The 72,089-nt window shown below is 34.2% G+C and overlaps 6 protein-coding genes and 1 long non-coding RNA gene across 11 annotated transcripts in view; 4 read left to right on the top strand and 3 right to left on the bottom strand.

Annotated features, from left to right (window-relative positions):
* The window catches only part of LOC108324231 (superoxide dismutase [Fe], chloroplastic), a 4,166-nt gene extending 1,395 nt beyond the window's left edge, over positions 1-2,771 (bottom strand). The window contains exons 1-4 of the mRNA XM_017557104.2: positions 2,494-2,771; positions 2,321-2,361; positions 639-713; positions 1-115 (exon numbers count right to left, since the gene is read on the bottom strand). The exon at positions 1-115 is cut by the window's left edge and continues 74 nt beyond it. Coding sequence (XP_017412593.1) covers positions 1-115; positions 639-713; positions 2,321-2,361; positions 2,494-2,548 — 286 coding nt within the window. The 5' untranslated portion in view covers positions 2,549-2,771. The remainder of the gene's footprint in view (positions 116-638; positions 714-2,320; positions 2,362-2,493) is intronic.
* An 822-nt stretch (positions 2,772-3,593) lies between these two features.
* LOC108325198 (probable pterin-4-alpha-carbinolamine dehydratase, chloroplastic) lies at positions 3,594-6,508 on the bottom strand. The gene is made up of 3 exons (XM_017558221.2): positions 6,058-6,508; positions 4,379-4,571; positions 3,594-3,906 (listed from the first exon to the last, which is right to left on the bottom strand). Exons 1-3 carry the CDS (start codon positions 6,424-6,426, stop codon positions 3,815-3,817), a joined length of 654 nt encoding a protein of 217 aa, XP_017413710.1. The 5' UTR covers positions 6,427-6,508; the 3' UTR covers positions 3,594-3,814.
* A 15,918-nt stretch (positions 6,509-22,426) lies between these two features.
* Positions 22,427-24,871, top strand: LOC108324198 (uncharacterized). Its single transcript, XM_017557060.2, has 2 exons — positions 22,427-22,655; positions 24,455-24,871. Exons 1-2 carry the CDS (start codon positions 22,583-22,585, stop codon positions 24,670-24,672), a joined length of 291 nt encoding a protein of 96 aa, XP_017412549.1. The 5' UTR covers positions 22,427-22,582; the 3' UTR covers positions 24,673-24,871.
* Positions 24,872-25,380: 509 nt separating this feature from the next.
* Positions 25,381-28,039, top strand: LOC128195958 (uncharacterized). Its single transcript, XR_008247917.1, has 3 exons — positions 25,381-25,842; positions 25,951-26,041; positions 27,779-28,039. It is a non-coding gene; the product is annotated as an uncharacterized LOC128195958 (long non-coding RNA).
* A 9,809-nt stretch (positions 28,040-37,848) lies between these two features.
* Positions 37,849-43,791, top strand: LOC108326185 (uncharacterized). The gene is made up of 4 exons (XM_017559519.2): positions 37,849-37,993; positions 38,243-39,445; positions 39,633-41,813; positions 43,440-43,791. Exons 2-4 carry the CDS (start codon positions 38,254-38,256, stop codon positions 43,478-43,480), a joined length of 3,414 nt encoding a protein of 1,137 aa, XP_017415008.1. The 5' UTR covers positions 37,849-37,993; positions 38,243-38,253; the 3' UTR covers positions 43,481-43,791.
* Positions 43,792-64,901: 21,110 nt separating this feature from the next.
* LOC108324458 (CBL-interacting serine/threonine-protein kinase 5) lies at positions 64,902-65,513 on the bottom strand (the record flags this gene model as incomplete). The annotated part of the gene is made up of 1 exon (XM_017557406.1): positions 64,902-65,513. A coding segment is annotated over one exon (612 nt), but the record flags the coding sequence as incomplete, so codon positions are not given.
* A 5,945-nt stretch (positions 65,514-71,458) lies between these two features.
* Positions 71,459-72,089, top strand: part of LOC108324341 (AP2-like ethylene-responsive transcription factor TOE3) — a 4,150-nt gene continuing 3,519 nt past the window's right edge. The window contains exons 1-2 of one of the 5 annotated variants that reach the window (XM_052874255.1): positions 71,459-71,610; positions 71,809-72,089. The exon at positions 71,809-72,089 is cut by the window's right edge and continues 362 nt beyond it. In XM_052874255.1, the coding sequence (XP_052730215.1) occupies positions 71,940-72,089 (150 nt within the window). In that variant the 5' untranslated portion in view covers positions 71,459-71,610; positions 71,809-71,939. The other 4 variants (XM_017557278.2, XM_052874253.1, XM_052874254.1 and 1 more) reach the window with 4 other exon arrangements.

Here is a 72,089-nt window from a genome sequence, read left to right as displayed (position 1 = left end):
TCTCGTCTAGATCCGTTCCATCGATTTGCCTGTTCAGATTATCTACATAAGTCCTGTGATGCTTCCCCCAATGATATTCGAGTGTCTCCTGACTCATAATAGGCTCCAAACCATTCTGAGAGTTTTCATTATGACAGTATTGGTAAAAATATGTAATATCAGTCCAGCATAAACATAAAAATCTCCACAAGTACAAGACATATGGTAGGTCATTGCAAAAACTACATGAAACTCTTGTGGAACTGTTTAATCAGTTCAGTGTAACTGATGTGCTGCACAGAATGAAATTAAATGGCTAGTTATAATAAACTGAAGTCTGCCCAATAGAGTGATGGTGATTATAATAATTCAAGTCAATGCGATATTAACTTCAAGAAAAAGATAAAGCCAGGCCAAATCTAATTTTATGGCAATTGCTACGTTTCATTTGAAGCACAGTTCCCCTTAAAAGTTTGCCAACTTGAAGTAGAAGTTTGCCAACATGCTTCATTGGGAGAAGCACACCACTAAAGCAAGCCATTGTAGCTGGTGAGTCCAAAGCCTTATACACCACACACCAAAATCTCATTTCCAAGGTGAATTTCAAGTCCTCTTGCAATTGGATAATAAATGGAGTAATGGACAAACTCTGATCTTACCAGCGGATATGGTGGTGGTTTCAGCTCAAACTTTGCAGTGATTTTAATACGTCCAGCTTTCCTTATACATCTACTCTGCAGCATTGAACATATTTTCATAAAATTAAAGGCCAACAAAACAATATTCATCTTACATTTGTTTTCTTTTAAAATAGGCAAATTTTTAAACAGGACATGCTTTTCCAGCCAGAAAATTTAAGTGAAAAGTCCAACATGATCAGACAAACACTCCAAATCATAAAATGTAGTGGTAATCCATAAAAAGGTTGTATTGGCCATAAAGTTCGAGCATTTATTGCTGAATTGAAGTTCAGTGTTTGTTTACCAATTTCGTTCACATATTTTCCATAACTCGGTTTTCTAATAGATCACACATTTCAGCCGATTTTACCTCAATAGGCCTGGAAGTTTTCTCTTTATTTATAGACTTTTTCTGGTCTCTAGATTTGAAGTGTTCTTCTCACAACATAATATCTATATGACATAAAAGGATACCAAGCAACAGGTGATAACAGATTTGAGTTTCGCATAAACAGATTTATGCAAGGGATTCCAGAGATCCGGTAAAGCACACTTGGTGACAGTAAGAAACAAACATCTAGCATCAGACATTTCATATTTTCCTACATTCGGGGATCGAAATGAATATGTATTTGTGCTCGAGAGCTATTAATATAAATTCTGCAATACAACGATTGAGAAATGCTATTACCACTGGGAAAAAAGGCCAATATCCTCTTTCAAATGCTAAAACTAAATATATTATGCAGTACAGGTTTAAGAAACTAAGAGAATGTCATTGTAATGAACATGTTCTTTTTGGTTCCTATAGCCCCACAGCATAATATTTACAGGAGAAATACTAGGAACACACTCTCCGTCACATTCTGCACACTCGTAATTTTATAGTTTTCAATCAATTTTAGTCAATTGCAGAATGTATAAAGTGTTATACTTAAAAATCTTGAGTATTCCAAAATTTTGAAAGTTCCAAAAGGCAACAAATACTTTATTGCTTAGTATTTTCACTTTCGAAGAGTTTGCATATGAAGACTTTCCATATACTTTCAAAGTGGATAACAAAGGTAGTGGGTCTTGCGTGATTGAAGTTGTGGACATCCTAGAAGTTCCTATTGTACAACAAACAGCCTAATCCTAAGCCTCCTCTTGTGCACAGAAATAAAGGGTTCTCTACTTTCTACTTGTTTACTAGAGCCCAACCAAAAGGGCACTCTAGCAAGGAAGAACTCTTATTTGAATTGCTTTCAATACGGATTCCATTGGTAAATACAGCAAGCAAGAGCAAAAGACACATGATAATAAACAATCAACCAATACTATTACTTTTCTGTTAAGAAAAAACTCAGATAAAAAAGTGTTTGATCCTTCATGAATTTAAAATTTTGAGTTCTAGTCCCTCTGAAAGTTTTTGCGAATTTTAAATCCACTTTTATTGCTTATAACCAGTACCAGACAAAAATGGGAACAAAAGGCTAAACCTTAACTAACCATGAGCGATAAAAATATGAGGAACTGAAAATAGGGAACAAGTAAAAATCTGAACTGGATGAGAGAACAAAAACTTATTCATCCAAAAAGAAAAAAAAAAGAATATTTCTTAAAATGGTAAAATTGTGCGTTGGAAATGGAAATGGGTGACACGTAATGGTTCGAAAGCAAACCTCTTTCTTCCACAATTTGAAGGTACCCAAAGAGAACCCTGCTAGCCAAACGAGAAACCCATGTAAGAGAGAGAAAGAGAGAGAGAGAGAGAGAGAGAGAGAGAGAGAGAGAGAGAGAGAGAGAGAGAGAGAGAGAGAGAGAGAGAGAGAGAAGAGAGAGAGAAAGGTGGAACCTTGAGTTTGGCGAGGAAGAAAAGCCGAAGTGGAAGGGGTGGAAAGGCAATTCATCTCTTCTGCCTCTGCTTCTCACTGAACTGTTTCAAAATATTTTGGCTCTCCTAATCTTCTTGTCTGTAACACAACTACAGTATAAGACAAGACACTGGAATACGTGGTACAAACCTCGTTTCTACTTTTCTTATACTTGTGTTTTACCTCTTTATTCAAATTCACTTTTCTACTTTGTTATCAATATTTTTTTTTTATTTACTTTAATCTCATACTGAAGCTTTGTTTTGACTGGATATTCTTTTGAAGAAAAAGGAAATAAAAGAGATAAGAGGGTATAATAAAAAGAGAAATATAATAAAAAAATTATAGGATTATGATTTTAGGTTTATGATTTTAGGTTTCTGAAATTTAAATAATTCTGATTTTGGTATTTAAATTAAAAAAATAATAATTTAGTTCATGATTCTTTTTCTAAACACTAAATTTAAGAAATTAAAATGAACTTTTTTTATTTCTAAATATAAAGTATTACTTTTCAAAAAAATTATGTTATTTTTATTTTAAAACAACACTAATGAAAAAAATAAGGAAATTGTTTCTCTTTCATTTCATTTCAAATTGTGGGAAAACAACTTTTATTGAGTTAGACATTACCCCTTCTTAAATCTAATATTTTTATTTTTTCTATTTATTATCACTTTATTTCTACCAAAACAAAGAAAAAGTGTTACTGGAAATAGGAGGAAAATACTATGCAATAAGAAACAAAACTGATGTCCATATATGACTATTATTATATATAACTTGATTTTGTTTAATTTTATATTTGTACCTATAAATTGTACAAAAACACATCATGCTCTAAAAACATTGGTTATTGTGGTTGATACTGAGGGACGGATGAATTGTATTAAAATAATAATGAAAGTATTTGCGTGATTAGTCTTCATTTTGGAGGGGGTTGTGAATTTGTTTCATCATAAATTTACTTATCTATCTCTCTAAACATTAGACAATGGATCTTGTTAGATTTTAACATTAAGATCACACTTCCAAATATTAGTTTTTCGCTGATTGTTTAAGATATATTTCGCAGATTCCATGTCCAAATTGCATACTTTTTCACACAAATTAATAGGGTCATAAATCATTGTGTTCGATCCTTAGTTGAACCCTGAATATTCTTACCAAACAAAAATAGATATGACACTACAGACATGATGAGTAAAGAATTAATAGATTTAATCAAATAACACAAATTAGTGGTAATTCTATGTAGAAGAAAATATCATGGTAAATTGTTTTATGGTGCTCATGAGGTCTTTATGCCCAAACCCTTTTCCTCGGGGCAAGATCTGATGTCTTTATTTCATCTATCTTTGCAGCAACAATAAAATCATTCATACTTAAACCTCCTGCAAAATTTTGAACCATTTCAATATCATGTTACAAGATGAGAATACATTGACATATTTAAGGATGTGAGAACAACATCTCTTGATCATATAAAAACAATAATATGAACAGTTTACATTTTATGTTTAAACCTCAGCTACATCATTGTATAAAAAAATGCATAATTATCAAGATTAGAAATTCGCAGTCATATAAATACTTAAAATGATCAATATTTACTATTCTCATTTAAGTGCCTCCCAGAAATGAGCAACTCATATACACACATTGGTACCTACTAGATGATGTTCCCTGTGGGGGTTTTGAGTCCTCTACCAGGAACTTGCAGCTAGTAACTAAAACAAGTGCTTCTTAGTAGAATGAAAGCAGCAACTGATTATATAGGGATTTTGATGAAATGCAACTAAAATTAAAATATCCTATGGTATTGAATGTGATCAACAAGAAGGGTGGTTCGAGTTCATTGCTTACCAATGGAAGCTGTCCATAGTTCTGCCCTGACTTGATTTGGTTGTTCCAAGTAGATATTAGGGAAATGGCCTGCAGCCTCAACAACCTTAGAGATCCTGTTAATTAGTTCAACTCCACATTTAAAATCTCTCAATTTCCACAAGCACTGAAGTTTATGTCTACCTTCCTCATTCACAAGTCTCCAACCCACAACCTACAAAAATGAAGAGAAAATAAGTCCTGGGAAGGTGGAAAAAGTACAAAAGGACCATCACACAGGTATCCATTTTTGTTTCTTCAAAAGACAAGTTTACAACAGGTAAAATACTAAGTTTTAAAGTCCTCTTACCTACATGCAAATCAGTATTTAATTGCAGCTAAAGAATCCACAACTAAATGTTAAACCACTGAAAATGTTAATTGCAGCTAAAGCAATCCACAAGAAATATGCATCACCCACTTTCTAAATCAAAATTCTGAATGTCAAACCACTGTAAACAACATGAAAGCGATATTTTTGCAACTGTGTTTCAAGTAAATAAACATAACTAAATGTACTACAATAACATGGTCAGATTTTAAATCTCCTGGGCGGAAAATTAACAAACACTCACCATAAAAATGCAACTATCTGCTGCTTCAACATTACGCATAATTCCATTGCACAGTTATCATTGGACTATACTAACTTGTGCTGACTCAATCAAAAGTTTTCAAAATCAGATTACACATATGATGCTTCTCTGTACAGAACCAGATTACAGTACAGAACCAAACTAAAAAATCCACATTTTCAGAGTCTAAAAAAATGTGAACCTTCCCAAACATGCAATAGAATCAACAACAATGTCATCTGGAACCAAAAAGTCAATCATCTTGTTTCAACTCTAAAGACTAAACGGATAACCAATCATCTCTTTAATAGGACAATAGGTAGAGTGTACACACCAACATAACTTGAATCTGTTTGGATAAATTTCATGTAAAAAAATTAAAAAGGAAAATAAAATAAGTTTATTATTCTAGAACTAAATTTCGTTTATGCATATATATATATCAATAAATATATTATTTTTATATTTATTTTTTACCTTTAGTTTGATATTATTTTTTATTTATATTTTGAAATTAATCCATATTTCTTTTATTATAAAAGAGAGTGTATACAGTATATAATTTTCTTTATATTCAACGTCATCCGTTCCCATATCAATCTTACACAACCTAATTTTTTTATTTAATATCTAAAGTGTTTCTCTATAAAAACAGTATAAAAGAAAGAAAAATAAGTTTATCTACAACTTAAAAACAAATTACGAATTAAAACATTTTTATATAATTTTTCTAAAAAAAAAATCTTACAACTGCTGGAGGGTACATTTCAAATTGTCTCTGGCAGCAGGTACTAGCAGGTGGATCATGTTACACAGAATCATGCTACGTTTTCAAGAAAAAGAAAAGTTACAGCCATAGATTTTTATTACAAAAACACTAATCCAACAGTTGGTATCACAATTGAGAAAAAAACTGAGATAGTTAGAAACTTGTTTTCTTATTTAAAATTCCTTATCAGTTTGCCAACAAATACCTAGTGATTCATTTCATTTTAGCAGAAACTAACTTCATTTTTTGTATGAATTCTATCCCGTGATTATCAAGTAATCTCTTCGAAATTATGAGTGATGAGATGTAGCTGCTACCTTTCTGACGAGCATCTGAGCGTCCTGTTCTGAGATGGGGGGTTGCAAAGGGGAAATGGGAGCACAGTCCTGCTGCGCGAGAGAGAGAGCAGAGATATTGGGGATGAGGATTCTGTGTTCGGTGCTGCCGTATCCCAGCACCTTCTCTCCGAAGGAGCTCTCCAATTCCGCCGGAAAAGGGTCCCTGGCACCGAAGTCCCCCAGGAACTGGTTCGTGTCGATGGCGCGCGTCACCACCAGCGACGCCGCCCGGTTTCCGCGGCGACTCAGTGACGGGGCGCGTGTGGGCCACGTGACAGCCTTGGGGTGTTTGCGAAGAAAGACATGGTTAAGGTTGAGATTAAGGTTAAGGTTGGATGCGGTGGCCATCTAAAAGAAGAACACAGTGTATGATGTTGAGTAGAGAAGGAATTGAAATGGAGTAAGGTGGAGAGTGTGTGGCCTTGTGAAGAACTGCAATATATTATATTATCTAGTGGTGGAGAGAACTCCGAAGTCATTTTTTCTTCCTTTTATTTCTAAATTAAAAAATTTTGTTGGCTTATATCAGTGGTTGGGATAAATTTTTCATTCAATCCAAATCTATGTTTTCAGATTTTTCATATTTGTTTGGACAAGCTTAATTTCAGTCTAAAGATATCACCATTATAAATTGTATTTTAATCTGTTATTAATGTTTTGTCATATATAACATTGACGCAAAACAAAATGGAAACATAAACTGTAAAATATAGTTATTCCTACTGAAACTCAAACATAAAGATTTTAACCGTAAAAAGGTGACCAAAACTACAAGATTAAATAAATGATTATATTTTATTTAAATTCGAGTAAACTCATTCGTAATAATATAACCACATAATTTTATAAGAAAAGTTAATATACATAATTAAAATGATATGATAAAATAATTAAATTAACTATTTTTCATTAAAAATATTAAATAATATTTGTAAAAACTTTCTACTGATATGGTCTTTTTATCTAATATATATATATATATATATATATATATATATAAAAGCACGTAAAATTTTTCAAGGTTCAATCATTTCTACTTATTGTCATCGAAACTGTAACATCGTTTCTACATATCGTAATAACAATTATTACAAAAGAATTAAAATACAAAAACACCACAAAAAAATAATAATATAAAACTAATTAATATGAACATACATAAATAGTTTCATTTCAATCTCAGTCAACTAAAATGAGCAATACAGAATCATGTCATCACATATTTAGAGACAAATAATCGATAATAACACTAAATTCAATATCTACATTTATGCAATATAACCTTCAAATTAATAAATGATACGATATGAAGGACGACCAAATTTTCGAGGACACACAGTCTTTTTTTTTTTACAAAATTAGTTCTCTATAATTTAATAAAAAATAGGCCATTAACCTACTTGACCCGTTATAAGAACTTCTTTTACTCTTCATCATCTAGATTCTATCACTTATACCTACATTTTCTTCTTAGGAAGAATATGGTAATGCAACAAAAACATAACATACAAACCAATATATCACATTCCTGTATATTGAAATAACTTCCTTGAAACCTTTCAGATTTTTTTACCCTCCTTATTCATATATTCATAACACATATCTACAAAATATACAAAATTATTTCATTACATTGACAAACTTTACACTTCATATCACATACATTTATTATTTCTAAAATACACACTTTTATATTCAAATCAACCAAGAGCACATAATGACTTTCTAACCCATCAAGTATAAATGTTCTTCATGAAAAAGAAACCTAAAACAAAACAATCATAAGTGATAAACTTTACTAGCTACAAACCTTAAATTAAATATCCTAATGGATAAAATTAAGAATCATATGCCTATAATCTATTGTCAAAATTTTAGTTTGATCTAACTTTTAACAAAACGAAAATCCTAATTTTTGTGACATGACTTGGAGCTAGAAAACCCAACTTGCCCAAGGAGAAAGTCTCCCATGTCCCTTTGCTAGATTCAAATTTAAAACTTGTCCAACGAGTCTACATAACATATACCACCACATTTTGACAATGCCAAATAAACCAAAAATTAAAACTCATGTTGCACATAAGTCACAAACCACACCAAATTCATGTTGAACAACTTGTTCCAATAAAAAACTATAGCATTCACAAATTCACTCCTCCCTTCACATCTCAATATCAAATTGAACATATAAGCATGACTCTACATTTTACATATTTTACATTTCATATCATTTAAACTCAAATCTTAACAACAGCAAAATTCACACCTTTAGACCACCAAACATATCAATTAGACAAATTCCATCTTCTACATATTACAAAATTATAATGATTAACCCCAATTTCAATTTACACTCGTCAAGATAAATTTTACATTCCAAATTTAACCAATTATAACTATCAAACTCATTAATTGATTAACCAATCCAACATCTCATATCAATGGACTAATTTAATTATGAAATCACACTTTCAATATCACAATGCAATAATGAAAACACCAACTAGGAGGAAATAAAAATTAATTTTTGTCACTTTAGCCAAATGACATTTTTCCCAAGAAATTTAGAAAACACTAAAACTCGCTTAATTTCATAGAGAAACAACAAAAATCCTAACTAGAGTTATGAGTCTATCATTATAAAAATTAATGTTAGTTATTATAAACAACTTAATGCTTTGTTCTTTTGTAGTGATTTGGGGGAGATGATTTGAATGGATTTGAGTGGATTTGAGGGTAATTTTTGTTGTTGTTTTTTTTAGTCGATTTGTGGGTAATTGAGAGTGGATTTGGAAGTAAAGTTTGTCAGAATTAAGGTAGGATTTAATTGATGTGACAGATTTAAAAAATTAGTCTAATGGGTAAAAATTAAAGATTACCAAAATGCCCCTAGTTATTAAAGTAATATAAAATGATAATTGTTAAGGTTATGTTTAATTGTAAAAATATTTATAAAAAGTAAAAAATTAAAGATAATTAATAAGATTAATTTTTAAAATTTTAGAAAATTATAATTTAGTAAAATAAATTTTTAATTGATGTCTAAAATGAATTTATAATTTAGTAAAATGAATTTATAATAAAATTCATTTTAAAATCTAAAAATAAAATGTTATATATATATATATATATATATATAAAATTGATGTCTGAAATTAATTCATTCTTATTTTTATCCTAATTCATATTTTTATCCTAATTCAATTCAAACTCAAAATTTAATAAATAAAAAATAGTAAAATAAAATAAAACTCAAATTGAACATACCTTGGTAGGAGCGTAGCCATGGTTGCGAACCAGAAACTCCATCAACTCACTCCCTGCAAAGCAGTTCCTTGCAATCTTCATTTTCAACACCTGAATTGGCAACCTCAGTGATGGAAGACCATCAAGGAATCACATTGGACCTCTTACTAGAGTCTGTTAGCAAAAAGATGAAGATGAAGTTTTGATGATATCTAAATCAAGTCAAGAACAATCAAGACTCATGAAGAATGATTTTTGAAGACTTGTAACTTTTGTAATAACTGTATAAACATAGAAAATTAGTGGTTTTATATATGCATTCAAAAGTGATGTAAAAATAAACCAGGAAGCAAAACTGTGCAGTGCTAATCGATTAACAGGGGTAAATAATCGATTATTCCAGAGAGCAATGGAAAAGCTCAACACTGCATGCTAATCGATTAACAAGGGCTGTTAATCGATTAGCGCTAATCGATTAGCATGGGCTGATAATCGATTAGCAAGGTGACTGTTTGAAAAACTAGCCGTTTTCGAGCCGTTCGACTATCCGTTGTTTTGTCTTTTAGTGACTAATCGATTAGCAACTTAAGATAATCGATTATTACAGTAAGAAAGGCTGAAAACGAAAAATGGAAGAGCTTTTGGATGAGTCTATAAATAGACTCTCATTTCCTCTCAAGGGAATAACCTACTACTCTTCCCTTGTGCTCATATACTCAGAAACTCTTGAGAATTGTGTGCTCTTGCTCAGCTAAGGAAACTCTGTCTGTAGAGTTGGTGAAATATTGCTACGGTGATAGAGGAATAGCTGGTTCATCCTTGGTGCATCTAAGGAAGTGTTTGGAAGAGGAATTCATCCTTCGTGAAGTATTCGGAGGAAGTGTTTCATCCTTTGTGAAGATTCAAAGGAGGTGTTGCTTCATCTCTTGTGGCATCAAGAGAGGTGTTTTCTAAACTTTTACAAATTGTATCTGTGTGATTGTAGTTTGTAATTGTTTTGTGATTAGTGAAGTGTTTATCTTGTTTTGAGATAAGCGACTGGACGTAAGATTGGTAAGATCCGAACCAGGATAAAATCATCTGTGCAAATTTCTCTCAACCTTACTCTATTTTATTGTCTTTATTATCTGCTAAGTAAGTTTAATTGAGTAGAAATTTTTAAGGCACACGCTTTTAGTAAGAACCAATTCACCCCCCCTCTTGGTTTGTTATTCCACGCTAACCATTCCGCTGCAGCCGCTCTGACAATTGGTATCAGAGCTTGCTTTGATAGTCATTCAAATGGCAGGATCACATCAAACCTTTGTAGAGGGTGCATCAATCAATAGACCCCCACTATTCACTGGTGAGAACTATGCATTCTGGAAGGTAAGAATGCAAATATTTATGGAATATATTGATATAGATATTTGGGATGCTGTTGTATCTGGTCCTTTTGTTCCAATTAACAATATGCAGGAACCAAAGCCCCGTGACCAATGGACTACTGAAGATAAGAGAAAATTTGGTAATGATGTAAAAGCTCGTAATATTATTTCATCTGCTTTAACTGTTGACGAGTTTTACAGGATTTATATTTGTAAAACTGCACAAGAAATGTGGGAAGTACTTAGAGTAACCCATGAAGGAACAGATGATGTTAAGAGAGCTAGAAAGAATACTTTAATCCAGGAATATGAAATGTTCAAGATGAAGCAAGGAGAAACAATAGTAGATGTTCAGAAACGCTTCACCAACATAGTAAATCATCTTATTGGATTAGGTAAGTCTTTCGATACTGATGAGCTTAATATAAAAATTTTGAAATCTTTAGACAGGTCTTGGCAACCAAAAGTGACTGCAATTTCTGAGTCACAAAATCTCAACACAATGACAATGGCTGCATTATTTGGAAAGTTGAGAGAGCATGAACTTGACCTCGGAAGACTAGATGAAGAAGAAGCAAAAACTAAGAAAAAGACTCTAGCCTTCAAATCTGAGGTAGAAAAGAGCAAAAGCAAAATGGAAGATGAAGACTCAGAAGAAGATGAAAATTTGAGTTTACTCATCAAGAGGTTCAATAGGTTCATGAAATCAAAAGGCAAAGGGAGATTCAGAAACGAAAAGAGAGAAAATCAAGGATCTTCCTCAAACTATAGATGCTATGGTTGCGGAGAAAAGGGACATTTAAAAGCAGACTGCCCAAATCAAAAGAAGGGTGAAGAAAAGAAAGAAAAGAAGTTCTTCAAGAAAAAGAAAGCATACATCGCATGGGACGATGACAACGAATCAATTTCTGACTCGAGCAGCTCTGATGAAGAAGCAAACATATGTCTAATGGCGGATGACGATGACTCTGGAAGCCAAGTAAGTACATCTAACGATTCAGATAATTCTAGTCAATATGATAGTGAAACTGAATTGCATGATACTTATGCTGCTTTATTAGTAGAATCCGAAAAATTAGATATAGCTCATAAGAAATTGAAAAAGGATTTCAAAGAGTTAAAATTAAATTTTGAAAATGTTCTTGAAGAAAATAAAAATTTGAAAATTACTTCTGAAAATTTCTCTAAAATTAATGATAATTTGAAAACTGAATTTACAAATTTATCTGAAGAAAACAGAAGTTTGAAAAATAAATTTTTATATCAAGCAGAAGAAATCAGAAATTTAAAAAGTAAAGTTTTATATTATGAAAAAGAAAAATATGTTGCTAATAATGAATGTGAATCTTGCATAAAATTCAAATATTTTTCTGAAAATACAACCACTGGAGAATGTAGTAAAAATAATGAAAATAAGGTTGTTAAAAATAAGTATGTTCCTAAAAATAAACATAATCATAGAACCCATAGAACTTGGGTAGAAAAAGGAGCAACTTATAGGAACACAAATGTTGCATCATGCTTTTATTGTATGAAAAAGGGTCATACATCTAACAAATGTAAAATTAAGCATTATGGTGTTCCAAGTGGTAGATATGCTTGGGTTGTAAAATGATTTTAATCTTTTTTAAATCTAACCCAAAGGACCCATACAAAGTAGTTGGGTACCTAAATAGCTTGTTCTTTTTATGTTGTAGGAATTATCAAAACCAAGGAAGTATATGTGGTGTCTTGACAGTGGATGTTCAAAACACATGACCGGAGATAAAAAGAAATTTACAAGCTTCCGGAAAAAGGAACGAGGCTTTGTCACCTATGGTGACAACAACAAAGGAAAAATCCTTGGAATAGGAGATATTGGAAGTGAAGATACCTTGATGATCAAAGACGTGCTATATGTGGAAGGATTAAAGCATAACTTAATTAGCATTAGTCAATTATGCGATAAAGGATTCAAGGTAACCTTCGAACAAAATTCTTGCACTATTTATAAAAATGATTCTTCTGAAATTGCTTTGAAAGGAATTAAGCATAACAATATTTATTTGATTGATTTAGAAAATGCATCAAATAGAAATATTTCATGTTTAGTAGTAAAAGAAGAAAATCCATGGTTATGGCATAAAAGAGCTGCACATATTCATATGCAACAATTGAATAAACTCATTTCTAAAGACTTAGTAATTGGTCTACCAAAACTAAAATATGTGAAAAATAAATTGTGTGATGCATGTCAAAAGGGAAAACAAGTGAAATCATCTTTTCATTCGAAAAATGTTGTTTCTAGTTTAAAACCCTTAGAACTTTTGCACATGGATTTATTTGGTCCCTCTAGGATAAAAAGTTTTGGAGGAAATTATTATGCTTTAGTTATTGTAGATGATTATTCAAGATATACTTGGACTTTCTTTCTTACTCTTAAAAGTGAAGCTTTCAAAGAATTTAAAAAGTTTGCAAATTTAGTTCAAAATGAAAAGGATTTGAAAATAAAAGCTATTAGAAGTGACCATGGAGGTGAATTTCAAAATGAATCTTTTGAAACTTTTTGTGAAGAATATGGCATTTCTCATAATTTTTCTGCACCTAGAACTCCTCAACAAAATGGAGTTGTAGAAAGAAAGAATAGATCGTTAGAGGAACTTGCTAGAACTATGTTAAATGAATATAGTGTTCCTAAACAATTTTGGGCTGATGCTGTGAGTACTGCATGTTATGTATTGAATAGAATGCTTATTAGGCCAATTTTGAAATGTACTCCTTATGAACTTTTTAAAGGAAGAAAACCAAATGTTTCACATTTAAGAATTTTTGGATGCAAATGTTTTGTCTTAAATAATGGAAAACAAAATTTAGGAAAATTTGATTCCAAATCCGATGAAGCTATTTTTCTAGGATATTCTCTAACTAGCAAAGCTTATAGAGTTTTTAATCGGAAAACACTTGAAATAGAAGAATCTGTGCATGTTGTCTTTGATGAAATTGTGGACCTTGAGGTAAAACCTCTTGAGTCAGATGAAACAGATGCAGGTGAAAATGAAGACTTGCAAAAGACAACAAATAAAGAGAAAATGAATAGTCCTCAAGATGATGAAGATCTAAACAAAATATGGCAACAACCTAGAGGATTATCATTGGACAACATCATTGGTGACATATCAAAAGGGGTAAACACTAGAAGAAATTTAGTTAATTTTTGTATGAATGTAGCTTTCATGTCGCAGATAGAACCTAAGAACATTAAGGAAGCTCTTCAAGATGAACAATGGTGTATTGCAATGCAAGAAGAACTCAACCAGTTTGAAAGAAGTCAAGTTTGGGAATTAATTCCTAGAGAAGATACTCATCAAGTAATTGGAACAAAATGGGTATTCAGAAACAAACTGGATGAAGATGGAAACATCACCAAGAATAAAGCTAGACTTGTAGCTCAAGGATATAGTCAAGAAGAAGGTATAGATTATGATGAGACATATGCTCCAGTTGCCAGGTTAGAGGCAATACGCCTACTTCTTGCTTATGCATCTATAATGAAATTTAAATTATTTCAAATGGATGTTAAAAGTGCATTTCTAAATGGTTTTATAAAAGAAGATGTGTATGTTGAACAACCACCTGGTTTTGAAGATTTTAAATTTCCAAATCACATCTATAAGTTAAAGAAAGCACTTTATGGTTTAAAACAAGCACCTAGATCTTGGTATGAAAGACTTAGCAATTTTCTTTTAGAAAAAGGTTTTAATAGAGGAAAAGTTGATTCCACTTTATTTATTAAAAGAGTCGGAAAACATATTTTGATTATTCAAGTATATGTTGATGATATTATTTTTGGATCAACTAATAAATCTCTTTGTGAGGAATTTGCTAAGACTATGCAGGGTGAATTTGAAATGTCTATGATGGGAGAATTAACCTTCTTCCTCGGTCTTCAAATTAAGCAAATGAAAGAAGGTACGTTCATTTCTCAAACTAAATATTGTAGAGAAATTCTTAAGAAGTTTGAAATGGACAATGCTAAGGAAGCATCTACACCTATGGGAACCTCTTGCTATCTTGACAAAGATGAGTCAGGTAAAGAGGTAAATCAAACTAAATATAGATGCATGATAGGTTCTTTGTTATACCTTACTGCTAGTAGACCGGATATTATGCAGAGTGTTTGTGTGTGTGCCAGGTATCAGTCTAGTCCTAGAGAATCTCACCTTACAGCAATTAAAAGAATATTGAAATATCTTAAGGGAACTGCATCCTTTGGTTTATGGTATCCATCAGGAATAGAACCTAGTCTTATAGGTTATTCTGATGCAGATTATGGAGGTTGTAAGATAGATAGAAAAAGAACTAGTGGAACATGTCATCTTCTAGGTAGTTCCTTAGTTTCTTGGAACTCTAAGAAACAAGCCTGTGTAGCTTTATCAACCACTGAGGCTGAATATATTGCTGCTGGAAATTGTTGTGCGCAAATTTTATGGATGAAACAACAACTAGAAGATTATGACATTCATTTAGACCATATTCCACTTAAGTGTGATAATACAAGTGCAATAAATCTTACAAAGAATCCCATAATGCATTCTAGAACCAAGCACATTGAGATTAGACATCATTTTCTTAGAGATCATGTACAAAAGGGAGATTGTGAAATAGAATATATTGATACACAACATCAATTAGCTGATATTTTCACCAAAGCATTGCCTAAGGATAGATTCTATGAGCTTAGAAGAGACTTAGGAATAATGAAAATATCTTAAAAATGGAAATAGGTGAAATTTGCTGATTTTCGGAAATCAGCGTCAGTTAATCGATTAGTCAGTACCACTAATCGATTAGCGCTAAAATTTATTTCTTTGTATGCTCTTTGTAGTGTGTGCTCTATATTTTATTTCTTTGTATGCTTGCTACTTTAAATTCAATAAAATATGATGTTTTTCCTTAATATTTCTATGCATATGTTCTTTTATTAAGGGGGAGCATAATTTCTAATAAGTTTAGGGGGAGCAATTATACATCACTTTTTAATAATGATCAAAAAGGGGGAGAAATAAAATATTTAAAGCCTTAAAAACCTTATTTCTAAGTGCACTAACAATTGTTTCTTCCTTAAGTTGTGTTTTAAATACATATTATTATCAAAAGCTTTAAACATCAAGAAGGTTTTGATCATCATCAAAAAGGGGGAGATTGTTAGCAAAAAGATGAAGATGAAGTTTTGATGATATCTAAATCAAGTCAAGAACAATCAAGACTCATGAAGAATGATTTTTGAAGACTTGTAACTTTTGTAATAACTGTATAAACATAGAAAATTAGTGGTTTTATATATGCATTCAAAAGTGATGTAAAAATAAACCAGGAAGCAAAACTGTGCAGTGCTAATCGATTAACAGGGGTAAATAATCGATTATTCCAGAGAGCAATGGAAAAACTCAGCACTGCATGCTAATCGATTAACAAGGGCTGTTAATCGATTAGCGCTAATCTATTAACATGGGCTGATAATCGATTAGCAAGGTGACCGTTTGAAAAACTAGCCGTTTTCGAGCCGTTCGACTATCCGTTGTTTTGTCTTTTAGTGACTAATCGATTAGCAACTTAAGATAATCGATTATTACAGTAAGAAAGGCTGAAAACGAAAAATGGAAGAGCTTTTGGATGAGTCTATAAATAGACTCTCATTTCCTCTCAAGGGAATAACCTACTACTCTTCCCTTGTGCTCATATACTTAGAAGCTCTTGAGAATTGTGTGCTCTTGCTCAGCTAAGGAAACTCTGTCTGTAGAGTTGGTGAAATACTGCTACGGTGATAGAGGAATAGCTGGTTCATCCTTGGTGCATCTAAGGAAGTGTTTGGAAGAGGAATTCATCCTTCGTGAAGTATTCGGAGGAAGTGTTTCATCCTTTGTGAAGATTCAAAGGAGGTGTTGCTTCATCTCTTGTGGCATCAAGAGAGGTGTTTTCTAAACTTTTACAAATTGTATCTGTGTGATTGTAGTTTGTAATTGTTTTGTGATTAGTGAAGTGTTTATCTTGTTTTGAGATAAGCGACTGGACGTAGGATTGGTAAGATCCGAACCAGGATAAAATCATCTGTGCAAATTTCTCTCAACCTTACTCTATTTTATTGTCTTTATTATCTGCTAAGTAAGTTTAATTGAGTAGAAATTTTTAAGGCACACGCTTTTAGTAAGAACCAATTCACCCCCCCTCTTGGTTTGTTATTCCACGCTAACCATTCCGCTGCAGCCGCTCTGACAGAGTCATGGCAAGGAAGATTCAAGAAGAAGAAGGATCACCTAACACTTTACTTATATGGAAGGTTACTTATGAAAATCCTTCTTCTCTTGTCTAAACTAATATGTTTTGTAGGATACAATAAAAGCAAGAGCCATGGTCAACTAATCAAATTTGGGAAAAGCACTTCAAGGGATCAGCACTAGGGCCGCTCCAGCGCCCTCAGCCAGGGGAGCTCCAGCTCAGATGCACCAAATGGACTTCCTAGCTCACGTGCGCTCGAGCCCCCTCAGACAGGGGGGCTCCAGCCCCAGCGGAGCAGCCTGAAACACGTTTTGGCAGCACTATCCATGTGACCCAGCATGCTTCCCGTGACCCAGCTGACTTGGCCTTCAAGCTCGTTTTGTATTTTGAATTTTGGAGGGAATTTAGCTCAGAATTGAGGCCCTTCTTCACCTATAAATAAGAGGGCCTTCCCTTTGTATTTTCTCACTTTTGAGCTTAGTGAAATGCTGCAGAAATTAATTTACAACTAAGAGAGGAATTTAAGCAAAGGTTCCAACAAAGGGACAAAGAGATAAGTGAGCTCAAGGATATGATTGGTCAACTTTTGATTAATCAAGACAAGGGTAAAAGGAAAGAAGGATCTACACATAGAAAAGGAGAATATCTTAGAGATACATCCTCTCCACCTAGTGAGCATGAGCAATATAGTAGTCATCACAATGATGACCACTATCAACTACCTCCTAGGAGAAATCAAAGAGAGAGAGAACATTACCCAAGGGAACCCAAGATTGATCTTCCTCCCTTCCATGAAAAAGATGATGTGGAAGAATATCTGGAATGGGAGATGAAAGTTGAGCAATTGTTTAAGTGCCACCAAATAGATGATGAGAGAAGAGTAACTATGGCCTCTTTAAGCTTTCAAGGCTATGCCTTATATTGGTGGACAGCCTTGGTCAAAGATCTGAGATTGAGAAACCTACCTTCCATTAGGTATTGGAATGAGTTGAGGTCTGCCTTATGAAGAAGGCATGTGTCAACTTAGTATGATAGGGAGTTAATGGACAAGCTTCATAAACTCCAACAAAGAAACATGAGTATTGAAGAATATAAGCAAAAGATGGAGTTACTCATGTTAAGAGCTGGGATAAGAGAGGAACCAAGGATAACAATTGCTAGGTTCCAAAGTGGACTTAATTATGACATAAGAGATAAGGTAGAACTCTTGCCTTACAATGATATCAATGAATTAGTCCAGTTTTGTGTAAGGGTGGAACAACAACTCAAGAGGAAAAGCTCCACTAGGAAGGACTACCCTACTAGTTCTACCCATAAGAGAGAATACAAGAGGGAGGGTAGTCTATCTAAGCCAAGGTATGATGGGTCTAGGGAGAGAGAGAGAAAAAGAAAAGGTTAAAGAACCTTCAAGAGACCACAAAAGTAAGGAGACTAAGTGCTTTAGATGTGGGGAAAAAGGGCACTATGCATCTGAGTGTCGCAATAGAAGGTCAACTTACATTCTTGAGCATGAAAGTGAAAGTGAGGGTTCTTCATATAGTGAGTCTGAAACATCCACTTCTGAAGAAGAAGCCTTACCTTGTGATGGTGACTTGCTCATGGTAAGAAGACTCCTTGAAAATAAACATGTTGAGCTAGAACAATCACAAAGAGAGAATCTATTCCACATAAGGTGTAAAGTTTTTGAAAAGACATGTTCAATGATTGTGGATAGTGGATCTTGTTGTAACTGTTGTAGTTCAAGAATGGTAGAGAAGCTAGGCTTAACTACTACTCCTCATCCTCAACCTTATAAACTTCAATGGATCAAAGAAGATGAAGGAATAATAGTCAAAGAACAAGTAAGTGTACCCATTTCCATTGGAAAATATGAAGACCAAATTGTTTGTGATATAGTACCAATGGAAGCTGGGCACATATTACTTGGAAGGCCTTGGCAATTTGATAAGCAAGCTCTACATGATGGAGTCACCAACAAAATCACCATTCAACACAAAGGCAAGAAGGTTGTTTTGTGTCCTCTTACACCTTCACAAGTAAGACAGGACCAAATAATTCTTAAGAAGAAGATGGATGGAGAAAAGAAAAAGGAAAAAAGGAAGGAGAAAAAAGAGAAGGATATGAGTTTGGTAAATAGTGCCTCAACCAAAGAAGTTGTCCAACCCCAAACTTTGAAAAGTTCTAAGAAAATTTTGCTTGGACAACCTCATTTTCTTCTCTATTGCAAAGAGGCACCTGTTTCAGTAAATTATGAACTTGATTCTCTAGCAAAGGGGTTGCAAAAACTTTTGAAAGAATTTGATGATCTGTTTCCTAAAGAGGTACCAAGTAGCTTACCACCTTTGAGGGGAATAGAACATCAAATAGACTTGGTGCCTGGGGCAAGCCTTCCTAATAGGACAGCCTATAGGACCAACCTCATGGAAACAAAAGAGATAGAGAAACAAGTTAATGAATTATTGAACAAAGGGTGGATCCAGAAAAGCCTAAGTCCTTGTGTTGTGCCTGTGTTGTTGGTTCCTAAGAAGAATGGATCTTGGAGAATGTGTACAGATTGTAGGGCCATCAACAACATAACTGTTAAATATAGGCACCCCATTCCCAGATTAGATGACATGTTAGATGAATTACATGGAGCAAACATTTTCACCAAAATTGATCTCAAAAGAGGATATCATCAAATAAGAATTAAAGAAGGTAATGAATGAAAGACTGCTTTCAAGACCAAGTTTGGTTTGTATGAATGGTTAGTCATGCCCTTTGGCTTAACCAATGCTCCTAGTACATTCATGAGATTAATGAACCATGTTCTTAGGGAATGTATAGGAAGGTTTGTAGTGGTCTACTTTGATGATATCTTAATCTATAGTCAAGGTTTTCAAGAGCATCTTAGCCATGTCAGAAAGGTCTTGCTTCTTCTTAGAGAACATCATCTCTTTGCCAACTTTAATAAATGTACTTTTTGTCAAGAAAGTGTAATATTCCTTGGATTCAAAGTTGGAAAGGAGGGTGTACATGTTGATCTTGAGAAGATCAAGGCCATACAAGAATGGCCAACCCCTAAGACAGTAGGAGAGGTGAGAAGTTTCCATGGATTAGCCAGCTTTTATAGAAGATTTGTAAAAGACTTCTCTACTCTAGCTGCTCCTTTGAATGAGTTGGTCAAGAAGGATGTTCCTTTTATTTGGGGTGATAAGCAAGTTTTATCTTTTGAGACCTTAAAAGCAAGAGCCATGGTCAACTAATCAAATTTGGGAAAAACACTTCAAGGGATCAGCACCAGGGCCGCTCCAGCGCCCTCAGCCAGGGGGGCACCAACTCAGATGCACCAAATGGACTTCCTGGCTCACGTGCGCTCCAGCCCCCTCAGACAGGGGGGCTCCAGCCCCAGCAGAGCAGCTTGAAGCACGTTTTGGCAGCACTGTCCATGTGACCCAGCATGCTTCCCGTGACCCAGCTGACTTGGCCTTCAAGCTCGTTTTGTATTTTGAATTTTGGAGGGAATTTAGCTCAGAATTGAGGCCCTTCTTCACCTATAAATAAGAGGGTCTTCCCTTTGTATTTTCTCACTTTTGAGCTTAGTGAAATGCTGCAGAAATTAATTTACAGCCCTATTGCTCTTGAGTCACTCTTGATTTTCTACTTCTCCACCATTCCTCTAGCTTCCTTCCTCTGTAGGAATGCCTTCTGAGTTGTGAGGCCTCAACCACACTCTTCACTTCACCTTTAAACACTTCAAACACTTCACTATTTTCCATTTTCCGCTGCACCTATTTCCATGGTTGTTCTACTCTGGTTTGGAACTCCTCCTTGCGTGAATCCAGCTGGAAGTAGCTTCCATCACTCAGCCTCAAAACGTTAACTACCTTCAAAGTATCCTCGGCTGCTTCTTCCTTCACTACTTCCTCCGCCGTTTCATCGAACCCGTACATTGGAGTTGTCGACCCCTCTCCTTCTGCGTATTTCAATTGTCTCTCCAACTCCTTGTTGTCGTCCTTCCGAAGTGCGTTGAGCTCCACCAGCCTTCCTATCACCTTTTCATCAAAGAAGATCTTCGACACCGTAGTGCTCCCCGTTCTCTCCCTCAATTCCTTATCCCGTTCCGTGATCACGTCCACATTTATTTCCACGAACCTCAACACTCTCTCTAAAGAACCTCCGCATTGCGCTACACTCTCAATAGTTTGAGCGGGAGAAGAAGTTGATGCAGCGCTGTGAGAACGATGTATTCTTTTTTACCGCGAAAAATATTTTCAGTCCAGAGAGGTTGAAAAAATCTGTCACGCCTTCAAGCTTGGTGGAGCACAATAACGCAACCTGTAACCGAATCCAGGTCTACACCACACTCACCCAATAACCCGGAACCGAATATAACCTTCTAAGAACCGAATACACCACCCAGCATTCCTATAACTTTGCAGCGTAACCGAATACGCACTCCCGTAACCGAATACACTGCATTCGTTATTTTTGTTCTGAGAAATGGAACCGGATACAACGTTTTGAACTGAATACTGAACTTCATCTTCAACCTTTGCTTCTCCATCTTCAATGGCTCTTCCTGCTTCAAGCTTTCCTTGCCCATCTTCAGCCACAGTACATTCGTGATGTACGAAGCAATGTCTCAGATTAACGTACATTATTATATATTAACTCTGCCTGGAATCGATTATCACATGTAAGAATAGAATATCTTATTTTTCTCTGCTGCCTCTGCTGGTATTATCAAATCTACTAAGGGTAAACATGACATTTGTTTTACAATCATCGCAAATCATCTCATATATGCGAGTGATACTAAAATCACTTACCGCAAATTCACTCAATTCCATCGTCGCAAATCGGTGAAAGCGAACACAACGTCACACTCAATTCCGTCTTCGGTAATCGCTGTCTACATTAAAATCGGTAAAAGCGAACACACGCTAAATCTTTTAATATTAAAATATCACAATTTTCTATTTTAAATAAAATTATCGATACTGTTAAATCATTTTATAAGATATCACAATTAAATATTAAAGATAAAAATAAATAATTTTTTTAAATTATCTATCAAACTAAAAATATTTTGATAATTTTAAACAAGATAGACAATAAAACCAATATGAAAAAAATAATATAACGGATATATTATCGTCCAATTTTAAAAAGTCAGATATCATCTATATATTTATGTAATGTAAAGTTTTTTTTTATCAAAATCAAACGAGTTTAAACAATATATAACTACATTAAAAAATTGTATTTTCTTTTTGTAAGAGAATCAATCCTCTTGTTAAATTATTTAGAGGCCGAAAGACACAGGCCATTGATATTAATTTTTTATTAATAAAAAAATGGTAATCTCTCCTTTTTTTGTTCTTTTCAAACGTCTCTTGAACTTTTGTTTTCGAATTTGTTTGTCTTAAATTTTAATTTACTTAGCTTAACCAATAACCACTAACAGAGCCCAATAAAAAAATGGGTTAAATTAAACTCAAATCGAAACAAAGAAGCAAAACAAGGAAGGGTTTTCAGAAGAGTAGAGCCTAACGGCGTGCGTAAAGCAAAGACGAGACTGAACGCAAAGGCGAGCGTGTAGGAAACCTATAAAATTTCGAGCGCGTGGCTTTCGAATCCAATCTGCGTTACCAATGGCCTTCAACAACGCACTCAGATCCGCCGCAAAACTCATCGCTTCTTCTGAATCTTCCATCTCCACCTCAGGTCAAATCCTCCCTTTCGATAATATTTTTGTGATTTGTAATTTGCAAATCTTAATGCAATTCGTTTTTGCTTTTACGATGAGGTTCTTTATGGTTGTTATATGATGAATTCGGTTAAGGATGCCGAGGATTCTGTGACGATGAGGTGTTTTTTTTTATTGTTAGGGTTTTTATTTCATAATAGAAAAGAAATGGTTGATTTGCAGGTCACGATGTGTTGAAGATTGTTTTTTTTTTTTTTTTTTTTTTCATAAATTTAATAAGTTTTATAGGAAACTGTGAGTGGTGACATACATACTTTGGGGATGAACGCAATCAGTGAGAGGAGAAAGTGTAGGGCTGGATTGATGTGCAATTCGCGCTGTGTTCGTTTATATTGATTGTGGAGTTTGAGGGGAGAGGTGTTGGCAGTGACCTTAGTTGATGGATGTTTTCTAGTTGAATGTTGAAAACTGGACCAAGAGGCAGTGCAGGTTTGCGACTATCACTTTTCTGGCTGTGTTCCTTGAGATTAGAGGAGGTTTAGCTTGGTGAATTTCAAGTGGAGAATGATTGGTGTTGATCACGTTAAATGGCGAAATAGTAATGCTTCAAACAAGGGAGCTGGATAGAGATGAGACCATGTAAACCTAGAACCAAAGGACTTCTTGTATCTGATAATGTGTCCTTTTGTACTGCTTGGAAAGGGTGATGTTTGTTGAGGTAGAAGGAGTTTTGGTTTTTGTTGCATGTTTGCTGTTTTTTCTTTGTTTAGTTGTTCTTCTGCATGTGGGAGGTATGGCTGCATAGTGCATACTTCTACCCTACATAGACCCCTCTAATGTTGAGCTCCATGCAATAGATTGTCGTCCCTCTCCTCTTTTGGCTGCAAAATGTATACTGTTGGATGAATTCAGATATGAGTTTAATTTATAGTTACAAATTCAATTGGTTGTTGATAGTATGGAAGTGTTGCCTTTTGAAAGAAATGTTATTAAATGAAGGGAGGCAATTAAATCTTGTCTGTAGGATTTCTTTGCAGGAAAGACTGTTGGGAATGCTTAAGCTTTTCTTTTTCTTGTTAATTGCTGTAAAATCAAATTTTCAACTTTTCTGTACGTACCTGAGGCTTTTGTATAAATGTTTTGTCCTGTTAAACTCACATTTATAATCAGGTTTTAAGTTCCAAATCCACTATTGTATTTATTGGGCATTTAGTTTATTGAACGTTTGAGAGTTCGTAAGAGAAGGAATATAAAACAAATGGAAGGGAAGAAGAGAGAAGAAAAGGGGATGGAGTATTTAAGAGTAACTTTCCTTTCCTTTGTTAAATTATTTGTGATTGATTACGTACGAACTTTCGAGTCAATGCATAATGCAGAAGTCTTGGTTAAAATTAAATGATGATTCTTCAATTACTTCCTCTTATCTCCAAAAACTCCCAAACAAAGGCCTTCTCTATCCAGATCTACCCTTAAAATATATGTTGGATGTTTAGCGCCCACTGTTTCTTGTTCCAGTTGCTACCTGAATTTGTTATATTTATTAGGTTGCCATTTGAATTTTCTATACTGTTTTCTTTTTTAACATGATCGAAAATTGCTGTATATTTAAGCTTGTCGATCCACTTACTGTGATAAGTGTGTAGAAAGTTGCATATAAACACCCTTTTAGATCCTTGGAAATTAGTTATTTAACAATCCTTAACATTTACTGATATCCTTACACACACAATTGCATATCAATACCCATTTAGATTCTTGGAAAGTCACTGTTTTCATCAGAGATCCGCGTTCTTACTGGAAAATAATATGTTGACAGTGAGCAGAGGTTTTCATTCAACTCCCATGAAGAGGATGGGGGGTGGACATGGCCATGATGAGCCCTATTATATTCATGCAAAACACATGTACAACTTGGACAGGATGAAGCACCGGGGGTTGAAAATGTCTCTTGCTGTATTCTCTGCTTTCAGCATTGGTGTTGCAGTTCCTGTGTATGCTGTCATTTTCCAGCAAAAGAAGACAGCTTCTGCCTAACTCATCTTTCGCTTCATTTGCAACAATAAGGTGGATTTGGGGATCCTAGACTAGACTATTGGTTTTGGTGTTTATTATTGTTTTCAGCTTTGTTTATGTTCAACCACTATGTGGATTTTCCTGGTATATCTGATAATAATCAATTTCTATGCACATCTGTTTCATGCGATTCATCAATTATTGTTTGATAATTTGGTTAGTTGCATGCTTGCAATCAGTTCTCATCTGTATCTTTGCATATGGTAAGAAGGCCCAAAAAGCAGTAAAACCGAAGTGTTGTATTTATTTTGTTTTTATTTCGATTTTGAAGTAAATTGCACAGCACATTTTTTTTAGGTGTTCAAGAAAATGATAATTGCAGAGGATTTGTTTGCTAAATCCTTTCGGGGTATATTTGAGTATTTTTGGAGAAAAAAGCAAAGTGAAGGTAAAGTTTACATTTTTAATAATTGTTTCCAAAATTTGACAATTTCTTAAAATAAAAGGACTAGATAATATATTAATATAATTTCAACATTTCAATCTTTTGATTACTTTTGTTATTAATATTGTATGAGTTGCTAAACATTAAAATAAAATATTTCTATGCACTTCTAATTTAAATATTACTTTCAAATTTATATCCTTATACCAATTTTTTTATAGAAAGAAATGGAGGTTAACCATATTTTTTCAATATTACTTCTTTTGATTGGGAAACTTGATTAAGGGGGAAGAAATGATAGGGTTGTTTCGCATTTTTGTTTACTCAAATGTTGGGGAATTTTGAAGAAATAAAATGTAGATGGGATTTCAGACCTCGGAAAATCAAACCCAAAACCCTCTGTCAGAGTAATTAAAACGCACCCAAACCCCTCTGCGCTAACGCCAGGTGTCAAGAAACGAGGATCTGAAATCAGTTAGTGGAATGCAGGTGTCAGCAGGAGAGCGGACGCTCGTTTTACGTGGGAAGAAAAATGATTTTTCTGAAACCTTCTTCCCACCCTCTCTGCATGCACCCTTAGCTTTCCAAAGATCTGATCTTTCATTTTCTCCTTCTTCTCACTAGAAACCCTACCTTCTCTCTAAGAAAACTCACCCTTCTTCTCCGATCATCATTCAGGCACCGCAGAAGCATCACCGGCGTCCCAAGCTTCTATTTAAACCGAACAATTCTGGATTCTGAAACTGGTAAGTTTCTCGTCTCTAGCTGTTCGTTCATATGAGCATGCAAGCCAAGCTTTGGTTGCACGCGGTCACCCTATCTGAACCAATCTTGGTTTTCTGAAATTTGTTTAGTTTGAAGAGTTTGGTTGAGCGTTGTGGGTAGAAGAAATCTTATTTCTGCGAACTGAGTTTTAGTCTGAAGGACGTGCGTTCACTTTAAGAGGTAAGGGAAGCTTATCTAATTTAATTGTATGTTGTTGTACGCTTGTTGAAAATGAATGCATGTTGCTGAATGGGTGAATGTATATATCAAGTATGAATACTGACATGATAGTTGATATGAATGGATTTCATGAACGTTCGTTTATTTAATGAGTGGAAATGAAATATGGTTGAGTTATGTATGATGTATGAGTTATATGAGATTTATGTGATATGAATTGTTTGAAGTATGAAAGTTGAATCTGATAGGAATGTATAAAGTTATGAAAGTATATATATTAAGAAATGATTGTTGGAAAGAAATAATTCTGGTATGAAAGTCTCATATGAAAAAGTACGTTCGTCACTGAACGGTCATTGACCGTTCGGTTTTCTTGGTAAACATAGTAAAAATGAGATTCTTTCATTTGGAGAGACCCTAGTTGAGGACGAGCGTCCTCGTGTGGTAATACTATGTTTGAGCGTTCGGCCAAGCATAGTTGTATCCGAATATCCTTGATAAAGTAATATATATATATATATATATATATATATATATATATATATATATATATATTGGTATAACTTAGTCGTTCGTAGTGCTCAGTCTTATACCAAGCGCTCGTACTAAGTAGTGCTCGGTCTTATACCAAGCGCTCGTACTAAGTAGTGCTCGGTCTTATACCAAGCGCTCGTACTAAGTAGTGCTCGGTCTTACACCTAGCGCTCGTACTAGTAGTGATCGGTCTTACACCAAGCGCTCGTATTCGTTTCTTATATAATCTATATTGATGAAATAGCGTTCGTCCAAATTCAATAACATTTTCTTTACCACGTTCGGTCATTAACCGACATTCGGTTTCTGTAATTGAACTATTATAAATATGATTCTTTAACGTCTTGATGTGTCTATATTCATTCGGATCCGGCCTATGGTCATTTAATATTCTGACGAGTCTACCTTTATTTGATTCGGCCTTAAACCCTGTACTTAAATTGTTGTGTGAGTATGGAATTGAATTCACGAGAGTCAGTTCATTTAACTGATTCCCTTCATAAATCACGTTCGTTATTTATGGTATATTTTTGTACTCGAGACATTCTCAAATCTAAAAGTAATTTTCTTGGTCTTATTCCATTCTAGAACGAGGGGTTTTATCGGTCTCGTTTCCCTCGTTCGTTCTCAAGAGAGCGGAACGTTCGTTATTATATATATTTTGAGAGAATGATAAAAATGGCACCTAAGTGAAAGGTTATAAATGAAGAAGAGTTTTTTTTAAGGTGAATATGAGATTTTGGATTTGAACGAGCGTTCCGGGGAGGAACAACTCTTGGATGAATATTGAAATGTGGTAAAGTATGACTGTGGTAATGTTAAGCTGTCGATTCATCCTGATGTTCCGTGAATACTCGTCTTCACGTAGAGGGGGTATGTCATGTGTGGGAACGGCAGGAGGTCCTAGTCCTTAGGGGTACTTTGGACAGATAGGACTAACCTCGGGTGGCAGCTGATGAGAATTCCAGTTACTACATCACCCGGGTGCACGAACGTCGTAGCTACACAGTTTCATACAGTCCGAACGGTCGATCTAGTAGTAGGCTTTGTTTTAATTGTATTGTTATCTTTACATGAGTATTGATGTATGATTCGTATGTTATTTCTTAAATTAAATTACATAAGCTTACCCTGTGTTTCCTTGTGTTGTCCGTTTGTACGTCCGTCTTGTTTTGCAATGATCATCCGTGTGGATGTGAGCAGATGGAAGCGCGCTACTTGAAGAGACGCTGGAAGAAGAAGTTTTGGGGGACGCGAACTTAGTAGATGTGGAAGTGAAGGCCGAACAGTAGTACGTTCGGTTGTAGTTAGAATTTTGTATGAAGTGACCATTCGGTCACTTCCTTTTCCTTTTTGTTATTTGACCGTTCGGTAATTTAGCTTTTGTAAGCCGTTCGGTCATGTTTTACCTTTTACCTTGTACAGCTTACTTTTGTTAAGCCATGTAAGGCCGATCAGCCAAAACCTTGCTCTTATTTATTATAAAATTGAATTGGTTTATCATTAAGTGTAATTAATTCTATTATATGGTTTTACTGTATTTTTGGGATGTTACATGAAAAATCTAATTTGTTCGATATAACCAACTTGTCTTTCCCTTCTTTAAAATAAAAATATAAAATAAAAATATAAAATAAAAATTGGCAGCATATATTATCTATGCTTTTCCTCTAGTAAATCAAATAAGATAGACTTTTCCCTGTTGTTCTCTGTTAGAACGTTATCACTTTTTAGCTACACCCACTGTAAGAGAGAAACAGAAACAAAAGAAAAAGAAAAAGAAATTTATTATAAGAAAGAAAGGTAAAGAGTGAAGTGAATTAAGTTTAAAAAAAAGTGTGAAAAAACTGGCTACAGTTCTACAGAGGGTTGGTTCGCTTGTAATTTGAAAAAGTTCCCTCGTTATTTTATTATATCAACCCCATAATTAAAAAGAAGAAGAAAAGAATGTAATGGTTGCATGTTTTAGATTAAACTTTTAGAAAGTATTTTATAAATCTTCCAAATTATATGATTCGAAAAACAAAAATATAGTCCTGATAGTATAATCTGTAAGTGTAAGGTTGAGAAAAATACACCAAAGTAAATTCTGAGAGTTTATCTCAATTTTTTCTATTCCATAATCCGAAAATAAACTCTTTTCTGAGACAAATATGGATTTGAATAGTGTATATCATCAAAGCGACTTGCAGTGAAGATTTTGATAAGGATGTCAAATATTGTCGAAGGAGTGGATAATCTTTGCAGAGTCAGTAACAAAAGAGGTCTGGAAGAATTTGTAACAATGATGCACTTTTTCCCGATACTTGAATTTGATGTTATAAATCTAGAACACAATTTTCCTTTTTGAATCCAGAATCAATAATGTTAGAGAGCCTCATTCAAAGTAATATTAAAAGGTAGAAATACCATTGTATTATGGCCGAGATATTCACCTGAGACTATCTTAAGCCTCCGTGATACCATTTCGATTCATATTTACCCATCATCATCTTGGACAGTCACAAATACCCACGATAACCGAGATATATCCACATCAATTATCGGTCAACAACATGAGAAGTCAACTTTAGAAACACATCGCAACTTGATTAATCGAATGGTTGGTAGCAAAGGTCATTGATTGGTCCAAAAATTAACTTTCTCGATTAGCAAGGTCAAAACATACTTAGATAATATTGAATCATGATTGGGCCTACATTAATTAAAGGTCCACTTAGAAACATATAAATACAAAAGTAAGATAAAGAGATAGGTGATTGCATTTATTAAATATTTAAGACTTGATTATTATAAATGATCGGTAACCTAAGACTAACTTGAGTGTTAGAGTGTCTTTAATAGGTACCCACCACTCGGACTTGAACTGTGCAAGGAGAAGAACGACATGTTGGAAGAAAGTAAAAGAGTTAAATGGAGATTAAAGACTAGGTTAAATTGTGAAAGTGTATATCTCGGCCCTACATAGTGAAACATTTTGGCACCCACCGTGTTAGGAGGAAGAGTTTTGTACCAGGCTAACGTCTCCCCTTTGAGTGACATAGATTATGCTCAAGAACAAACTTACATTAAAATATAGAGTTTAAGATAATTAATGGGTGAGGTTTCATCCCTATATACAAGTTCCACTAGATCTCTTATTTCAAGTTTAGGTTTCACAAGATTCTTCCCAAAACCCTATGAACCACAAATCGAACTAAGAACGTCCTTATTCAAGCAAACATTAAGCATAGAAACAAGAAACTAGCATTCAAAGGAAGAGGCATATATATAATGAAAGCATTTACAAGGTACACAAAATTTCAATGACTACAAAATATCCCTAACAAGATGGGTTTCTCTTCATTTCCATGGAGAACCTCAAGCTTACAAAATGGAAGATGAAAGAAGAAGGAAACACAAAGAGGAAGAAGAGATTGTTCCCATATGTAACGTCCCAAATATATACATCATGCATATATAATAAGGACGTCATCATGCATAATACAGGAAAGCAGTCAAGAGTAATTAAGGATTACAGTCATCCTTAATAAATAGTGCGGAATTGACAATACGATTATTGGAATCTCCCATGGAAATTACAGAAAATTTAAAACTTAAATTACACCAAATGTAATTAATCGAGTTCACGAAATAAAAACTAGTAAATCTACGCTGCAGCACTGCCGTCTCCTTCAAGAGCTGCTCCCAAAGTTTCCTCTCCACCATCTGCTCCCATCCAAGTGGATGATCATCGCCAAAGAAACATACCCAAACAGCACACAACACAAACAATGCAAGGGTGAGCTAGATATAAAAGCATATTATACATACAGCTCAGTTAATTCATGCAATCATTTATATTTCACACACTCCCATGACATGTAAACATTCATCCAAACATGTTAAACTGACATCACAAGACTTGTTACTTGATACCCTGACTCGTTGCTTTATAGACCGACTCGTCCGGACTAGAATGATTACCGAGCTATGGCGGGTCTTGCACTCGTGGTGGCTTTATGGAACTTGAGCACTCCCGCTCTGGCACTCCCGCCTGGTGAAACTTTGGGCACTCCCGCCCGGCCACAATCACGAGGTTAATCCGTTATCACTCACCTTGGGTCATATGGAAGCACCCAAGACTAGGACCTCCTGCTACTCCTCACCACATGTTCAATCCTCTCTACCTGAGAAGAAAGACCATTGGAGTTTCAGGATGACCCCCAAAACTGAGCTACCATGTAATCATTCTATACAACCCCCCAAAACACCACCATGTATCCTCTCCTTGAGGATCATGGAATTACGTCCATGAATCATATTGTTACTCTCAAACTTAACCACAATTATGAATAATCAGATACCGCCATATTAACACAACAAATCCTGACATATTTCATACATTCACATATTTCAAATAAATCACGTCACAGACAATATTCCAACCATTGGTACACATAATTCAACCCAAGAGCAAAGGAACTCGGAATCCAACTTATTTGTAAAATACTATTTGGACGAGCACTATTCACCACCCAGGACGAACGCTATTAAGTGAACACCACGGACGAACGCTAATTGCCAAATGGACGAACGCTAATTGCCAAACATCGGACGAACGCTAATAACCAATCAATAGGCCGAACGCTATTTGAACGGACGATATCAAACCCTATACTATCAGGCCGAACGCTATTTACTAACAGGCCGAACGCTATTTCACTGATCACACCATTAGGTCGAACGCTGGGATTGATACTTAGGACGAACGCTATTTTATCGAACACCATATTGGACGAACGCTAAATCCGAATCCTAAAAGAACGAACGCTACAATTTCTAGTACACTAAGACCGAACGTTCATGATCCAACCTTACGAATATCAATTTACAACCGAACGTTCCAGATCTAAATTAAGGATTCTGAATTTAAAACCGAACGCACACTAATACATCAAAACCGAACGTTCAAGATTAAATCTTAAGAATACTACTTAAGATCGAACACTGAAATAGAGAACTTAGACCGAACGCTGAGATCTAGTACTTGGGCCGAACGCTATGAGATTAAACGCTACAGGGTCGAACACCATATGGACGAACGTTTAAGATTGGAAATCGAATGAAGACCGAACGCTCACAATCAGATTGAAACCAAGACCGAACGCTCAAAATGAGAATTTAAACTACAACCGAATGCTCAACAGAACAAGACCGAACGCTGACTATTTACACATACAGAAACAAAATCTACTAAGACCGAACCCTAATATCATTAAAACTCAACAAGGACGAACGCTAACTAACTCCTACAAACCGAACGCTCAAACGGAACACTTTGGACGAACGCTTAAGCCGAACACTTCTTTGGACGAACGTTCAGCAACAGGCCGAAGACGAACGCTGAACACTCGGACGAACGCGCAAACCGAGCTACGAGGACGAACGTTCAGAACAAAAACCGAACGTTCTGAATTTGGTGCGAACGTTCAGAAAAATACCGAACGTTCATAATTTGGCCGACCCCTAAATGGTCGAACCCCATTTTTGGACGAACGTGTTTCTGCAGAATTCTGCAGAATCACATCTGGTTTTCCAGAAACCCAGTAACTCCAATTTCATCTCTAAATCCTCATATTTGCATCAAATACAATCTATTACAACAATTAAACAAAAGATCTAGCTCCCCTTACCTCTTGAAGATCTCCTTGAATCACTTCCAACTCCCAAAATTTCTCCTCTTCTTCTCTCCAGAACTTCCAGCAACTCTTCAACTCTTCCAAATGCACCACCAAAGTCTCCTTGCAGCTTCAACAGCAGCTCACCTCACCTTTCTCTCAGTTTTGCAGCAAGGAATCCCCTTCCCAAAACTGAATCCCGACCCTACTCTTTATTCTCCCAATTGCCTCCCCTTCTCTCCCCTTCTTCTTCTCTTTCCTTTCTTGTTTTTCTTTCTTTTGTTTTTAAGGGGAAGCAACGTTTGCTGTCCCTTGTGGCAGCGCTCGTTGCTTCCTCCCTTGTCTTCTATTTTTTTTTTTTTTTTTTTTTTTTTTTTTTTTTAAACGATTCTTTACACCATAAGCCCTAAGTAGCCTTCATGAGTTCTTGCAATGAAGTCGCACCTCCAAACCACCAAAGACCCAACTTCCTTCGAGTTTTAAGAAGATATAGGGCTTTACTTGTCACATCGGCATACACGCTGCTCAATGCATGCTCTTTGAAATGAGCTCGCCTAATGGAAAGGAGGTGGCGTCTAGCGCATCTAAACTTCCAAAACTTCCTTTTTTATGTTCTTCTTGCTTCTTTGGGTTGTCAAGCTCTCTAATTTGGTATAAGGTATTCTTGTCACCAAAATAGAATAAAAAAGAGGGAATTAGAGATATAAATTAATAAGTGTTGCCCAAAATAGAGGTATTTACAAAAGTAATATAAAATTGGGGGTTTAAGCAAACTATAAGCTATAAAAGAACTGATTTTGTCAATAAAATGAGGCTCAAATAATGATAAGAATTAACATTATCACCATTCACCCTCAAAGCCACATCCATATCTTCATCTTCACCTTTCTCATTCATCATCTTCATCAATTTTCCTTCTCAAAGCATCGAGAACAGATAAGCACAAAGCTTTATCTACCTCTTTATTTCTACTATCTTTGCCCTACAAGCTCCATCTTTGCTTCACACTCTAGGAGAAACTTGCTGACAAACACAATGAATGTAAAAGGTGGAGATGAGGGAGCACACTTTGAATGATAACTGTACCAATATTTTTGATGACCCTATGACATTTAAAAATTTTGTAATAGATAAGAAATTGGCTTCCAAAAGGCTTAAGGAGGTGTTGACTTCATGTTTTCAATGGAGAGCCAATGAAGAACTTGATTAGTATGAAGCATGAAGGAGAGCTATGAAGGTCAGTTATAAAAGGAATAACTTCAAGATAAACTTCATTGTATAGAGAGAACCTAAAAGGAACTTAATGAGAAATTATAACAAGTTATGATAGATAATCAAAGGCTTCAATATGAAATCATTTGCAAGGAAGGATCTTTTGAAGATATCAATTAGTGGTTTCAAGATGTAATCATTTCCATGGAAAGTAGGGTTGATAATGCGGGTCGACCCGACTAGTTTAGGCCCACCGCACAATTGGCCTGAAAACTGTGAGCTGGGTTGCCCCATCCCACTTTTAGAACGTAAGCTGAAAATTCTGACCTACCTCGTATAACTATTGGTTCGTGGGCCAACAGGCCGACCCACTTTTTTTCTTCGGTCTTTTCCACCATCCTCATATGATCTTACTCCAATATGTTCTCCCTACACATCTTCCTTATTCCATAATGCACCCACCATTAACAACAACCTTTATCAAATGTTAAATCGTGTTTCCATAACTCCTCCCCTTCATTTTGGCATGTACGCTCTCTACACAACATTGACCCTTTCTTCATTTCTCTTTTGCCTTCAAATTCTCTCATTTTCAGCACCAAGTTCTCCATTGTCTTCTCTACCAAGCCTTGGTTTCATTGCCCTCAAGAAAGCTGGTGAATTATCCCGTTCAATCAAAGACAAAACTTAATGCTCATATAATAGTTCTACCACTACTTTTTCATGCAAAAAAATCTTCCTCATAGCCGAATTGCGTGTATGATATCCAATAGAAAACAAATTCAGAAAATTACACAATCATCATAAGCAATTAAACAAAATTTTCTAAACTTCATAAACAATGTAAGTCATCGCAAGGAATTATTTGCTTCAACATCTTCATTTGGTTTCAATAGTCCCTTAGAATACCCCAATCAACCCTAATCACCCTTGGAATAAACCCAAATCGAGAAAGAACTAAATAAATAAAAAGGGGATGAGGGTGAAGCTGAAGCTCGTTTGCATTAGAAACAATGGTCTTGCTGGAAATGGGAGTGAGCTTTAGTGGCGGTGGTTGAAGCGAGATCCAATGACAATACTAGAGAAGTGTGAAGATGAATCCAAGTGGGGTGTGCGTGTAGTAGTTCGAACTCGAGGTAAGTCACAATAAGGAGGTGCTTAAGGCAACTACTATGAAGAAGGAATGACAAGTGACAAAAGGAGATAATAATGGCTACGGTGAACATCAATGGTGGTTGAAGTTTGTCGGAGATGGAAATATGACAATGGCAAGGTTTTTGACCAAGGATGGCTAGCAGAGGTGGCGTATGACGAAACCTGGAAGTTTCACCTATGACCTATGGAACAAGAAGAAATAACTCGTAATGCATAATAACAGCGTTGACGTGTGAGGGAAGAAAAAAAGAGAAAAAACAATAGGGTTTCATGTTGTCGTTGAGACTATATTAGATTTACCATACCCGGTTAGATCAACTAATATAATATATACATATTAGATCAATTTTCGCTACAACTGATCTAATATACTTCCTAGAATTTTAAAAATGTCACAATGTTTTTAATTAAATCGGTTCCGCTACAACCGATCTTATATCTTGTTTCAATATCTTATTTTTCACTAGTGGCTTCATGAGGTGCTCACTTTGTCCTTTCAATTGAGAATCAATGAAGAACTTGTTAGCATGGAGCATGAAACGAAGCTATGAAGGTCAAGTTAGAAAAAAAAATTCAAGATAAACTTCATTATATAAAGAGATCTCACACAAACCTTAATGAGCAATTAGAACAAGTTATGATAGATAATCAAAGGCTTCAACATGAAATCATTTGTAAGGAAGGATCCTTTAATGATATCAATCAATGGTTTCATAATGAAATCATTTGCAAGAAAAGTAGGATAGTAATGCGAGTCAGTTCGAACCATTTAGACTCGCCTTACAAAATGCACATCAAGTTGTCTTGCCTCACTTTAAGAATGTTAGCTAAAAAATCTAACTCGTCATGCCTAACAATGGACTGCAAGCCTAATCACTTTTTTCTTCTCCACTATTCTTTCTCCCCACTCCACCATCCTCACACGACTTTTTTTAAACCAATTTGTTCTTCCTATACATCTTCCTTATTCCATAATACACCCACAATTTTCAAAAACCTTTATCACATGTTAAATCATGTTTTCGTAACTCTTCCCCTTCATTTTTGGCATGTATGCTCTACACAACATTGATCCTCTTATCCTTTGTCTTTCACCTTCAAATTCTCTCATTTTTGGCACCAAGCTCTCCATCGTCTTCTCTATCGATCCTTGGTTTGATTTCCCTGAGAAAGATGCCATTGACGCTAACGTCCATCCCCAATTTGCCCTTGATCGTCACCACTCAAAAATTCCTATTCGTTGTCACTAATATTATGTGGTAGTACCTTTATAAGGGATGACCCACCCAGTGCTCGTTATCGTCGTTAACGATCCTTTGGTGTTAATCACCACCTTTATCATTGATGAACATTAGATTTGGTGCATCTTGATGTGAAAAAATCAACCTTCCTAATCAAGAAGGTTGAAACAATGACCTTGAGGAAGGCAATAATACATGTCTTTAATGTCACTGTGAGAACTACAACCAGGTGTGTTGAAGTTGCTTGATGATTCACATTTACAAGGAGGTAAAAATGAGTTAGCAGACTGTCCTGTCCCGTCTTGCTCTACGCTGCGGGTTATGCGGGTCGGACTTTAACATATTAGCGGGTTAAAAATATCAACCTGCCTTGTGGCTTTTCTAGTGAGTTTGTGGGCCGGTCCACTTGGGCTACGCGCTTTATCACCCCTAAAAGTATATACAACCATTACTAAAAACAATTTGTCTAGGAGATTATGCTATTAATATCTATTGATGAACTTATGGTGTTTTTAGAATAACAAACATTATCATCTTTAGATTTTCCATTTCACTAGAATATTATAATAAAATTATACAACAATTTGGTATAGTATGATGTTGATACAAGTCTAACTTTTTTTTTTATATGAATGTACTAATAGATTGATTTATACTTTGCCATATTAGATGATCTTTTAAAAGAATTTTAATAAAACAAATAATTAAAATATTAGTTATAAAATTATTGAATATATTTTGGAATTTTAATTTAAATAATTTTTGGTAGGTTTTGTGATAAGTTTTAATTGTCAAAATATGATAAAATATTGTCAAATAAGAGTGAATGTTGTTGCCATTTTTAGTCTTTTTTAATTTTTTCTAGCAATAATATGAATGTTAAAAATATTTTGTCACATACTATTTTTGACATATATAAATCTGTTATTTTAGTTGTTAAAATATAGATCTGACTGTTATTTTAGTTGTTAAAATTTTTATTTGTGTCAGTTTTTAACCACTAAGAGAGATTATCAAATTTTGTGTATCTCAATAATTTTTGAAATTACAATTAATACTTTAAAAGAAAATATCTAAATTTTTCTTGTTGAGTCAAACATTTCTTTCTTTACTAAATTCATGCATTTTGAGTCAAACACTTCTTGCTTTACTAAGAAACATCCCTTGTCAAGAAAGATGAGAATAAGTTCTAGTTCAATTTAAATTTTTCATCATTTTGGATCAATTAAATAATATAAATCAAATATAATCCAAATTAACAATAAAATATGACCATCGGTTAGGATATTAAATTTTTGAAAAAATGTACCTTTTACTATATATGATATTTATAATTTTTTTATATAAGCAGATTACAATTAAAACAATTGTTTATCTCATTTAATTATATATAATTATTTGTGAATTTTTAGATAAACATGTATTTTTCTTTTTCTCAAAACAAAGTTTTGCTTATTTATATATAACAAAATCTAATCTATTTGAATTGAACAATCCAATTTAATCATATTGGTTTAAGTTAAATTTATTTATTTTTAAATTCAAACCAATCCAAAATACAAAACTTAATTGTTTTATTTATTGTTCTATCAAACTCCTTCATTCATTATCTATATATTCTATCTGGAGTTGCTATAAATAACATTATGTTTCCCCTTTTTTTTCACCATCTTGAACCGTCTTATATACAAAACCATGACAGTTATTATAAATATTGACCAAACATCATATACTTAATATGTTTTTTAACTTAATTACCTGACATAAGTTAATGATGTTTACAATAATTTTAATTTTAAACAATGTTCCTCGTATAACATTAATGCTGAATTCCAGGTTTCGCTTATTCTTGTATGATAATTCCAAATGCCAAACAGAGTTTATCTAATTATTATATTATATAGTTCAACATTTACCATCATCCGTGGTCCAATAAACGAGTGGCACATTGACGAACGATGGTGACGGACATTACCAACACCAGCAGGTAATTTTAATGAAACCGCAAGATGAAAAGCGAAAAGGACAAGGAGGCACTATATCCGGATTTAAGAATCGCGACTTTCCTTTCTCTCTCTAAACATTCTCTCTCTAGAAACCTACAGCCAAACCCTCAGCACACTTCACTGTGACAACAAGATCTAACCCTGGTACCAACTGTGTTCTTTTTTTATTCTTCTTCGTTTCTCTTTGATGGGTATCACCTGTTGAATTTGTATGTTATTTTTCCTTTCTGGGATTGTTGCAATATTGTTTCTTGTTCCCTTTGTTTCGGTGTACGTCGTGGAGAAATCTGTGCAGTTTTTTTCATCTGGGTCATTTACATTTTTCCAAATTCCCCGGGTGAAAAGCTGGATTTTTATAGTTTATTGAATGCTTGAAGTTTTAATTTTTGTTAGATACAATCTCTATGGAGGAACAAGAGAAGGGTTTGTGTGGAACATCAGAATCCGCAGTGAACCATGAGGGGAAAGTGGGGGGTGAAACCCTAGAAGGGTCTGTGGATTATAGGGGTGAGGTTCAGATGGATGGTTCATTCTCGGAAGAGTTGGTTGGAGAGGGTGGGGATTGTAATGGGAAGGATGTAATGGTGGAGGTTCTGGGGTCTGATTTGTACATAGATGGTGTTTGCACGCAGGGAAATGGTGCTGAGCTGAGTGGTGAAGTGGGTGGTGGTAGATCAGTTGAGGGTTTTGGGGAGGATGTGTGGTCTGGAGAGGTAGGTGGTGGGGACTCTCAGGGTGTAGAATCTGAAGAAGGTAGGAGGGAGAATGTGGCAGTGGAAGGTAGGACCGCAATGAATGTGCCCATGGAATTGGATAATGTGGTGTTGGGGAGGGAAGATAGAGATGAAGCAGTTGTTGGTAGTGAAGTTGATGTTGCATCTTCACAGGAGGAAACTGTTTTCGATAATAGAGCTCAGAAAGAAGTGGGGACAGCAATTAGCAATATCGAAGATCCTAATGTTGCATACATTGGGGTTGAGTGCACAAATGTAGTGGATGGGGGGGCCTCAGATCACAAGGTGACAAATAGTAGATGTGAGGATGGTTTAGGATGCCAGTTAACAGGTAGTTCTGTAAAAGGAGAGAATGTACAGAGTGAATGTGCTGAAAAGGATAATGGAGCAACAAGAGATGGAGATGGTGTGACCTTAGACGAAGAGAAGAACATTGCTAAAATGCATAGTGGTAAAATATTTGAGAAAGAATGTATCAGTGACAAAGTTGAATTTGAGGAAAAGTTAAATTCAGATGTTGAACAACCCATGGAGATTAATAGAGTTGATGAAGACTCCAATAATGTACTAGAAGAAGTGGTTGGTGGAACTGATGTTACAATGGATGAGACTCTTCCAACTTCTGAGGAAAAACAGTGGTTGAGAAAATGCACTAAAAGAGAACAAACGTCCGAGTCTATTCAGCTGAATTCAGACACAGGGCAGGGAATAGTTGATAAGGATTTAACAAAAGAAGAGGAATTAAACAACGATGTTTCTGAAGCTAAAGGATGTGGTTTGCTGAAGGGGACAGAAGTAGAAGTCGAAGGTCAACCAGAGACAGAAAGCACTGAAACAAAGAACCAGACTTCATATATTGAAGGTAAGATCGCTGTTGATCTGGTAACTGGTACTTTTCAGCTCAGTCAGTTGTAAAAAATGTTGTAACCATGAATACACATTTTCTACCATTCCTGATAATGGTCTTTGTAATTCTGTGGATGAAGGTACATTTGTATCTTTCTAAAGTGAGAAAAATTGAGATTCTAATGAAATTTCTGTAATTGTAGATGACACTCAAATTGCAGACCAGGATAAGCTTGCCCTGATGGATGCTGGAAAGGACAAAGTCCATGATGACTCTAATATTAGGCAAAATGTTGAAGTACAAACTGGCATGTCTGAGCAGGTTGGTTCAAATGGAGCTCAGGAACTTGAAGAATTTGTTGAAGCTGGACAGAGAAAAATAGAGGGAAGAGTCACGAGACGGTCATCATTAATGAAGGCTGTGAATTCAGAACTATCTCATGCAAGATATTTGCTGCCAAAAGAAAAGGAAAGCAACTTTTCTGTGTCAAATATGGTTTGGGGAAAGGTGAGAAGCCACCCATGGTGGCCTGGGCAGATATTTGATCCCTCAGATTCGTCTGAAAAGGCAACGAAACATTATAAAAAGGACTGCTATTTGGTAGCATATTTTGGGGACAGAACATTTGCTTGGAATGAAGAATCTCAGCTAAAACCCTTTAGGACACATTTCTCTTCTATTGAAAAGCAGAGCACTTCAGAGTCATTTCAGAATGCTGTAGATTGTGCTCTAGATGAAGTAACAAGACGAGTAGAATATGGGCTATCATGTTCTTGTATACCCAAAGATACCTACAACTTAATTAAATTCCAGACTGTAGAAAACACAGGGATCCGACCGGAACTAAGTGTCAGACATGGGGTGGATGAATCTCTAAATGCAAGCACCTTTTCACCTGATAAGCTTGTAGAGTACTTGAAAAAACTATCTGAATTGCCAACTGGTGGGTTTGACCGTTTGGAGCTTGGGATTGCTAAGGCTCAGCTGCTTGCATTCTATCGCTTCAAGGGTTACTCTTGCTTGCCAGAATTACAATATTGTGGAGGTTTTGACGATGACATGGACACCTTAGTTCATGGTGATGAGAATAAGGCTATTAATTACAAGAATGATGGTCAAGTGGGTTCTGGAAATTTAAAATCCCAAAGCAGCTCTCGCCGCAAACGGAAACATAACTTGAAGGATATTATGCAAGAAACACCAAAGGAAAGAAGCTTGTCTGAACTAATGGGTGGGACTCTAGACGCTCCTGATGGTGAATATTGGTTTGATGAGAAGGTAACTGATAATCCTGTTTCACGCGGCCGTCCTAGGAAAAGGAGGACTGTTGATCACTATGGTGATGACTTTGGGCAGCAAGATGGAAGGAAAACAATTTCTGTTGCAAAAGTTTCTAACACCACAAAGCCGTCATTTTTAATTGGTGACCGAATTCGTAGGGTTGCTAGTAAACTTACTGGTTCACCCACTGTGGTGAAGAGTTCTGGTGACCGGTCTCAGAGGACAGATGGTAGCACTGAAGGCATTTATGGGAATGAATTCGATGTTTCCTTTGATGAGGCTGAGAGGTCAAGTATGGTTGTTACAATAGAGTATTCATCTCTGGATGATTTGCTATCTTCACTTCATTTGGTGGCACAGGAACCTCTTGGAGATTATCGCTTCCTGAATCCTATTATAAGTTTCTTCTCTGATTTCAGAGATTCAATAACTGTGGCTGATGATGCTGTAAAAGATATCTTTTGTACAGAACAAGTTGGCACTAAAAGGAAGCAGCCGCCTGTAGGTGGGTTGCCTGAAACATTTGAATTTGAAGATATGAGTGACACATATTGGACGGACAGGGTCATTGACAATGGCAGTGAAGTGCAAGCAGCACAACTGTCACAACCAACCCAACCAGCACGGAGAAACCGTAAAAAGGACTATGAACTTGTTTCTACCGAGCAAGGGAAGTCTGTTCCAGTTAGTCGAAGGCCCTATTCCAGGAAACAGCATTCTAACAGTAATCATGTTGAGGTTCCTCAAAAGCCTGCTGGTTATATAAATGAGAATGCCCCTGCTGAACTTGTTATGAATTTTGCTGAATTGGGTTCTGTTCCCTCAGAAACAAACCTTAATAGAATGTTTAGGCGTTTTGGACCTCTAAAGGAAGCTGAGACAGAAGTTGATACAGTAAGCAGCCGGGCAAGAGTGGTTTTCAAAAAGTGTTCTGATGCAGAGGTTGCTTGTAGTAGTGCTCAAAAGTTCAACATATTTGGTCAAATACTTGTGAATTACCAGCTTAACTATACTCCAAGTGCATTGTTCAAAGCTTCGTCTGTTGCTACAACCCAGGACCACGAGATGCATTTTGATCTCTCCAATTTTGAAGTTAATCTTGGTAAGTAATCTAAATTACTATTTCATACTCAATATGTTAATTGATTCACTTTTAGGCTACAGTTATTTTATGCTATTGTTTGGGGTATTATGCACTAGCTTCAGGAAAAAAGTATGCTTGGGGATCCTGTTATCATGTAAAACGCTGTACCTTGAAGTGAGTTTGTTTGAAAATTTAGGTAGTTGGGGTGTGCATCCACCCTTACTTAGATCTAAGTTGCTTCTGGTCTTATTAATCTTCTAAATTCATATAAGGCTGGATACATAATCCTTGCTCATTTTATGGACGAACTACTTTAGTGGAGCCCACATCTTAGTTATCCAGGTATAGTTTTCATTTAGTGGTTGATTGAATTATTCAATAACCTTAATTTAGGGTAAATACATACTTATAAAGAAACATTCTAGCAGACTAATAAAATAGAATACAATCAAGATTAGCATGCTCAGGATTTGAGTCTAATTTCTATTGACGCATCAGTGTAAAACTTTTTTACACAACCAAATGAAATTTTTTATGTTGCCACATCCTTCTGTTAATTTATTTTGATGTGGCAATAAGGTGAATTCCAACTGGATGTCTATGAAAAAATTTACAGTGCTTATAAATTAAACGCATAAGCTCATACCTTCCCTTAAACTTTTGAAGGAATGAAATGATTGTCTAGCTACAGTTTGAGACTACTAAAGGAAAAACTTTATTTAGAAAAGAACAAGGGTCTATGAAGTAGATTCAACTAATTTGATCATAGAAATTTATGAAGAACACATGAAAGATGAAATCTGTTTTTGAGCAAAGCAAAATTTCAACAAAATAAACGCAGAATTCAAATACAAGACAACTATTTGTTGAAGATGTAATGAAATCACAAAACAACGCTAGAGTCATATGGATTTCATGGAATGAATCTCATGAACAAAAGTGGTTATGAAACCCATTCTTGAAGCTTCAAGACTTGGCCAAATGATGAATGCATTGAATTGATTTCAATGCTTGCAGAAATTAAATTGCATTGGAAAAAAAAAATTAAAGGACAAATGATAATAAAAGGTGGAAAGAGATAGGAATGTAGAACATGCCACTTGAACAAGTTCAAGATAAGTGAAAAGAGCCAGTACTTAAATGCAAGAGATTCAAGATAAAGATCAAAGAGATATATTCATACCTCATGGTGAGAAAACTCATCGCCAAGCTTCTCTGATTCATTCAATTTCTCAAATTTGTGATTTATACAGTGAAGTCACCTGCATAAAAGAGAAGTGACTTAACATCTAAAACTTTAACAAGAAGCTTTTGTGGTGTTTGGTTACAATACTAGGCTATACTATCTTTGTCATTGTTGATGCCAATGCATCCTACTTATTTGTCTGGGAGCAAGCATTCTTTAAAATTTGATTGGTAAATATAAATCATTTGGTTTCTTTGGTAGACAAAGGATTTTTAATTCTGCTATCCCTTGTTTAGCTACCAGCATGATTAATGATCCCTCAATGCTATTGTAAGTGTAAAGAGTTGCATTGCGAACACTTAAAATATAAAGGGAGAAAATGTCATTTATTTGTTTGCGTCATTTAGAACTAATTTACTATGAACTATAAATGATATTTATGATTCTTCTCATTTTAGGGAGTGTTGATGATGATGTCGTGGCAAGTTTGACTGAATGAACAGCGAAAGCATATTTTCACCAAGTGGCCTCTGTAGTAGGTAGGTAACCGGAGAATGTTAATTCATCTGGTCATCCATTTTTCTGTTAAGAGATATTTTTGGTTGTATCATTCCTTTTATTGTAGTTCTGTAGTTTGTAATTCATTTTCTAGTTTTCTGTATAGCCTTGTCACTGACCCTCTTTTTGTAGTTGCCATCATTCTCCAGCCTGATTGTTTTCAATTCTCTAGTCTGAACACTGGTTCTGTATCAATATCAATGCTACATATAATAGTCATAGGCAATTATAGTTAACCTTTAGTTGTTGCTAGTCATTTTGGTTATGTTTGTGCTCAGTCAGTAAAGACCATTAGTATGTTAATCGTTAACTTATGCTTGACTAAATTTTCATATAAAACATTTTTTATGAGTGGTTACAGTATAATAGGGATGTGATATTTAGCAGATCTCGAGTACTTAGCAAATGTTTGGTCGATATTATTTTTGATGAATTAATGACTTTTCATAAGATAAGCTTTCTCTGGAAGTTAGCAAAACTAATTAATATTTTGAGATAAATCAAATATGTACTTGTTTCAGTGACTTGATTAAATAATATGGAGGAAGAACATTGTATTCTACCTAGACTGTTGTGCTTTTGATTAACCTGTGTGTATATCACCATAAAGGAAGCTATTTTGAATGTCAAGCTGGTGAAGAAGTTAGTGGGGGATGACAACCGTAGCAAAGATGAAAATGTTGATCTTTTCCACAAGAGAAAAAGTATCATAGTAGTTGAAACCATAAATTTGAGTGTATCCCTTAGCTAGTAGATGAGCTTTGAGATGATCTACTTCACTAGTAAGACCTACCTTAACCTGTAGTCTCATCTACAACCCACAAGGTTCTTAATAGGGTGAAGGGCAACAACAAAACAAAAGAGGAATATGAAGGAGAAAAATGATGATAACTTCAAAAATTATAAACAGATATGGAGCATGAGTAGATCAAATACACTGTCTAGGAGCAATAGGCCAAGCATGATCAGAGTTAGGAGAAGGCAGGAGGATGAAGGATTCATGATATGAGAATATGGTGGTGGAGTATTTAAGCCAAGAGGATCTTCAAACAAGGATGAAGGAGTTATTTTTGCTTGATTCTGGTATGTGAGAAGAGGTGGTGAAACAATGTCATTTACAGAGTTTGAGAGGAAGTAGGAATCATCGATTGATCATAGGATGTTACAAGAAGGACCTTGTTAAAATGATTAAGAATGCAATGAAGGACAAAAAAAAAGTGTGTTCTCAAGGAAGGTAATAACTACAAACATATAATATCTTTTGGTTGTGGGAGAGTAACACTTATACCCTTTGTAAAGGTGAGAATATTCCAAAATGCTTATTTAATAGGCTTTGTAAAAAGCTTGAGAATATTCCAAAATGCTTATTTAATAGGCTTTGTAAAAAGCTTGTCAAGACCTGGAGAGATATTATGAACAAAATAAGTACATCCAAACATGCATGGTGAGACATGATATAGAGGTAATGTGGAAAAAGTAGAGTGAGGAATTTTATTTGCTAGAGCGGAAAAATGCATCCTATTGATTAGGAAACACAGGCAGTGAGGATTGCAACTCTCTAATGATTACTGGATTTATTAGCATTCAATATTAGGAAGCATGCAATTTCAATTGAGTGTCTATTCTTCCGCTCTACTATACCATTTTGTTGGAGAGTGTGCATGTTGATTGATTGATGTAATAATAATTGGAATGATAAGAATGAAGAAAATGAAGTAGAAAAATATTCCTTGTCATTATCACCTAGAATTTTAATTATCTTTTTAAATTGGTTTTAATTTCTTTGAAGAAAGGCATACATATGAATAAATGTTCATATTTGTCTTTCATTGCATAAACAAACTTATTTTCTTAATTGACAAGATTTACAATAAAAAACTTGAATTTGTTTTAGACTAGGAGCCATTACCTTCAATTTTGATAAACTTGGGTGATCGAAATGACCATGCAAAACTTTTGCGGCTAGAGTTGCAAAATAGGATATTGAGGGACTTGGTTTCAGATAATTAAGACCTTGTGACTATTGTCTTAAAGTGTTAAAGTGAGTCAACTCAATTCACATGGGTTGAGCTAAAATTGAGCCAACTCAACTTGACTACTTTTTGGTGAGCTAGGAGAAGTGCTAACCTACATAATTTTACAAACAAATAAATTAAATATCCAAACTATTAAAACATTATTAAACAACATTATAGTATTTTTAAAGATCAAATTGTCAACCTCCTTAATTAGAAGTAGGAAATAATTACAATTGTTGGAGATGGTATTAGAGCTATTCAAAGTCTATCTTAATGATATTTGTTGTTTGTTTGGTCTATCATGTCATATGTTGTTAGTTACCTATACTTAAGATTGAAACTGTAAAATAATTCTAGAGGGCTTGATTGATCCCTCTCACAATCTTCTATTTATAAGAATAAATTGATACACAAATACATGATAAATAGGGTAACCCTAGACACAATATAATCATGATAAATAGGGTAATCCTAGACATAATATAATCATGATAAATAGGGTAACCCTTGACACACTATAATGATGATAAAATAGGATAAATATCCTAACACTCCCCCTCAAGCTGGAGCATACAAATTGTATGTACCAAGCTTGGAACAAATAAACTCAATCCGAGGACCCCTTAATGACTTGGTCAATACATCTGCGAGTTGATCGTTTGACCCAATAAACTCAGTACATATTTCTTTGGTCAACAACTTTTCACGAACAAAATGACAATCAATTTCTATATGTTTAGTCCTCTCGTGAAACACTGGATTTGATGCAATGTGGAGAGCAGCTTGATTGTCGCAATACATCTTCATAGTATGGATGTCACAAAATTTAACCTCTTGAAGGAATTGTTTCACCCATATAAGTTCACATGTTAGTGATGTCATTGCCCTATACTCGGCTTCCGCGGTTGATCGAGCTACTACATTCTGTTTCTTACTTTTCCATGAAATAATGTTTCCTCCCAGAAAAACACAATATCCTGTTGTAGACCGTCTATCAATAGGTGAACCTGCCCAATCTGCATCACAATACCCAGAGACATGAATGCTTCCTTTATCTTCATATAACAATCCTTGCCCGGGAGCCTTCTTTACATACCTTAGAATGCGAATGAGAGCATTCCAATGGTCAATACATGGAGCCTGCATGAACTGACTAACCACTCCAACTGCAAAGGATAGATCTGGCCTTGTAATAGTGAGATAAATCAGTTTGCCAACTAGCCTCCTATACCTCTCTGGATCGGAGAATAATTCACCTTCTTCTGTCCTTAATTTCTGGTTTGGGTCCATGGGACTGTCTACCGGTCTACAATCAATCATGCCTGTTTCTTGTAATATATCAAGAGCATACTTCCTTTGGGAGATTACAACTCCATCTTTTGATTGCGCTACTTCAATGCCTAAGAAATATTTGAGACTTCCAAGATCCTTGGTTTGAAAATGTCTACACAAGTACTCTTTTAGTTGAGATATTCCAACAGCATCATTTCCTGTAATGACAATATCATCAACATATACTATTAAGTAAACACATTTCCCGAGAGAAGACTGACAATAAAAAACTGAATGGTCTGCTTCACTGCGTTTTAGCCCAAATTTTTGAACAATGGAGCTAAACTTTCCAAACCAAGCACGTGGGGATTGCTTGAGGCCATATAGAGATCGATGCAATTTGCATACCATACCAGACTCCCTCTGAGCAACAAACCCTGGAGGTTGCTCCATATAAACTTCTTCCTCAAGATCACCATGTAGGAAGGCATTCTTGATATCCAATTGATGAAGTGGCCAGTGACGAATGGCTGCCATGGCAAAGAAGAGACGAATAGTAGTCATCTTGGCTACAGGAGAGAAAGTGTCACAATAATCAAGACCATAAACCTGAGTGTAACCTTTTGCAACAAGCCGAGCTTTGAGCTGATCAATTTCACCATCAGGGCCAACTTTAACTGCATACACCCATCGACAACCAACCGCCTTTTTTCCTGGGGGAAGGGGCACCAGCTCCCAAGTATTACTGTGGTCAAGAGCCTGCATTTCTGCAATCATAGCTTGTCGCCATCCAGGATGATCAAGTGCTTCTTTCACATTCTTGGGTATAACAATAGAGGACACTGAGGATAAAAGAGAAAAATAGGAGGGCGACAATCGATGATAGCTTAGAAAATTATAAATGGGATGAGGGTTCCGAGTGGAACGAGTACCTTTTCTGAGGGCAATAGGCCATGCTGAATCATTTGCACCAGGAGGCGTGGGAGGAGGTGACGAGGGAGAAGAATCTGAAGTAGGAGATTCACCATTGTCTTGGGGAGGTGGACTATCCATTGGGGCCCTGTGTGGGATGATCTCAGTATGTGGAGAAACAGGTGTAGAAGGATTGTGATCATGACTGGGAATGACAAAGACAGTGGAGCTATTTGACTCAACCATTGGAATAGGAAGGACCTGCTGGAGGATAGAAACATCCTGAACAGATGGAGAGAAGTAAGGAGTCTGTTCAAAGAATGTGACATTGGCAGACATGTAATACTTCTTAGTTTCAGGAGAGTAACACCGATATCCTTTTTGAAGTCGAGAATAGCCTAAGAAGACACATTTGAGAGCGCGAGCGGAGAGTTTGTCTAGACCTGGAGACATGTCATGAACAAAACATACACAGCCAAACACTCGGGGAGATGTATGAAAGAGAGGATCATTAGGAAACAAAATGGAGAAAGGGACTTTATTATCAAGAGAGGAGGAGGGCATCCTATTAATAAGATAACATGCAGTTAAGATGGCATCCCCCCAGTGATGGACAGGAATATGGGCACCAAGCAAAAGGGTACGAGCAGTTTCAACCAAGTGTCTATTTTTTCGTTCTGCTATACCATTTTGCTGTGGTGTATGAGGACAAGTAGACTGATGTAAGATACCATGGGAACTCAAGATGGCAGAAAAGGAGGATGAAAAATACTCTTTGGCATTATCACTTCTTAATATTTTGATTACTTGACCAAATTGATTCTTGATTTCATTCAAAAAGGATGTAAAGATAGCTAACAATTCAGAACGATTTTTCATAAGATAAACCCAAGTACATCTTGAATATTCATCAATAAAGGTAACAAAATAGCTATAACCAAAGGAGGAGATACGACTAGGTCCCCATATATCAGAATGGATGATGGAAAAACTAGAATTACATATTGATTGAGACCTTTTATGAAAGGAAGATCTAACATGTTTTCCTAATTGACATGACTCACATTCTAAGGTTTGGAGACCACTAAGTTCAGGACACATCTTTTTTAATTTGGACAAATGAGGATGGCCAAGTCGATCATGTAGCACTTTAGGATTAAGAGCAGCAACACAAGACACCCTTGGACGAGATCCAAAATGGTATAATCCGCCAGCTTCATATCCTTCTCCAATCTGTCTCCCCGAACCACGCTCCTGTATAACAAAAGATTTATGATCAAAGGTTATTGAACAATTTAACATTTTAGTCAACTGGCTTAAGGAAATTAAATTAAAAGGACAATTAGGGACAAAAAGGACTGAGTTGAGATTGAGGGAGGGAGACAAAGAAACATGACCGACTCCTTTGGAAGAAGTTTTAGATCCATTTGCAAGGGTTATGAAATGAGGTTTTTCTCGAAAGGAAATAGATGAGAACAAAGAGGTATTACCAGAAATGTGATCAGAAGCACCTGAGTCAATTACCCATGAATTTTGACATTCCATAGATTGAGAAACGCAGGCTGTTGATGTATTGGGAGATTGAGATGGTTGTGCCAAGCTGTTAGACTTTAACCTTAAATACTCTTGATATTCATCCTCAGAAAACATAGAAGTAGAGGTTTCAGTTTTCAAAGTGGAAGTTTCAGTCTTCGAAATATTGGCGGTTTTGGAAGGGAAACCATGTAAGGAGTAACAATTCTCTTGAGTATGACCCATCCTTTTACAATATGTGCATTGAGTACGTCCCCGACCTCCTCGTCCTCCTCCTCTAGTGCCACGTCCTCCTCTTCCTCGTGTGGCAACCATGACAGATGGTTCCACTAGTTCATGCGCTTCTTGAGTTTGAGATACCGGGACACGCAGAAGGCGAGTGGTCAATGTTTCCATAGAGGGGACCTCATGACTAGTTAGAAGTTGATCTCTGAGATGATCAAAATCGGGATGTAGGGCACGAAGGATCAACACCATGTAGAATTTGTCTAGTTTCTTTTTTTATATCCTCTAATGGATCTACTTCCAAAAACATCCTAAGTTCTTCGACAGCAGATTGGGCTTCAGTCATGAAGGACACCATATCATGGTCTGCCATTTTAAGAGATGCAAGTTTATTCGTAGTGTCATAGAGACGTTGAATATCGTTGGCATAAATGCTTTGGGCTTTCTTCCAAAAGGAGTGACAAGTTTTGAAAGCCCTCAAAGATACAAAAAGTTTGGGTTCCACTGATTGCCATAACAGGGCACACAACTGGAAATCTGCTTGTTTCCACTGATCAGCTTTTTCAGTAGGCACATGGCTTCCATCTCGCTCAAGGTGGTCATAATGCCCTTGGCCAAGGAACCACATTTCAACGGCAGCAGACCATGATAGATAATTTTTTCCATTTAGCTTCTCGGAGGTAATTGATGGACTTCCAGAGAAGGAAAGAGTACTGCCAGACGCCATTTATGAAGAAGACGAATAGTACTAACGAAGAACAAGAAAACCCTAAGGGTTTAAACGAAGGAAACTTTGACAGTGATGGACGACGGTGGCCGGCAATGGCGGGCGGTGGCCGGCGGTGACGGTGGCCGGACGGTGGCCGGAGACGGTGGCCGGACGGTGGCCGGCGACGGCCGACGGTGGCCGACGGTTGACGGTGGCCGGCGGCGGGCAGCGGCGGGCGACAAAGAACTGTGGCGCCGGACAAATATATATTACGAGACAGAAACCAGAGCGGGATCGACCCGCTCTGATACCAACTTAAGATTGAAACTGTAAAATAATTCTAGAGGGCTTGATTGATCCCTCTCACAATCTTCTATTTATAAGAATAAATTGATACACAAATACATGATAAATAGGGTAACCCTAGACACAATATAATCATGATAAATAGGGTAATCCTAGACATAATATAATCATGATAAATAGGGTAACCCTTGACACACTATAATGATGATAAAATAGGATAAATATCCTAACACCTATTAATGTCCAGTTCAGAATCAGAGTGCGAAAGTGTGTTGAAGATCTCACATTGACTAGAGAGAAGGTGAATTTATAGTATATAAGTGAGCGTAAACCTTACCATACAAGTCAATTTTGTAAGATTTAGCTAGACTTAAAGTCCAGTTAATAATAATAAAAACATAAAAAAATGGTAAGAAAACAATAAAGGGTTGGTGTTGATGGGTTATAAGTCAACCCATTTTGAACTTGACTTGAACTTGTTTAGTCCATGAGTTAATTGAGTTGGTTCAATATGACCCATATTTAAAAAAAAAAGTGAATTTACTTCAAGTAAAGGAATTAACAACAAAGTTCACATAACTGTTTAAAGAACAAGCCAATCAACTTAAAGAGATTAAATTGTTAGGACGATGAAGAATGATCAGAACAATTTACAATTTATATTTAGTGAAGCGAATGAAGGAACTTGTCATTTTGAATCCATTGGCAACAATGAGAGGAGAAATTTTTGTGTACAAAATGGAGAAAAATGAAGAAATATTATTGGAGATATGGATCAAGGCACTTGAATCAAGAATTCATGAATTATGACCTTCCACATGTTGAGAAATACATGCTATTAACACACTTGACATTGAAGAGAATTGATCTTGATTGATTGATTTTTCAGACGTGCATCTCAAAAGTTCTCGATACTTTTCACTAGAAGTTTTAGATTATGATTTTTTCAAATTTAGACATATATGAGCAATTTAATCTAAAAACCCATGGAAGGAATAACAATTTTCTTAGGCATTGCAATAGTAGCATTGGTGATGTCTACTCAACATTTGAAAGGTCATAATTCATGAATTCTTGAATTAACTTCCACATGTTGATGAAAAGGGTTTGTCATTGTAGAAGTTGCAATAACTTGAGGATGATTATCATCTTTCATCATGTTAAGCACTCAAACGAGTCTAGTAATTAAACCCTTTTAGTTAGAATCTGATTACATAGATGATCAAAATATGAATGTAGGCTTTTCTCATAATCATATTATATGTATCAAATTTCTTGTCGAGTTCCTCTAGTCAGTCACTATAAATGTCTTAACTTCTATTGCAACCCTAGCCTTTGGCATTTGTGAGAGCATACCATGGTTGGTCATTGTAAGAGAAGTTATACTCTTTAAGTTACATCAAAGGAATGCTAAATATCAGTAGCGAAGGGTCTTGTTCATTCTTCCAAAAATAGAAACATGTTTTGAATGATCTATAAGCATCTTTGAAACATTAGAACAATGCTGAGAAAGAATGTGTCCTAACACCGAAGTACGCTAGATCAATGAAATGATGTCAGAAACGAAGAGAAAAGAGGAGGGTGTCGTCAAGTGGTGTCGACATCGAGAAGGTGTTGCGTGTGGTCCACGTGGATGATTGGTTGGTCGTGCACGTAACCCTGACTTTCAACAGAACAATATCAAACCCAAAGGCGGTGGTGGTATCGGTGATGACAAACTTTGCCAGAGACAATGAAGGAGAAAACAAAGTACCACTATTGGGCCTGAGATACCACAACGAGTTTTTAAAAACTAGTTTTTTTTTTTATTGAACTCTTCCTTCTTACTTTTCTTCTCAAAAGAGTGCAATGGAGGACGAAGATGTAGTGACAGCAATGGGGTGAAGCAGTGAGGGACAATATTTTATTATGTTATTGTTGATATAAGGTGCGGTTACTCATAATGGAGGTGTAGTAAGAAAAAGTCCAAAAGGAAACATGGGAATAAAATATAACAACGTTTCAAATTTTTTAGAAGATTGATACATTTAATTTTTTTTATTAGTCAACAATCATGTGAAGCATAAATAATTTCAATAGTTTATAGTAAAATTCCAAATTCCAAATTGGTTTTTTAGCTGATTTTGATATGTTTATTTGGCTTAAATACTAAGTTTTCCTTGTTATGTTTTGGTCTTCGTTTCGAAGAGAGCTTGGATGAAATTTTTTAGAATATAATTTTTTTTTTCTAAAAATGTTGAAATGCTTTTTGTGAAAATAAATTGTTTGGAAAAGACACTTTTTTAAAAAAAAATTAATATTTTAGGAATTTATGATAATAATTTTCATTACATAATATTAGAGAAATTTAAATTATTGTTAAGAAGGAATTTAAAATCCTTTATACTTTCAAATTTATGTTTCTTTTTTTCATATTCTCTCTGTAATTAGGTTTCGATCACAATATCATTTCTTTCGAGTTAAAATTAATTATGGATATTCTTCATTACTATTATTGAAGTTATTATTTTGATCGCTAATATTAGTCAAAGTTTTCATTATTAATATTAATATTTTTTTTTGAATAAAATTTGTAGTGGTTAATTGTTTACATTTATAAGTATTATTTTTCAATGGATGTCTTACTATTATTTGGTGGATATTTGTATTTAGTATTTTATATTTTGTGATAATTATAATATTCTATTAAAAAAATTAATAAATTTAGACTACTTTATTGAAATAAAGAAGTTGAAAGAATAAACATTTAGAAATGAAAGTGATTCGAATTCAAGAGTGTTCCTCCCTCCACCACCCCAAGTGTTTCTGCACCTCTCCACTATTTTCTTTTATTCCAAAAACATTCTACACATTTCCACTATTTTCTTTTATTCTAAAAATACCCTATACCTCCCCACTATCCTTAACAATCTTTTTCTTTATCTCTCTGCATTAATGGAGCATTTATATAGCTTAGATTTAAACTTGTGATATATTGCAAAATATAAAATTCAGATAAAACTTCAATATTAGTGCTTCTACCACTTTCATTTTATAAACTTAAAAGTTAGATGCAAATACAAAATAATAAACATAATAATATTAATAGTAAATAATACATTATTATTATTATATACTAACTTTATAATGACGAAAGAACTAAATAAATTCCAAATCTTTAATAAATAACTTTTCTTTTATATTTTAAGTATTTAATAATATTTTTATATTATTTATCTAATAAATTAAATACTTTATTCAAGTTATTTGAGTCAAACATGTCGGTAAGTTAAAACATAATATAATGTTAAAAATTATAGATATTAAATGTAAAAAAAACACACATATATATAAACATTTTTCTAGAAATTTAGAACAAAATTTTATCATTTATTAAGTAATTTGAAGAAAAAATATATATTGAACAGTGAAAATAAGATTGAATCAAACTTATTTAAGGGAAAGTGTAAATACAATTTTGTAATATATCACAAATTTAAATCTGAGCCATGTGAATGCTCCATTAATGTGGAGAGAGAAAGAGAAAGATTGTTGAATATAGTGGGGAGGTGTAGGGTATTTTTGAAATAAAAAAAAATAATGGAGAAGTGTAGAGTATTTTTGGAATAAAAGAAAATAATGGGGAGGTGCACGAGCACTTGGGGTGGTGGAGGGAGCAACATCCCGAATTCAATATTTTTAAATTTTTTGAAACCTGTATTTTTTTTTATCCAAATGTAAGTTTTTATTAAATAAAAAAAAGACTCTAGTTTGATACTTTAAATGTTGTAGAATTAGTGAAACATGATCACTACCACAAAAAAAAAGTTGTCTATCATACAAAAACTACAAACTACGAGAACAAAAATTGTTAAGATAAAAAATAAAGATATCATATACGTTTGAATTTAATATGGTTCAATATGGGCTTACAAGTAAATTTCAATAACAAGTTCTTTCTCTAACGAGTTTTTTTTTTTCAAACAACTTAATAAATCTTACAATTCAAATTTACGCTCTCAATAACTTTATAAGTTTAAACCCTTTAGTTGTCCCTATTTTTGTTTGTCTTTCTCATTTTGATCCCTTTTTTTGGAATCTCCATTTTGAGTCCTTAAAAGTGCTAATTTGAATTAATTGAACCCCTACTGTTAAATTTACTTAATGGGGGTTAAGTTTTTGCACAGGTGGGAGGTTGATGTGTCAATTTTTTAAAACGTGGCATGCTGAGAGTTGAAATGTGGAATTTGGCAACTTGTTAAATTTTAATAAGATGGATTTCTGAAATGGGATTTAGGGTTGAATGAACTTAATTATGGGATTTCATTCGTAATTAAAAATCTGAGACGAATGTGGTTGTGAGAGGAATGTGGTTCTGAACCTTGCGCAAGCACGTGAAGTTTCCAAACCCTATTTGGTTAATTAGGGTTCGTTGTTGAAGATTGGCAAGCACGTGAAGTTTCGAAACAGGGAAGTGCGAAAGTAGAAGACGCAACAATGTAGGTGGGTCATTCGTGTTCATCTTCCACTTGCAATGAGTGTCGAAGAAAACATTTGCGGTCTGTGAGCTCTCGTGGAGATGGAAGGTGGAACAGGAATGAGGCTTCGCTGATCTGTCATTGTGGAGAGAAGTCTATGTTGAGGACTGCAAAAACCAGTAAGAATCGAGGCAAACAATTCTGGGGTTGCCCTAGGTATAAGGTTGGAAGTGAAAATGGTGGATGCAACTACTTCAGATGGTGTAGTGATTGGGGAATTGAAGAAAGCGTTAGCTGTGAGGTGTAAGAAGCAAATGATGAGAGGTTGCTGAAGAGTTTTGAAAATGAAAATAATAAGAAGATAGTTGGTGTGCAGAAAGCTGTGATGGGTCTTCAAAGGTGGATGAAATTTTTGGTTGGAGTTATTAGTGTTCTATGTGTAATGAACATCATTATATTTGCAATGTTGATGGGAAGGACTTGATAATTTATGTGTAGGTGTAATGTAGGTCTGTTTTGGTATTAGTTGTAGGCTTGATAATGTTAATGTAGTTCTGTTTAATGTAGAAGTTGCAATGTATTTATGTTTTCTGCTATGAAGATGTATCACTTTCAGATGTTTAATGAAATGAAAATTTGAAAAAAATGAGTTCAATTGAAAATTTAGTTTCAATTTTATGTCAGCAGTTGCCCTATATATAGCATAAAATGTGCATAGAACTTGTAAAACAGTGCTCAATAAAGGCTCCATCAACAATTGAGAACACATAACTACAAACATACACAATACACGAGTAAAATAATACTACTATCTTGGGACCTGGATAAACAACTCAAAGAGGATACTTTGGTCTATTACAATAAAGAAACTACTTGCAATAAAGAAACTGCCAATGTCAAATTGAAGAAGTTGTATATTAATACCAAAAAGTAGTCATCCATTGTTCTTGCAAATACCAATAAATAGGATACTTTGGGTAATTACATACTGAAACATAAAACATTGTTTATAAAACATGTCTGAAGCGGTTCTTCTCCATATAACATTGGGCAATTACATACTGAAACATAAAACATTGTTTATTACATTTGCTACCAATAAAACATATAACATTTTTCAAGTATGAAGTGGTTCTTCTCCATGTGGTTGACCCTCAGGCAATGAACTGGGTTGTTGTTCCTCTTCCTACACTTGGTTTCTCTTCGGGCAGTTTTTTTTTTGTTGTGACCCACTTCCCTACACATGCTACATCTCTTCAGTAATCCCCCTTTTAACATTCTAGTGCTACTTTTCTTCAACTCTCATTGCTCTAACCTCCTTTTCTTCTTAGGACGACCAGGCATCTTTATTTTTTATGGAGGCATGACATCTGGATATTGGGTTACCTCCCACAGGTTGTTTCCATTAATGGGATAGATAATGGAGGAATAAATTTCTTCATACGTTGACTTTTGAAAGCATACAGGTATGTAGTCCTTTGCATCTATGTTGAGAAACCTCATTGCTGCCAATGCATGAACACAAGGTATTCTACTGATGCTACATTTCCTGCAGGAGCATAAATATTGATCTATATCCACCACAAACTTGTCCCCACTTTGGGACACATGTCTGACTTCAAATAGCCTTTGTGCAGACCAACTGTGAACATAAGCCAACATTAGTTATATGATACCTGTGAACATAAACAACGAAAAACATATCGCATAATTCTTAGATACCTAGGAATCCAATTCTTTGTCAGTAGTGCCTCATTTTGTAGTCTACTCAGTATTTTTGGACAAATTGTTGACTTAAATGACCTTACCCTAGACCTATTAGTTGCCCATCTCTTCATCATGTACAGTCTGATTTCCTCCAACATTGTAATAATTGGTTTTGTCCTCGTATTTACCAAAACCCTATTAAAGGCTTTTGGATGTTATTTACCAAGGTATCACATTGAGTTGTGCTTGTGAACCTTGATCTGGACCAAAACCTTCAATGAAGTTGTATGTCATACAACGACTATGTAAAATAATCACAAACTAAAAGATAAGTAAAATATATGTAAACTGAAGGTGCCAAACCTTGGAGGAATAGCCATCAAGTGTCGAAAAACATCTTGGTCCACCTCTTGGATACTTCTCATCTTGTTCTCCCATTTTTGTGGATGGGTTGTTGTAGCTGCCCTCCACATAAGCTTATTAAGATTCTTTCCAAGAAATTTCTTCCTGAAGTTGGCATATAAATGCCTTACACAAAATCTATGTGCAACTATAGGAACAACATCTTGTACAACTTGTAATAGACCCTGTGAATGAGTCATAAAAAAGTTAGCTGATATTGATTTAAAGTCATTTCTATAAGATAAAAGAGAATAAATATAGTAGAGATTACCTTATGTTGATCTGATATCAATGTAAGTGAAGAACACACCTGAGGTCCACCTAGGTCTTCAATGAGTAGCTCCATAAACCATGTCCAAGTCTCCTTGTTCTCAACCTCTACGATGGCATACACGAGTGGCAACATTCGATCGTTTGCATCTCGACCCACAGTAGTTAATAGCTCACCATGATGTTTGCCTTTCAAAAAGGCTCCATCAAGGCCATTGATGGACTTGCATGAGAGAAAGTTATCTTTGCATGCCTTTAGGCATGCGTAAAACCTCTTGAATATTGGTTTTCCATCATATGGCTCAACTTTCACCTTGATTGTGGACCCTGGGTTTCTTGCCAATAACTCATGAGCATAATCATAAATTCTATTATATTACTTACTGAAGGAGCCTTCCATTTCATCTGATGCATAGGCTTTGGCCATGTAAGCCATATTCTTAGATATTGCTATGTTCCATTTCCTACTAATTGTTTCTCTAATATCAACTCCCTTTACATTAGGATTCTCTGTGATTGTTTTTTCCAATTTTTTACTTAGCCATTTTGCATTAAATAGTCGCAACTTGTGCTCCCTACTGCATGTATGCTTGTCAACCACAGTCCTCAGTTGCCATGATTTTACTGCATCCATGAAACCAAAATATGCCACCCACAGACATTCTCCTTTTGATCCCAAACATTTAACCCTTATTCTTTTTTTATCATTTTTAACAAGTTTCAAATTTTTCCCATTCTCTAATGCATAACTTTTGATGGCATCCAAGATGTCTTGTTTATGCACAAAATATGTTCCCACTTCCTAGTTGAAATCAAGCATTTTTTTTTGGCATACTAAATGTAGAAAAATTCCCATACCCCTCTTCATCTTCACTTTCTTCATCACTTGTGTCAGGAGAAGTTAAGTCCTCAGATTGCCATTCATCATTGAACAAACTGGAATCATTAATCTCATCTTCTTTCATATCTGATTCAGACCCAAGTAAAAAAGGTTCAACCTCAACCTCCATACTACCAGAACTTTCACTAAATTCACACTGCACATTTATGTTTACTAACCCATCCTTACTATTCATCTCACCATCATCACCATCACGTGATGTACTCCAATCACAGACTTCTACTTCTATATCCTCCAAGTCTTCTACTTCTATTGTGTAAGCCTCACCATCTTGTGCTTCTATCCTCTCAGCCTCAACATGACATTCCTCAACCTCTATCCTCTCACCCCTACTTCATCTGCGTCTGTCCTTTCAGCCTCAGCATGACATTCCTCAACCTTTATCCTCTCACCCTGAACTTCATCTTCATCTGCTTCTATCCTCTCAGCCTCAACATGACATTCCTCAACCTCTATCTTCTCACCCTGAACTTCATCTTCATATGCTTCTGTCCTCTCAGCCTCAGCATGACATATTCCTCAACCTCTATCCTCTCACCCTGAACTTCATCTTCATCTGCTTCTGTCCTCTAAGACTCAGCATGACATTCCTCAACCTCTATCCTCTCACCCTTAACTTCATCTTCATCTGCTTCTGTCCTCTCAGCCTCACCATCAACTTCCACAACCTCTATTCTCTCACCCTCAACTTTATCTGCTTCTGTCATCTCACCCTGACCAACAACAACTTCTATCCTCTCACCATCAGCACGTACCCCCTCACCACCCTCATTCACCTCAGGTGCAACTTCGTCACCTCCTTCATCAACATTTTATTCAATCATGTGAATCACATCAGGTTGAGATACAGTGTGAACAACATATAAATGAACTTGTCCATTTAACTGAGCTAAAGTGACCATATGCATGGCACCTACATCATCACACAAGGCTTCTAGCCTATCATTTAATACAGGACCACATCCAACAGAAAACCACAAGTCCTTAAATCCATCGTACCCAAGACTTTTGACTACACTCACTAGAAAGAAATAACTCCATAAGTCAGGATCAAAATACATTGTATCACTTTCCCCTTCATACTTCAGGCAGCCGTCATTGACGAACTTTCCCCATGGTGAATAACGACCTCTATATCGCTCATCACACACAACACAATCAAGAATATTCTACACCTAGAAATAACCCTAAAACGACAAAAAACACCGCTTATTAAAGTGATAATGACAGAACAAACGAACTGTAACTATGTGAGACATGGGGGACCACAAGCGCAATATGCAAACACCACATTTTCAAACCACCCCAGCCCCACATTCAAAAAAGCATCCCCAGATAACAACATAAAGCACCGAATATTAAAGTCATATCTTTCTATAGTAGAAATACTAACCTTCCACCAAATTCCACTTGAACCACTTCACGCACACGTAGAACGACTTCGTGATTCACGTCAAAACTCCAATCACGAAGCTCGAAAGCCCTAATGAAGTCTTTATCCTCTCCACTAAGGACTTCGCATTGAACGACTTCGCATTGCATTCTCCTCTCATATTTCTAATCCCAAATTGAATCCCAAATTCTATTTCATTGAACCCTAAATCCCATTTCAGAATTCCCTAATATTATATTATTACATTTTACCAAATTCCACGCATAAAGGCCTAAACCATGCCACGTTTCAACTCTCAGCATGCCACGCTTTAAAAAATTGACACATCAACCTTCCACATGTGCAAAAACTTAACCTCGTTAAGTAAATTTAACGATAAGGGTTCAATTGATTCAAATTAGCACTTTTAAGAACTCAATTGGGGATTCCAAAAAAAAATCAAAATGGGAAAAACCCACAAAAATATGGACAACTAAAGAGTTTAAACCTAACTTTATATTACACCACGTTTTACATGGAATATATATTTATGGATATTAATGATAATTAAGATAATGTTTATTTTACCTAGTTTATTTTTAGTAAGAGAGGAAGAGCGAGTGACAGTTTTATTTAGATTAACAAATTTAATTTCATACGTGAAGATAGAGTAATTTATCATTCTCGTATAAGGAGACTGATAACATAAAATATATATTTATGCATATTAATGATAATTAGGATATTATTTGTTTCAATCAATTTACTTTTTTAGTGAGAGAGGAAGAGGGAATGACATGTCTATTTAGATTAATAAATTTAATTTCATATATGAACGAGACAACAAATTATCATCTCGTATAAAGAGATTGATGTGATTTATTATGGTTGACCAATAAGATTATAAATATATCTTTACTTTTTTTCAACTATGCTTCAAATTTGCACATGCATGCAATTTTTAAGTTTTAACATAAATTGTATTTTGTTACAATTAAAGTTAAAAAATGTTAATGACAAAAATAAATAAATAATAATATTATTATTTTTTTTATAGTAGGGGTTGAAGAAGAGTGTAGTAGTTCTTCATGGCCATGTATTCGGTTCCACAAATCTTGTATTCGGTTTCACAGCTTAGAAGAAATTCCTTGTATTCGGTTCTGGGCTTCTTTTATTCGATTCCAGTGCTTATGTTAAATGAAGAATCAGTTGTATTCGGTTCTAGTATCTGTTGTATTCGATTCCGGTCATTAGTTCCCCATGTTGTACATGTGTATTCGGTTTGTGGGTGCATTATTCGGTTCCCAGAGCTGCATTCATTCCCCTCCCTCACACAGTAGGCTAATCCTTTCTATGTGTTGCACAGTAATTCCTCTGTAATTTCATCCACCTGAACACGCGATTACAATGTTCAATGAACCCTCGCTGCGTCAACTCCTACAAAATCGAAAACAAAAAAACAAAAACACTAAAACTAGTGCACATGAAAATCGGAAATTGCGGAATACCTTAATGAGTTAGGGAAATTCTTGCGTGCGAAGCGGCCTATCCAACGACTGAGTAGGCCATATGTCGTCGGAGAGGTCGAGCGAGAGGACGAGGTCGACGACCTTGGAAACTGTCTAGTCCTTCTAGAAGCGGTTTCTGACGACGCGGACGCGGTAGCAGGTCGCGATGTTGTCCTTGCGGAGGCTGGAGATTTTGGTGGAGACCTCGTGCAGGCCTCGATCGTAGTCGACGAAGCCTTCTTTCGTTTCCTTGAATGCAATCTTGTCCGATTTCTTCTTGCAGGAAATGGAAGTTCTACGGTGAGTGGACACGGTGGCGCCGACGAGTTGGAGACAGTGAGTTGTGGTGGTGGCCATGGACTATGACGTGGAGGGAGTGTAGTTGGAAGAATGGATTGTGGATAATTGTGCTCACAAACATTAGATTTCTTTTGGCAGCTTCCTCTAGCAACTCTACACATTTCCAACTAATGTGCCCCTGAAATGCTTATTTTGGTTTTATCTTTTTCCTTTCAAAAATATTACAAAATAAATTCATTTTTAAAATATTACAAAAATATGACATTTAAAAATAAATTCATTTTATTAAATTAAAATTTGTATACATTTTTGAAATTAATTTTAATAATTAATGTTACTTTTTTACTCTTTATATAAATTTTTATAATTAAATATATCATTAACAATTATCATTTTATATTAAATTAATAGCTAGGGGTATTTTGGTAATCTTCAATTTCTACTAATTAAGCAAATTTTTTTATCTATCACATCAATCAAATCCTACACTAATTCTCATAAATTTTACTTCAAAATTCACTCTCATTTACCTCCAAATCCACTCAAATAAACAACAATTAATTCACCCTTAAATCCTCTCAAATTCATCCACTCACTCTCTCCCAATTTCTCTCCCCCAAGTGAACAAAGGTTAAATGTTGTCGATTAGACACATTTTACTTAATTGGAAGAAACACTTTCATAATACGAATCATGATGGACAAACATACATGCAACACCAAATGATCTTATACAACAAGATAATAAAATTTTATTGAACTAATTTTAAAAAATATCCATCTTGGTTTAGGACAAATTTGTTGAGCGAGACTCACTTCAATAGTCACTCAATTGTCACTAAGTCCATTACAAGCTTAATCATAAATTAATTAGATTAAACCCATAAAATGAAGAAACGTGTTTGACAACTTTTGTAATCATAGGATTTGTTGGAATCTTCACTCCTTAACAAAACCTTCATTAATCAACTCTTACAATATTCATCCTGATATGAATGTATATATTTTTTTTTATAGTAAACTTAGTTCTTCCACAATTGCATGACATTGTTACTATCACATTAGACTATGATAACTTGGTCTTATGTCTTTAGCTCTTTAGTTAGACTCCTTAACCATATGGGAGTTACAAGTAACGAATATTTTAATACCCGCTTATAAACGGGTCGGGTGTGGGTATTATACTATCCATATCCTTGGATATGTGTTACTCGCAAAAAAAATAAAAATAAAAATTTAATTTATATTTTATTAAATATAATTTAATTAAAATTACAATTAATTTATAATATATAGGATTAAATTTAATTAAAATTAAATTTTAATTTATATTTAATTTAATTTATATTATATTTTTTTTTAATTTTATTTTAATAATTTATAAAAAATATATATTTGTGAGTATTCTCATCTATCCGCGAGTTTTAAAATATCTATAAATATTTGCATGTATTGGGAGAAAGAACTTTTTTGCTGAGTCGAGTTGCGGTGCGACCCGTTGTCCCTGATAATAATGTGTACTATAGTTTTAAATTACAGTTACAATAATAATTATTATTATTATAATATTATTTTCAACTTTTGCAAGTTCCATTTTTGTAATTTTGTGAAACATAAGATGTGAATCGTGGACAACTATAGGACGCTTAAAAAAAATATTCTTTAGTATGTTGAAATGATTATGGATAACATGACAATGATTGATCCAAAATAATTGGCATTAAAGTGCTTGATTGAATCGTGGAGGTTGCTAGGACTTCGGTTATTGGCTCATCTCATGAACATTTTGGTTTCTCTTAAGGATATAAGTATCAAAATTTTCATGTGAAGCTTTGTTTCATTTTGTAGTTGCACTTTTTTTTTTGTCAACTCTAATTCTTATTCTTATATGAAGACATAGTTATCAAATTCTAAGGAAATCAATTGGACTTATTGATCCTTATTTACATCATATATATATATATATATATATATATATATATATATATATATATATATATATATATATATATATATATATATATATATATATATATATATATATATATATTATATACTAAATATTTATTATAATTTAACTTTCTATTTTATGTATTTTTTTAATAAGTAGTGTGATGGAACTTTGGAATCTTTAAATTTGGTTGTTCATTTTGTAAGTATATGAGTCACACATCTTCTCTTGAAATCTCCAATTTATTTTACCATGGTTTCTATGGTAGGAATGGGGTTTTGGAAATCCTTTATCTCCTTCATTTTTCACGTGTCTTCTTTCATCTTTCCATTACATTCTTTCTTGTCCATTCGTTTCTCTCTATCTCTTTAATCCTTCGCTAAAACTAAAATAAACAAAATATAAAAAATAAAAATTTAGGTTTTAAAATATAAAAAATAAATTACCTTTTGTAACAAAAAAAATGAATAATCTTATTGTAGGAAAATTGTTTTAATATTTTGCAAGTCATTTTAAATCACACATTCATGCTATAAAAAACTCTTGTTCAATCCTATATATATATATATATATATATATATATATATATATATATATAAACTCACCAATTAAGATACTCCTAATAAAATAATATTGTGGAATTAAAATGTATAAGAAAGTGTCTTAGCTGCACAATTCATATATGAAAGAGTCTTAGTTGCATAAAAAATTAAATGTGCATAAAATTGATTGTACTAATCAATTAAGCAGTGATCAAAATCAGTTAAAAGCATGACATAAGCATAACAAGGCAATACTTTTTAATCGATTAAAATAGAGAGTTGAGCCTAATCGATTAAGGTTTTAACCTAACCGATTAAATGCATCAGGATTTCGTATCTTGTATATATATGTGTGATCTAACTTGTTTCTAGCATAAAGTACTTTGCATCTTTATGATAAAACATGAAACAAGAACACAAGAACACATCAAGGAGTTATCTTGAAACATTCTTGGAGCAATCAACCAACCATTTTGAATGATCTAAAAAATCTCCAAGGTTTCAAGAAAGGAAGAACATCTGTAAGATCTGTACAATAAATGGTGCACCCATGTTTTGTTTTCTTATACAAATTTCTTAGTCACTGTAGCTGTGTAGGCAAGGTGTGAGAGAGTGTGTGATTAAGTCACTCTTGTTTGTAATTTTGTATATTGGAGTGGTTGAGGGTACAATTAAGTGTGTATTTGTATTCTTAACTATTTGCAATATAGTGGAATTCCTCCAACTCAAGTTGTTGGAGGAAGACTAGATGTAGACTCAGATTAAGAGTCGAACCAGTATAAATTTGGTGTGATCTTGTTTTTAGTTTTTACATTTTCTTTATGTTGATCATAATCTTTTGTGAATTGATTCCAAGAGTCAAGCTTTCGATGAATTTTTAAAAGTTGTACTAAATACAATTCACCCCCTTATAGGGACTTTATTTCTAACAAGTGTCGAAGGAAGAACTGAGTCGATGATATTGACGTGAATAGTTTTTTAAACGTGGCATTGAGAGACCATTATACGTGGCATTTGATAAAAGAAACATTTTAAAAATTGGGTTTCGAAAACTCCACCACCGCCGCGCACCTTGAACACCTCCACTATCATCCCCAGCTTTCCCTTCCTCCCTTTTGTCGCTCCCTGCATTCTCACCGTGAACTGCTTCTTCCCCGTCACCCTAAAGTTCAGCTTCTTCGCCATCGCCTCTAGCTTTGCCATCACCGACGACGCCGAGTGCTTCGATATGAACATCGACGGCGAGCGCTTCCTCGTCTCGAACAGATTACTCAGATCAAACTCGTGCGACAGCGATGATATTATCTCGAAAGCATTGTAAGACGGACGAGCCGGCTTGGCCCCGACCAGTTCCCTAGAATGGTTGCTGTTGTTGTTACCATCTTCACTGCCGCTAACGTTTCCACTGCCACCGACATCGTCCCTGTTGAAGTCGATGTTATCCTCCACAACCGTCTCCTTCATGGAAAACACAATGGGGCGCATGAACCCAACTTGGAACCAAGGATCCTTCATGATGTCAGGAAGGGAATACCCCTTCTCTGGGTCCACAACCAGCAAATTAAAGATCAAGCGCCTCGCCCCGGGTGAAATCCATTACGAGAATGCATAATCAACAAATTAGAGATCAAGCGTCTCGTAGACAAGGCGAAGTCTGACACTTTCAGGTCTTCGTTCTCGTTGAGGAGTAGATTCTCTGGCTTCAAATCATGGTGGGTGACGCCACGACTGTGAAAGAAGTCAACAACGTTGATCAAATGTTGAAAGTACTTACGGGCGATTTCTTCCTTCATCTTTCCTTTGGTCACCTTGCCCAAGAGTTCTCCTCCCTAATTAAATTTCAATGAACCCTAATCTTTGATTACAGGTTTGTGTCCAGCGCAATTTAGGGTTCAGTTGCGGCGCGAAGAGGTTGAGCGTTGGTTATGTTGGCCATGGTGGCGATTTGCCCTCGCAGTGCTAGATGGAAGGAGATGAATTAAAGCGAACATGGCGGAGTCATGATTTTGATTTTGTGGTTACATGTTTGCAGGTTGATGATGCACGAGGAAGATGATGGTGGTTCTGTGGCGATTGGGTTCTCTGATGATGGTTCTGGGTGGTGCTTGACTGTAATGGAAGATGACTTTTTTTAAAATTTTTTAATCAAAATGTTAAAATATTTGTAAATTCCATGTAGAGCTCTGTGAATGCCATGTTTAAAAAACTTGCCACATCAACCCCCCACTTCATCAAAAACTTAATCCCGTTAAGTCAATTTAACGACAGAGGTCCAATTGACTCAAATTAGCATTTTTTAAGACTAAATTGAGATTCTAATAAAACGGGATCTAACTGAAAAAAACCCACATAAATAAGGACTTTCGAAGGGGTTTAACCTAACTTATATTGTATATATGTTTATTTATTTTACATTTATTGGATCATGAATCAAATATATATATATATATATATATATATATATATATATATATTTATATATATATTTTAAACTAAATTTAGATGATACAATAATACTTGTATTTTTTTTTCTTTTCACGTTTGAGCTGGAAATCCACATGCATCCTATCCGAACTTCTCACTATTAGATTTATCATAGTACATTTATATAACCATTCAATCAATTTGGTGCATTACGCGTATATGCATACACAACAAGATCTATAAATTAGTCACGTAGAAACTACAAAATGGAGTCAACGAAATCCCTCCAATTTTTTATATTTTTTAACCAAATATCCTAAATTCCAAAAAATAAATAATGAGCTTTTCTTTATTTATACGAATAAGATAATCATGGACACTTTTATCTTTTCTAATGGAGAGGAGGAGGTTGAAACATATATATTTTTTAAAATTTGAAAATTATCAGAATTAAATGTAGAAAAACCTTATGCGATCAATCTGAGCTTTTAAACTTTCGAAAGAAAAAAAAATCATTAACAAATTAAGAGATATCTCCTTACCTTCGTTACCAAAAAAAATCCAAATGTTATGTCAATATGTTGAAAATTATTAAATAATAATCAAATTTAGAGATCAAAATAAGTAGTTTTTATTATTATTAAAAATTTATATTTGATTTGTAAGTTAGAGTTTAATTAATCTTTAATATTAACTACTAAAATTTTATCTATTTATTATTGATAATAAAATAATTTTCTATTTTAAAAATTTTCTCATTCAATAAAGTAAAACACCTTACAAGAAAATCAATTTGTTTATTTTTTTAGAGTAATTGTTTTAGAAAATTATTTTGTTTTATAGTTAGAAGTGGGGTATACGAGAATACTTCGATTTTTTTTTATCTTAAGAGGAGATTGAAAAGGAAAATCAGAAATGGTCTTTAAACTTATTTTAATTAAAAGTGATTTTCGTATTTGTTCATAACCAATTTGTTGATTGGTGAAATTTTTAAGAGTTTTTCTAAGAAGAAGATGTAGTTCAAAAGTAGAGAATGAAACAATATAATTTTTTTGTCTTTTTCTTATAAACTCTATTTGATAAAAGAATTATTCAGACATTAAAAAGTCTTAGAAGTTTGAATAAATCTTCCTTCTAAAGTATGTTTGTAAACTTTTATGAAGAGGAGTAATTTTGGGAAGAAGATTAATCACATTTCTTTTTATATTTATTCTTTTCACTTAATTTTTAGTAGTTATCATCGTCAGAATTTATATATTTTTTTGTGTGAAAAACTTCCCTTATTTTAAATTCAAAATTTTACTTTATTTACTTGGTGAAATATACTTTTTAAAGAATAATATTCATGTAACTCTACTATATTTTGAACATCTTCATTAAAATCATTTTGACATCTAAATATTTATCATGCAATTTTTCTTTTATTATAGTAGTTTTCATGTCTTTAAAATACACATCTACACTTGTTTTTCCTTATCGAAATCGTTGAAGCTTTAAAATGAGTTCATTCTTATTGTAAGAGGAAAGTCACATAGTTATCAAATTCTAAGGAAATAAATTGGACTTATTGATCCTTATTTACATCATATGTATATTTATTATACTTTAACTTTATATTTTATGTATTTTTTTTAATAAGTGTGATGGAACTTTGGAATCTTTAAATTTGGCATGTTCATTTGGTAAGTATATGAGTCACACATCTTTTCTTGAAGTCTCCAATTTCTTTTATCATGGTTTTGGAAGTCCTTTTTCTCCTTTATTTTTCATCTGTCTTCTTTCATCTTTCCATTACATTCTTTCTTGTTCCATTCGTTTCTCTCTCTCTCTTTAATCCTTCACTAAAACTAAAATAAAGAAAATATGAAAAATAAAAATTTAGGTTTTAAAATATATTAAATATTGTAGGAAATTTGTTTTAATATTTTGCAAGGTCATTTTAAATCACACATTCATGCGGTAGAAAACTCTTGTTCAATCCTCACTATAATAAAATAACATTATGGAACCAACTTAAATTAGTATCTAACTTAATGAGTTGGGCTTTATATTTTAAAATATTTTATTTAAGTTGTAGTCAATACGATATTTTTAAATAAATTAAAGAAGTATATATGGAATAAATAAGTGATATTTATAAAAAATATAAAAGAGATGAACACCTATTATTTCTACCATATTTAATAATAACATCCCGAAATCAAACATAATTTAAATATATTTTTTCTATCTTCATATTTGAATATGATAAAACTTTAAAGCAGAAAAGAAGTAAAATATAAGATAATTGATTCTATTAATGTTATTTTCAGGGATGAAAACACTTATAAAACTTTTCTTTAAGAGATTTAAGTGTTTGTTATTAAGATGATTATAAAGATAATCTAATATGAGTTATAAAAGGGTTATGTATAGTTTCCTTGTTTACATAGACACAGGAGTTATAATCCTTATTAGAAAAAAACTATAGTAAAATCAAATATGAACTTCATCCAAATTAAAATTAATTAAATCTCAATTATTATTATTTTTTTAATTAATTATTATTACTATTTTTTTTATTCTCTGGAGTTCATCCTTACATTTTAGAAAAATCAAATCATTTTAAAACCTGGCTTAGCTGTAGAAACTTCATGAAAGGGAAAAAAAATGGAACGGAAAACATGAAAAAAAAAACAAAGAATAATTCTTTTTGTGATATAAGATAAACACAAGAAAAAAATTGATGGAGATATTAAATGGATAAAATATTTGTTCCTATATAGATTTTTTAAAGATACGAGTTTCAATTTATTTACATGATTTCATTGTTTATTATTGTTTAATAAATAACACATAAAATCACCCTTTCTTCTTTCTTTTCTTTCTAAACTAAAAATATGTATGAGGTGACGTTACAATACCAAATTTAAACATTTAATAAATGCGTATACAAAAGATTTATTACGATAAACTCTCTCTACGATTGATAAGTAGTTTTATAAAACAAAATAAGAAAAATTTGGAATTAACTTTTTTTTAACATTAATTAATTTAAGCAAAAGATAAAAATAAGAATTTAAGTAAACTATGAACAAGTTCTACAAATTAATTTACTTATAAAATAAGGAATCTTTTTTTTATTCTTTTTAAAAAAATTATGAATGAATTTATTCAAACATATCCAAAATAAAAAAAACAAGGAATCTTTTTTTCTTCTTATTTTTCTTTTTTAAAAATTTTATGATTAAATTTATTCCTACATATCCAAGGAAAAAAACATGGACATAAATTGTAATGAAAAAGAAAAGATTTTGATTCTAGTAAATCTTATCAACATGCATTTTAGTTCTTATATTTTTACATTGATGCATTATTAAGCTACCTTTTAAAAAATAAATGGTTTTAGTTATTCTTTTGATTCAACACTTAGATTGTATTTCCATGTGATTCAAAACTTAAATACGAATTAGGCAAGTATTAAACTAGATTAGCCTTATCTGTTTTACTTTATTTTTATTTATAAATAGATTCAGTTAAATTGTAAACACTTTATGAATTGAAATATTTTTAATTAATCTTCTACCAAAAATTTCAATTTTATTAAACATTACATTTTACTTTTAAACATTTTTCTATTCAATCTTTTAAGCATTTTACTTAACATTAAATATTATGTCATCTTTATTTCTCTCCTTGTATGTTTACCTTATCTATCGACTTCTTCATTATGTTAATTTCCATCAACTCATAAAAAAAAAATAATAATAGAAGTGGCTATTTCCAACAAATTCAAAAAGATATTTAAAAAAGTTAAAAAAATCTTAAACATTTAGTATTAGAATTGTTGGAAATTCAATTACGAGGAAAGTTGAAATTTTTTTAAGGAATATTTATTGTAAGATTTTTGGGTAGAAGTGACATTTTTTTTATGTAGATTTGATTCAGCTTTTATTACTATTATATCTTCTTAGTAAATATGTTTGAAAGATCCATTGATATTAAAGTTGATAATTTGTTTTGGTGACTAATTTAACTTAAATAAATACTATATAAATAAAAAATCATAAATTTGAGAATTTCTTGTATTTTTTGAAAGGAGGTTGAGACAAACATATTTAGTTGTTAACAATATAAAAAGGTTATAATTGATGTATTTTGATTGAAAGTATTCTCGTGCAAGTAAAAGGAAACGCGAAAGAGATTGAATCTTGAAAAAAAATGGTTATGAATTCAAATATGAAATTAAATCTCATATTAAATAAATATAAAAAATTAAACACGATATAAATTATATTTTTTTACAAAGTTATTATATTAAAGTTGAGTTAGAATTGATGTCATATTTTTTGTTTTTTTATTTAAGTTTGACCCACGTCACATTAATAATGTTTTGTCTGATTAGTATTTTATTTATTGAATAAATATTATTTAGAAGAGACATTTTTTAATAAAGAAAAAGAAATGAAAATGTGTAGATTTATAGTGTCCTGAAAATAGAAGAAATGTGTTTATGGAGGAATATAGAATCCGGGAGAGGATGCAGAGGGCCAATTATTAAAGGCTGCGTATGGAGAAAAAGGTTGAAAGAATTAAGTGTGGTGATAGCCCACTCTATCTGTCTCTTTACTCATACTGCCTGCCCTATAATTATATCTATTATATCACCTTTCAATGTGTGACTCACAGGAGTTATATCCCTTTCTGGTTACCTTATGGACCAAAATCAAAACACTCTATTCGCCCATTTGTGGTCCTTTTTTTCATTCATTGCCTTTTCCTCTATACCATTTCTCACATGTCAAAACCATTTTTCCATCCCAAAACACAAATATCTACCTTCATTTTGTTTTATGCCATATTTCCTTATTTTTAGAACCACTTAACATCATCATAATTCCCTCTTTTCTCACTACACTTTCTCATTAAAAAAATCCCATATTAGTTAATTTAATTTAGTCCTCTTTTCGGACATACGACAAATACTTTCTATTTTATATGCTCTAGAGTTATTCTATATTTAGTATTATTATGTCTTTCCCCTCCTCCTAAGCCCTTTTAGCTCTTTTCAAATCTTATCTTCTTGTCTTTAAGCTGGTTCAAAGCATATTTTTAACATTTTTTTTTATGTATGGGTAAAACCTTAAATTGAAAGTTAAATATATTCAATATCTTAAATGTAAACAAAAAGCTAATGTTGTGTCTGCTGAGTCTGCCCAAAAGATAAGAGCATGTGCCTCAGTTCTCACAGTTAGCATTTCTTTTCAATATCTTTGCATTTCAGGTAAATCACATCTCTGAGTCAGTCTCGACCGGTTCTTGTGCTTTATTTCCTTTTATGTTGGAACAAGCTCTTGTTCTTTATCCAATCTTCTCTCTCGTATCTTCCAGTAACCTTAATTTCAGTCTTTCTGTTGTTCTGTCAGATACTTTTTTCTACGCTCACCAATTCACTCTTCTATATTCTTCTTTTCCTTTAAAGGGTCCTCTCTCTCGTACCCAGTTTGAGTTTCGTTGGTTTGATTTCACTGCACTGGGAAGTACATGAGACTCTTCCAGAAGTGTGAGATTTGAAGACCAGAATCTGGTGAAAGAAGAGAGCTTTTCCGAGACATGGCTATGTTTGATCTCAATGTTGACATCAACCATGCTGATGCAGATTCTGGCTCAAGCTGTGCTCAAAAGGAGGCGAAACTGCAGAGTTTTCCGACTGAAATCTCAGATTCCAGAACCTCCAACTCCTCTGTGTGGAATCCTGCAGAT

Source organism: Vigna angularis, chromosome 3, assembly GCF_016808095.1.
Source record: "Vigna angularis cultivar LongXiaoDou No.4 chromosome 3, ASM1680809v1, whole genome shotgun sequence".
NCBI lineage: Eukaryota > Viridiplantae > Streptophyta > Magnoliopsida > Fabales > Fabaceae > Vigna > Vigna angularis.
The sequence above is the reverse complement of the archived record's forward strand: the minus strand, read 5'-3'. Positions and strand labels throughout refer to the sequence as shown.

Excerpts from the sequence above, each read along its gene's own strand:
- LOC108325198 (XM_017558221.2), bottom strand. The coding sequence starts at position 6,426 with ATGGCCACCGCATCCAACCTTAACCTTAATCTCAACCTTAACCATGTC. Across the intron at positions 4,572-6,057 it reads CTCAGATGCTCGTCAGAAAG|GTTGTGGGTTGGAGACTTGT; the intron begins GTAGCAGCTACA and ends TCATTTTTGTAG. Across the intron at positions 3,907-4,378 it reads ACTATGGACAGCTTCCATTG|GAGGTTTAAGTATGAATGAT; the intron begins GTAAGCAATGAA and ends AAAATTTTGCAG.
- LOC108324198 (XM_017557060.2), top strand. The coding sequence starts at position 22,583 with ATGGCCTTCAACAACGCACTCAGATCCGCCGCAAAACTCATCGCTTCT. Across the intron at positions 22,656-24,454 it reads ATCTTCCATCTCCACCTCAG|TGAGCAGAGGTTTTCATTCA; the intron begins GTCAAATCCTCC and ends ATATGTTGACAG.
- LOC108326185 (XM_017559519.2), top strand. The coding sequence starts at position 38,254 with ATGGAGGAACAAGAGAAGGGTTTGTGTGGAACATCAGAATCCGCAGTG. Across the intron at positions 39,446-39,632 it reads CCAGACTTCATATATTGAAG|ATGACACTCAAATTGCAGAC; the intron begins GTAAGATCGCTG and ends CTGTAATTGTAG. Across the intron at positions 41,814-43,439 it reads CAATTTTGAAGTTAATCTTG|GGAGTGTTGATGATGATGTC; the intron begins GTAAGTAATCTA and ends TTCTCATTTTAG.